The following is a 72,089-nucleotide window of genomic DNA, read 5'->3' as shown; positions in this document are numbered from 1 at the left end:
ATTATTATTTTTATCAAGAATTGCAACATCGTGGAAACACATCTCGAACCACGTCACATCAATGCACCCGTGGTTGTTGGCATATTTTAACTCTGTTGAGATTTGGATTTGGGTCACATAAATGTGCACCCGAATTTAAGAAAAATCAAATTATTAAAGGCACGCCTAAAGTGACTAGCGTATCATTTACTTTGGGTAGGGCCGTGGAATTTTGCTAAATGGTCCATCCCGAAGTCTAAGAAATTTAAAAGCAAATATTTACTGAGGGCCCCGCAATTTTGTATTTTTATTCGGCGAGGCTCGTCTCATTCTTATTTTAAAAGGAATTTGCAACGTCATGGACACGCATCTCGAACCACGTCACAATCAATGTACCCGTGATTAGAGACACATTTCGACTCCGCTGAGATTTGGATTTGGGTCACATAAATGTGAACCCGAGTTTAAGAATGTAAGATTTATTAAAATACGCGCCTAAAGCGATTAGCGTATTATTATTTTTTGGGTAAGGCCGTGGAGTTCGCTAAGCGGCCTGTCCCGAGTTTTAAGTAATTAACACATACATTTTTGTGAGGGCCCCGCAATCTATGCGTTTCATTTGGCGAGGCTCGTCTCATTTTTATTTTAAAGGATAAACCTACAGTGACTACATTTTTCTATTAAGTTCGTCTCTAAAATTAGAGAAAATCTCCCGATTAATTACATGCTAAAAGAACGTAACTTATTAGTTATTAGTTTACGGTTAATGCAAATGGAAATTTTCAATCGGGTTTGTACCAAGAAGGATTGCTTTTATTCCATATTCTATCATTTACTAACACTAGAACATGAGATAGACATACAATAATATCAAAACAAATTAATTACTCTTTGATTAATTTAAACTAGCATTGTTAGATGAAGAAGTTATACATGTGCAACCCCATTACTCATTAATCAGTCAACTACATTTTATACAAAGAAAGGAAAATTCTATTCAAACACAAATCTAAACAAAAGGAATTCAACAGGAACAAAGCCTGATTAATATTTCATTCTTCGCTTCGGGCCGAGAGTGTACAAATGTGTACCTGGAAATAGCAGTACAAGAAGAAAAGAAGGAGGAGTCAGCAGCAGTAATAACACAGCAACGCAACAGCAACCCCACAGCAGCAATCCGAACCAGATTCAAGACCCAGAAAACTTTGAAGAAAATCAAGCAAGCTCGATAGAACAAACCCAAAAGTATATAAACAAACTAAACAGCAACAAACCACGCGTGTATTAAAACCCGAAACTAAACTTGTTTCTCACTTTAATTTTGTTTTCTCTTTTTAAAACTCTATCACACTCTCTTCAGATTTTCAGAATGTCTTTCTCTCTCAAAATGTTCTCCCCAAAAAATCTCTCTAGAAAATAATCCTCCTAATAATCTCCTTCTAAAAATTATCCCTAAAAATTCTTCCAAGTCTCCTCCCCCCAAATTCAATCCCCTCATCCCCCCTTATATAAAAAAGCAAGACCCCCTTTTACTTCTTTCCCCTTTAACTTTTATTATTACCCACATTTTTACTTTAGTAAAAGTAGTCAACGTGGGCCCCCGTGTTCCCTCTTTTTGAAAAGTAGTCAAAGTGGGCCCCCATGTTCCTTCTTTTTGAAAAGTAGTCAAAGTGTGCGCCCTTGTTCCCTCTTTTTGAAAAGAAAACATCATTATCCACCTTTTCCTTTTTGCTTTTATCATTACGTCTTGTCCCCCACCATAATTAAATAATCTGCAATTGGTTAATTCTCGTATTACCCCTAAAACTACTGTTACTGCCCTGATTCAAAATCTGTTATAACTTCAAAAATCTGTCCAAATAACAATTATCGCACATTTAAATAGCAATTAACTATAAAAATCACACAATTTAGACGTTAAATGCTAAAAATGCAACGTACATTATTTTTATGATTTTGTAAAACAAACTTAAATAAATACTAAATGCAATTGCGACATATTTTTGTAATTTTTTATTAATTTAACCAATAAACACGTACAGACAGAAATACAAATAATTATCAAAAATGCCACAAAAATTCTAAAATTGCACACAAAGGAAAATTGTTTTATTTTGGATTTTTTGGGAGAAATTCTCTCATAGGGCAAAAATCACGTGGTTACAGAGGGTATTACGGACCCCGCTGATGGATTCCTGAACGTATACTTATAACCTTTCGCACTAGGCCCGCTTAATAGGGTCGTGCTTGATTTCTGCCTGAAGTATTGGGTTACTTTGGCACAGATATATCCGTCGTTTTGGCGAGTAGTGCTGATGATGAGATTCTTTGCAGAGAAGGTTGGGCTTGAATTCAAGCTCAGTCACATTGTCAGGTTGTACCGGCCCTTTCATCATCGAGGCCTGCTAACCTTGCGGTGCCATTCGTCCACGCCCTTTGTTGTTGATAATGAGGAAGATGGGGATCGAGAGTGGGTCAGTCAATTCGTTTGGGTCCGGACGACTAACATTATCCCCATGGAACTCATGCCATTTCCTGAGGAATGGAATTATACACGTGAGTGGAGTGTCTCGTGCTTTCTAAGATTTGTTTATAGCGAAAACCAGTTTAGTAATTGTGTTTCCTCCTTTTTACAGCAATTTCGTGGGCGCCGGGCGAAGTTCCCGATTTGCCCGGCTGGGTCCAGAGGTTGGCAACCCATTCGACTTGCGACGAGCGTAGGTGGCGAGCTGTGTCCCGGGGCAGATAGGAAGCGAAATACCAAGGTATGTGCGTCCGCTGCTTTTACCTTGGTGATCGTATGTTTGAGATTACCCTTTCCTCTTTCTTTTGTATTGGTCTTGCCGCCGTAGGTATCGGAAGGTCCCCAGGGGAGAGGCTGTGCTCCTTTGGAGAGAGGGAGGAGTTGTCGAATTTCGAGCCAAGGGACGATGGTGATAAACAGGATGTCCGCTCGCAGTGCGATGAAGCTTTTAGCGGGCCCAAACGGGTCCATGTCTTCGAGGAGAAAACATCGCTCGAGCCTGCTGTTCCTGAAGTCTTCGGTTCCGGAACGGTGGTTCCTCCGAGTGATCATGCTTCGACCGAGGTTGGTTCTTCCAGGGCTGAGGGGGATGGACCAACAGTAGAGTGCTCGGCCTTCGAGGAAGTCCGCCGGCTTCACTTTGCGGTGAGTTTCGGTATAGTCCTTCCACATCTCGTGTCTTCCCTTCCTTATCAAGTTTTTCTTCTGCAGGCCTTTCATAGGCTCAGGTCTGAGCTGCTCTATCATGGGGTTAGGCTTTGGAAATCTCTAGATGAGGGTAGGTCCCTCAGGCTCCTCTACGAGGATAAGAAGGTTGAGTTGATGCACTGGCGATGTGAGGAGTATCGGAGCTCGAATTCCGAGAGATATTTGATGAAGCAGGTAACCTCTCGTAGTACGTGTTTCGCTTTTTAACCTTTAAGGTTAATCTTTTTGCCTATCTCAGTTGCAGAGAAAGGCGGAGGCTCTGGAGCACCTTAGGGGTGGAGCCGACTGAGTTAGGAATGACTGTGGCAAACTAAAAGCTCAGGTGCACGATCAAGCTTCAGAGGAGAAGGATGCCTTAGCTAAAGTTCCCACCTTCGAGGCCCAACTCCGCTTGGCTCATGACAATGCTTCAATTCAAGCAAATATAATCGCGAAGCTCGAGTCTGAACTTTCGAAGGTCAAGGCTGAAATTGTTGATGCTCGGGCTGAAGCAGCATTGAGTCGGACTAGGGCTGATTAGGAGACGGCGATTCATTTGAAGGATGCTACTGATGCCCAAGCCGAGTTGAAGAGGGCCCTCGATCGTGAAAAGAGGATCGAGGAATATGTTTGTTATAGATCCCGAAGAGAGGTACGTGAAGAGGTCGACGCCAGGGGTTTTGTTCTCCTAAAAGAGCTAGCTTGAGCGAGGGTAGATGATCGTGATGCTCGGTCACTTCTTGTCGACTCCACGGAGCGTGAAGATGAGGCTGGTAGGTCGTAGCCTTCTGAAGTAGAGCGTAGACTTTGCCATTTTTTATGTGATACTCATAGAGCATGTTTGTAGATGGAGAACACACCTTTTTGCGTATGTAAATAAAAGAAAACCTGAAGCTTTATCTCTTATGTATCCCTTTCTGCTTTGCTTTTGACCAGGAGGGCTGGTTTCGGAGTTGGAGAGAATACTTAGATTAATAATACGGTTCTGAAGCTCATCAGGCAGGCCCGGAGGCTTTTACACACTTGGTTGATGCGGTCTTTAGCGCAAGCTAGCGTTAGAGCTCTTATGCTTTGTTCAACTGATTTGGGTTTAGTCTACGAGTCGGGTTTTAACTCGAGCCTATTCGACCCTCAAGCTTTTGCATCTGCATGGGAGATCGACAATGGCTCTTACACCTTGCCCTTGGGAATTTTTACTTTAACTATTTTGGGTTTAGTCTCCGAGTCGGGTTGCGACTCGAGCTTAATTGGCCCTCAAGTTTTTTTAGGGCAGGTGACAATGGTCTTACGCCTTGGGTCGAAGCGACCTCTTATGTATGTGGCCCTGAGGCTTGTGAAGCTGGCGACGATGGCTCTTACGCTATGCCCTTAGGCATGTATAGTTAACTATTTGGATCCGGTCTCTGAATCAGGTTACGACTCGAGCTCATTTTAATCCTCAAGTTTTCAAATTTTAAGCTGGCGACAATGGCTCTTACGCTTTTGGTCGTTACGACCTTTTAGTGTGTAGGCTTGAGGCTCATTTGGCTAGCGACAATGGCTCTTACGCTTTTGCCCGTGGGCATATGTAGGCTTTGTTTTCCTCTCATTAAGGACCTTTTGAAATGATTTTGCCTGATCCGTCGTCGGTTCAGGGAGAACCTCGACTTCAAGTTATTAGCGGCGATGTTCGAGCACCTCGGAAGGTTTAGCTCGTAGGCTGAGTAGCTCGAAGCCTTGTGATTCGGAGCTGACATGGTCGAAGCTTATTTGCCTATTGAGGGTAGCATGTTTTAACTGGTTCTTTTCAAAGTAGATTCGATGTAATGTCCTATGATTTTGTTTTCGACGGTCGGGCATCCCCGAGTCGTGTTAATTTGGCCGGTGCAGCCGTCTTGACCGTAGTCATATATGTTCGGCCGGAGCCATTTTTTATCCCGAGTGCAGTAGTTTAGGCGTCTACATCGAGGGTATGCTCTTTCGGGAGACTTACAAATGCGACATATAGCCTAAACTTCGGGATTGAGTTTTATGCCTGTAGTAAGGTCTTACGAAATTTTCATGCCTGTTGAGGTCTTACAGTTTTTTCACACATGTGAAGGTCTTACAATTTTTTGTTGTTATGTAAAATAGATCTGGCTAGACCGAGTTTGCCCGCTCGGGGTCTTATGGCCTCGAGTTTTTCAGTGAATGGCGATTGATGACAATATCCGCGTCATCGAGTTTGCTTAAGTTCGAAGCCCGTTACTCGTGAGCACGAAATTGCCTTAGTGGGGCTTATAAGCATGGAGTCTGACCCTGAGGTCGTGTGGGTGCCAAATTGTTGACGCTAAGTCTCCGAGTATTTTGGGACGTACTCGATGGAGGGATCCTTGCCGTGAGCATGCTAAATTTTCTTTTGGAGTACGAGATGCTTTTGGCGAAAGATATTCTTTGATTGTTTGGCGAAAATACATGTTGTTTCATTGCCGTGATCTCGGCCTGCACGGGCACGACTCTTTTGACCATTTTGCCGGGTAGATTATTTCCTATTGGAAGGTCTGTCGTTCCCCGGTCCTTCTGAGCGGACGACGTCTTAAAGGGGGGTGCCTTTCATCGTTCGGGGTTGATTGCAAAAGAAGCCCTACAAGCTTTGTCGGATCCTCCTTAGGCGGCGGGTCACACCATTAAGAACCTTGCCGGCGAGACCCTTTTCGTGACGAAAGCTCGGCCAAGGGGGAAGAGTGCGACGAGTGCTATTAAGGCTTTGGGATCTTCAGGTAGGGTTAACACTTCCGAACGCCCTGGTCAGGTGTCTGCATACGGGTTAGTGTAAAATAACAAAGGAGGGAGGTGGTCTTACCTTATCGCAGGGTGCGCAGGCGATGTCCCGAGGCCCGATATGTTCCTGCTATTTTGGATCGAGGACTCTGTACAACCTTTTGCTATGTTTAATCGGGCTTGGCCGAAGACATAGTTTAATTACCCTTTGACTCTTTTGAGAGTGGAGATATTGGTGTCGGCGCTACGTTATGTGTCGCGAACACTCCCCTTGCCGCGTATCGCTCCCTGCCGACGGTTTTATACCGTCCCTTGCGGGGGATTTCATCCTTTGGCGAAGAGGGGACGACATTGCCTTCACGCAGTCCGTCCGTGGTCGTCTGAATAATCATGCCTTGCGCCTCCTTTGATGATATGGAACTTGGCGTTCCAGTTTACGCCAGCCGTGCTGACTAAGAGAATGGTCTTTCTTCTCGTCGTCTCAATCGCCGCATGGAATCTGCCAAAGATTTGAGAGGCGGGCGTGATTTGGTCCGGCGGTCCAAGCTGCCCTATCATCTTCGGCCTGACAATATTGATCGAGCCACCTGAATTCATAAGCATATGTTTTATTTGAAATGGATCGAATGAGGAAGAAGGTTACCAGTGTGTCAGTGTGAGGTTGAGACAAGGTCTCGGTGTCCTCTTTGCTGAATGTGAGGGCGTCCTCGGAAATATATCCTCAGATCTGCTTTTCTCCGGTGACAGGTATTTTTACCCTCCTCTTTATGAGTTCCTGGAGAGTGTCGTTGCTCCTCTACTATCATGGTAATATGTCGCGGCCCATTTACTTCATTCTTCTTGGCCGCCTTCCTTACTCGGAATTGAACTTGAGCCCGATTTCTCGACAATTCTCGATGGTGATTTTTATTGAGTAGCTTGTCTATTTTACTTCGGAGCTGGTGGCCATCTTTGGCACCGTGGCCATGCGTATTATATAGTTCACACACCAAGTTGTAATACCTATGAGAGGGATTCGACTGAATAGTCTTGGGCCATTTGGCGTCCATGGTTTCGCTAACAGTGAACACGATGTCTGATACAACGATGTTGAAATTGTATCGTGATGGGCGAGGCGCCCTTGTTGGCCTCGTGTCCCCGTCGAATCTGGTTATGTTAATGATTCCTCGAGGATATTTTCCTCGATCCATTCTCCGATCGTTGCGAGGTAGGTTGCGCCTCGGGGCATTCCTCATATCCGCAGCGTATGGGCGGTATCTTTCTTTGTTTGGCATCGATTTCTTTTACAGGAGCCTGCTTGGGTATACTAAGCCCGAGGGGGCTCCTGGCTGGTCATCCATGACCCTAATTTGCGACTGGCGTTGGATGTGGGTGTCCGGCCAGGTCTTGGCTGGATACCCGATCAAGTTCTATTTCAACTGCCTTGAAACCACCGGGCATTGCTCGTTTAGGCTTTGAGTGAAGCCCTGCACCGCCCAGTCATCTAAGACCAGGGATAGTTCCGTTCGTTCCATCTGGGAACGAGATGCGAATTCTTGCAGCATTTCATTCTCCCTTTGCTTAATCTTGGATGCGTCGGGTTTTCTCGTCGTTGCTTCAATGGCACCGGTGTGTGCATTTATGAAGGAATCCGCCAGTATGGTAAGTGAGTTTATGGGGTTGGGAGCTAGGCTATGATACCACATCATGGCCCCCTTCGAGAGCGTTTCTCCGAACCTCTTCAATAAGACGAACTCGATCTCATCGTCTTTTATGTTATTATCTTTCACAGCACACGTATAGGCAGTGATGTGTTCGTTGTGATATGAGGTCCCGTTGTACTTTGGAAGTTCTATCATTATGGACTTCTTTGGAATGGGTTTCGGGGCCGCTTCCTCGGGGAACGGCCTTTGTATGAACTTCTTCGAATCCACGCCTTTGAGGACCGAAGGTGCACCCGGTATCTAGTCAACCCTAGTGTTATAGGTCTCGACCTTCTTGTCGTTTGCTACTATCAATTTCTCGCCCGATTCGATTCTTTTGGTGAGATCCTCAAGCATTTTTACTATGGCAGGATCGGTTATCGATCAGTTATTGCTCAATCTCCCTGGTACCTGTCACACCTCCTTTTTGCGCGCCCCGCCCCGAAGGGTTAAGTGCGCGAGGGGAGTTTTTCCAATTTAAGTGATAATATTCAAAATGAGATTATTTATTTAATTTAGAGTCGCCACTTGGGAAAGGTTTGGCTTTTGGTATCCCAAGTCACCGGTCTATCTCGAATCCCAAATCGAGGAAATTTTCGACTTTTCCAAATGAAGTCTGCGAACCAGAAATTCTAAGTAAGGAATTCTGTTGACCCGAGGGAAGGTGTTAGGCACCCTCGAATCCCGTGGTTCTAGCACGGTCGCTTAAATTGTTACAATGGCTAAATATCTGATTTAAATACATGTTACAACTTACGTGCTTTTATTAAGTTTAAATCGCTTTGTTATTATCGTTTATTTTTATAGAATTGCAACGTTGTGAAAATGCATCTCGAACCACGTCACAATCAATGCACCCGTGGTTATTAATACATTTCGACTCCGTTGAGATTTGAATTTTGGGTCACATAAATGCGCACCCGAAATTAAGAATGTAATTTCAATTGAGTCGTGCCTAAAGAGTCTAACGTGTTATTATCTTTGGGGAAGGCAGTGAAATTCACTAAACAGTCCATCCCGAATTTTAAGTATTTATTATGGTTAATTATTGAGGGCCCCGCAATTTACATTTTTTGTTTGGCGAGGCTCGTCTCATTTTATGAAAGGATAAACCTAATGGCGACTACATTTATTGTTTATCTTTGAGAAAAATGAAAGAAGGAAAAGTACACGCTAATTAAATTACATGCTTGACTAGCTTCGGACTCTTATTTGATTATCTGATTAGTTGTTTATGAGACGTGAATTGTTCCGTGCCTTATTTCATGGATGAACATGCCTTTTAATTTACTAGAGGATATTAATATACAAGATTAATAAAACTGCCAAAACCTACGTTAAAACGTTCTTCAAATCTGAATTTAAACTAACTTATTTAAGCTAAGTCAATAGAGTTGACTATCGGAAACTACTACTAATAGGGTTCGAACGTGGTCATGTAAACTGCCTAACGAGATCTGATAAAGTTAGAACTTAAAAGATTAAAGCTACATTGTATTCTGCAGGGTTTAAAACGTTCTGCCCTATATATACAAAATATAGCTGAAGGAAATCTAATTATCCGTATGCCAACCACTCACACATTCTTTATCATACAACCAACTAGATAACTGAAATCACAATTTTAAACACACTAAACTTCAATTAAGTACAGGCTAACCTATGTATTCTTCAATAAGTTGCAAACTAAACAGGTTACACAAATCTAATAATGTTTATCAAACTGTAAATGCAACAACGAACAATTAAACTCCCGCGTATCTTTTATTTCATGCTTTCATTGTTACATCAATGCGGAGTTCGAATGTGTACCTGGATGTTGAATGTAATAGAAGAAGCAGGGAAGTCAGTAGCAATAGGAGCAATACCAAACAGCAGCAGTAACAGCAGGTAACAAACAAGGACAAATCCCAGTGCGAGATACAACTATAGCCGATGGAAAAATGGCAAAATGACAGCAGCAAACAATGCAGTAGAAACAAAGCTCCAAGACAGACCAAATCCAGGAGAAACAACCAATGCAAACCAACCAATAAACTTAGCTGATACTTGAAAGAAAACAGAATTGATTGAACAGGTGGAACAAACCGAGGACCAAACAAACAGTAGGAAGAAACAGTTTCTGATTTTTTTTGTATGTTTTTCTCTCTTGTATATGTGTCTGTATATGCCTCTCTGTTTTTCCTCAAAGATGTTTTCCACTCCTTTTAAAATCCAGTGTCAATTTTCAGTCTCCAAAATCTCTCTGAGTTGCTCAAAAATCCAGTCCCCTTCCTAATGGAAGTTCTTCTCCCTTTTTATATCCTAAATTCAAGCTATTCACAGCTTGTTAAACAACCAGAAACCCCTCACATGTGGTCTGTCCTCTTTCAGTTTCCACTTACTATTTAAATATAAACAAACTCCCATGATATTCCCCTGGCAGACTTACCTTTTAAGTGAGGTTTATTATTTCTAAACTAAAGCAGGATATGGGCAGCAGAATATAATCTGACAGCATATGCTGTCAAACTATTTTAATCTTAACAAAGGCCTTTATGCACATGTTGTGCACAAGTGCACATGCCCTCCAATTCAGACTGCAGTTACAGACCAGACCCTTAAATTTCTGATTCAAATACAACAACTATTAGTAGTTATACTCAATTCCTAATTTGATTTAAGTAGGACTTCAACAGTGAAATAGATCAAATTGTTATCATTCAAACAGCTGAACTATTTGACGACACATATCGAATCGACTATACTAATTACAACATATACAATCAAAGCCAAGGATTGGAATCAAACAGTATTGCACCAAGGGTTCAGATTGCACTGTCAAAACAGAGATTAACTTGGGGATTGATTACTCAAACAATTTCAATTCAGTCGATTATACAGTTTACATACATACACATTATCGGTGAATGAGGAAACATTTGACCAAATACAGAGGTCCAGGCAAGGTGTGCAAAAACAGTTGGTAAAATTCAAAACACAAATTAAACAAGACATTTGGTCATACGAACAGACCTTTAACAAACACACGAACTGAAATAAAGAAAAGAAAACAAACTTACCTTAAAATCTTTGAAAGAAAAAATCAGAAAAATCAGCTCGTGTTTGAACAGACCCTTCTTAGGGTTGAACGGACTTTAATCGAAGTGTTCTCAGCTGAGAACACTTCGATTAAGGTCCATTAGACCCTAATCACTTTAGCTCAAACGGACACAGACCAGGCTTGGGGTTTCTAGGGTTCATAGATGGTAGATTTGGGATTTGGGTTTCCATGGTTAGATTCGGACCAAACCAAGCATGGTTTGGTCACGAGGGAGGTTCGGGGACTGTCTGGTGTGAAGCTGGGGTACATCGGTGTAAGTCGAGGTTCTGCTCGAATCTTCAAATGAAGATTCGAGACGATGGGGGAAGGTTCGAGATCAATGGTTTGCAGATCTATGTTCAGGATGTCAAGGTGGTCCTAGGGTGTTAAGGTGGGGGTCACCGGCGTCCATGCCGCCGGGTCTTTGGTGAGGGGAAAGGGGGGCGGCTCTAGGGTTCCGCGGTTGGGTCTGTTGGAAAGGATGAGGACGAAGAAGGGGTATTTGGATATGGGGTGGGGTACGGGTGGAAAGCTTATATATGGGGTGGATGGCCTGATCTCAGCCGTTAGATCAATCGAGATCAACAGCCTGGATCTGGAAGTTTAAGTGAAACGATGTCGTTTGCTTTCATACTGGGGTGGATTAGGCTGGGTTTCATTGGGTCGGGTCTGATAACGGGTAAAGGAGATGGAACAAGGGCTGTTAGATCAGCCCGGCTTGAACAGCTGAGATTAGACGGCCTTATACGGCGTTGTTTGGGTAAAGGATTGGTCTGATCTGGGCCGTTCCCCTGAATCAATCAACGACTCAAAAGGATGACGCCTATACGGCGTCGTTTGGGGCATCTCGCAGAAAGCCTGGTTGGACTGGGTCATTTGTATGAGTTTGGGCCTGATTTCATTTGAAATTATGGCCCAAATCCAATGTTTTCCTTCTTACAACTTAAAAAATAAAATTCCTAATAAAATCATACCAATATTAATTAATACTCAAAACAACAATTATCACTCACATTGACATTTAATTAAAATAAAATCACTTAATGACAACAAAAAATAGAATAAAAGACGCATATTCTTTACGATTTTCCTTTTAAAACCAATTACGGTTCAACTACACACGAAACATTTTTTGTATTTTGTTTTTAATAAAAATAAAATGGGCAAAAATCATAAATAATTAACAACATACCACGTAAAAATCCAAAAATTGTACAGCAAGACCGATTGCTATTATTTTTGTTTCTTTTGGAGTGATTCACGTAAAACAAAAATCACGTGCTCACAGTTGCCCCTCTTTGTTCGGAAACACGAAGAGTTTTCGTGCAAAGATAAAGTGAGCGGATATGAGCGATTTTTGCCTATTGGACTACTCCGTGTGAAGCATGTTTTGAAAGATCTGACCGAATCTTTGCTTCAAAGATTTCCTACATATCCTGGGCTAAACAGGAATCAGGTCAATGTAGTTCGGGAAGCTTTGGTAGCTGGGACTACCATGGGACTGCAATTCTTGCCGTTACTGCTGTTGCCGCTGCTGTTGCTGCTTACCGACTCCCTTATTACAAACAAAGGAAAATTGAAACTGTACTAACTACGTATGCATGTCAACCGCTAGTTACAAGATTCCTATCTATAATCCTTTGGCGACTTGATCTTGGGTCTTAGCTGATTCTGCTTGTAGACTCCGATCTGAATCTTGATGCTTGCAAGTTGTAGGCGCCTATTTATTTCTGCGACACTGAGTAAGACGGGGTTGGTAGAATTCGGGACCTTGATCAAACCTTTGAACGATCCGCCCTTCGCCTTTCCGAATATCTCGGCACATCTTCTTTTTGTCTTTTTCTTCTTTTATTCTGAGTTGAGACTCATCTTGTGGGTCGTCTCCATCCATGTGTCTCGAGGTCAGACCTGCGGGGAAAAACAAACGAACGAAATTTTCTTCCCCAGTTCTACTAGGAAAATTTTGTGAGTTAGTTGTCGGGAAGTTTACAAAGTTGATGAAGGGATTGGACCACAAAATGCAACTTCGGGATTGGATCCCTAATATTGCCATAAGGTAAAAATGCTCAGTTCAGGGTTGGAGCCCTAATACTGACTAGCTGGGGAGAAGTTCAGTTTAGAGTTGAAACCCTAATACTGACTAACTGGGGAAAAGTTCAGTTTAGGGTTGGGGCCCTAATACTGACTGAATGGAAAAGTTCAGTTTTGGGTTTAAAACCCTAATACTGACCGACTGGAAAAAGTTCAGTTTAGGGTTTAAAACCCTAATGCTGACTAACTAGAAAAGTTCAGTTCAGGGTTTAAAATCCAAATGTTGGCTAAAGGAAAAGTTCAGTTTAGGGTTTAAAACCCTAATACTGACTGGATGGAAAACGTTCAGTTTAGGGTTTAAAACCCTAATGCTGACTAAATGGAAAAAGTTCAGTTTAGGGTTTAAAACCCTAATGCTGACTAAAGGAAAGAGTTCAGTTTAGGGTTTAAAACCCTAATGCTGACTGAATGGAAAAAGTTCAGTTTAGGGTTTAAAACCCTAATGCTGACTAAAGGAAAGAGTTCAGTTTAGGGTTTAAAACCCTAATGCTGACTGAATGGAAAAGTTCAGTTTAGGGTTTAAAAACCTAATGCTGACTGAAGGAAAAAGTTCAGTTTAGGGTTTAAAACCCTAATGCTGACTAAAGGAAAGAGTTCAGTTTAGGGTTTAAAACCCTAATGCTGACTAAAGGGAAAGTTCAGTTTAGGGTTTAAAACCCTAATACTGACTGGCTGGAAAGAGTTCAGTTTAGGGTTTAAAACCCTAATGCTGACTAAAGGGAAAGTTCAGTTTAGGGTTTAAAACCCTAATACTGACTGGCTGGAAAGAGTTCAGTTTAGGGTTTAAAACCCTAATGCTGACTGAATGGAAAAAGTTCAGTTTAGGGTTTAAAACCCTAATGCTGACTGAATGGAAAAAGTTCAGTTTAGGGTTTAAAACCCTAATACTAACTGAATGGGAAAAAGTTCAGTTTAGGGTTTAAAACCCTAATGCTGACTAAAGGGAAAGTTCAGTTTAAGGTTTAAAACCCTAATGCTGACTAAAGGAAAGAGTTCAGTTTAGGGTTTAAAACCCTAATGCTGACTAAAGGGAAAGTTCAGTTTAGGGTTTAAAACCCTAATGTTGACTGAATGGAAAAAGTTCAGTTTAGGGTTTAAAACCCTAATACTGACTGAATGGGAAAAAGTTCAGTTTAGGGTTTAAAACCCTAATGCTGACTAAAGGGAAAGTTCAGTTTAGGGTTTAAAACCCTAATGCTGATTAAAGGAAAGAGTTCAGTTTAGGGTTTAAAACTCTAATGCTGACTAAAGGGAAAGTTCAGTTTAGGGTTTAAAACCCTAATGCTGACTAAAGGAAAGAGTTCAGTTTAGGGTTTAAAACCCTAATGCTGACTGAATGGAAAAGAGTTCAGTTTAGGGTTTAAAACCCTAATGCTGACTAAATGGAAAAGTTCAGTTTAGGGTTTAAAACCCTAATGCTGACTCTGACTACAGGAAAAAGTTCAGTTTAGGGTTTAAAACCCTAATGCTGACTGAATGGAAAAAAGTTCAGTTTAGGGTTTAAAACCCTAATGCTGACTACAGGAAAGAGTTCAGTTTAGGGTTTAAAACCCTAATGCTGACTGGATGGAAAAGAGTTCAGTTTAGGGTTTAAAACCCTAATGTTGATTCTGACTACAGGAAAAAGTTCAGTTTAGGGTTTAAAACCCTAATGCTGACTAATGGAAAAAGTTCAGTTTAGGGTTTAAAACCCTAATGCTGACTCTGACTACAGGAAAAAGTTCAGTTTAGGGTTTAAAACCCTAATGCTGACTGAATGGAAAAGAGTTCAGTTTAGGGTTTAAAACCCTAATGCTGACTAAATGGAAAAGAGTTCAGTTTAGGGTTTAAAACCCTAATGCTGACTAAATGGAAAAGTTCAGTTTAGGGTTTAAAACCCTAATGCTGACTAAATTAAAGGAAAAAGTTCAGTTTAGGGTTTAAAACCCTAATGCTGACTAAAGGAAAAAGTTCAGTTTAGGGTTTAAAACCCTAATGCTGACTGAATGGAAAAGAGTTTAGTTTAGGGTTTAAAACCCTAATGCTGACTACATGAAAGAGTTCAGTTTAGGGTTTAAAACCCTAATGCTGACTAAATGGAAAAGAGTTCAGTTTAGGGTTTAAAACCCTAATGCTGACTAAATGGAAAAGTTCAGTTTAGGGTTTAAAACCCTAATGCTGACTGAATGGAAAAGTTCAATTTAGGGTTTAAAACCCTAATGCTGACTGAATGGAAAAGAGTTCAGTTTAGGGTTTAAAACCCTAATGCTGACTACAGGAAAAGTTCAGTTTAGGGTTTAAAACCCTAATGCTGATAGGCGATCTCACGTTGGGCATGATGCACCTATACAGTTAAGTGGATTCCTATATGTTTGCGACGAAAGCATGCGTCATTCCGGCATTCTTTTTAGGCTTCTCCCTTTTTATCACTTTCTTCTTTCTTTCTTTTTTTATGTTCTTATTTTGCGGTAAAAATGCGACCGGATCTGATGAGGATTGCCTACGTATCACGATGCCACGTGAATCAGATCATTACGTAGTTCAAAAACACAAATGAGCGTAAAGAAGAAACCTTTTTATTGTTGAAATGGTCTATTACAAACTACATTTTGCAAAAGAAAAAGCAAACTTTGAAAATAAACCTAGACTCAAATAGACTAAAACAAACTGATGGGAAAAAACAGGCAGAAGATGCTTGACTTATGAGTACATTATGGTTTTGAACATTGGTGGCCGCGGGGCATCATTCGGCCTCGCCGCGGTCCTAGGTGTGAGATCCCTTTCAAGTTGCTCCAACTCGTGCATGGTCTGCTTGACATAACCCATCACTGCTGAGAGAACGGTAATGCTGGTCATGTTCTCACACCGTAAACACCGTCTGATGATGGCATGTGCAATGGCCCTGATCCTATCTCTGGTTTGTTTCTTCTCTATGAGTAGGCATCTTATCTGATCACTGCACGTCTTGAATATCTGAGAATCCTGTATATGCTGATTCTTTAGTCGCCGCACTTCTAGTTTCATCTGGCTTAACATGTCGTAACAGTATCTGCTCTTAATTTGGAAATCCTTGGCCTGATTAGCTGCTTTGATTTCAAGTGTAGCCATCTCTCTCTTCATTTTAGCAACAGTTTTCTCGTGGTCGCCTTTCAATTGATTCAAGTATCGGCGATGCTTATCTGCTCTTGTAACCCACTGTGCCCTGAGCTCTGCTATGACGTTTTTAGATTCCTCTAAACCCTCTTGCCATTCCCTGACTTCACTTTTTAGCCTTTTTATCAACTCCTCGTCTGATCGACGCCTTGGCTGTTTATCCGCATCCATCCTTATCTGTTTGATCTGGTCTCTGAGCATTCGTTTTCCTGAATCAACCTGTTCCGCTCTCCCAGATCGGTAGCAACTTGCACATTGTGCTCATATTTCAGGCCTTCCACTTGTTGCTTTAACCTGCTGATTTCGGCGCAATAGCCTCTTTCTTTTGCTAACCAACCCCACTGCCTTCGCGACGATTCGGCGAAATTCAGGATGTGGGGTCTCTTAGCCGGCCTTTCATGCTCAAGTTCCCTTCTATACCATGCAAGGTAACCTGGCGCCGTCTCACCTTTGGCTTGATCCCGCACGCAAGTATCTGATTTCAAATATTGACACTCACTCCAGATTTGGCGAATTTTCGCTTCTGGAAACTGTCCGTCAGGACTTATCTCAATTGTTTGAGCGCTAAGATCTTCCTCATGCGGTATTGTCTGGCATCTTCCGAGCTGTCTCAAAACTCGGCAGGGCGCGTAAGGTTGAATGCTCTTAGGCCCCATTAGTAAGAAATGAGTTCTAGTTGCTGGTATATATATGACTTCGTCAACAGGCAACCATCCCAGTGTCCACCGTATTTGACTGGCAGTAAGAGCTTAAAGGAATGAGGTCCATGCCATAACTCCTTTAGGCAGACTGATCTCTTTGGTTCTCATGTAAAATTCTTCTATGCAAGTTTTCTCCGAGGAACCATGGCTCAAGAGCTCGGAACGATGGCAAAGATGTTCAGTCATCCACATTTGTAGCAGCAAGTTACAACCTTCGAAGAAATTCCCCCCGGCTTTGAAGGCTGTGAGAGCTCGAAAGATATCAGATACTATCATAGGCGCGAGAGCGCTATTGTTTTGAGTGAGCAAAGTACTGACTACCCCAGATATTTTCAGATCAATATTCCCGTCTTTCCTCGGAAATATCAGAAGGCCCAAAAACATCATCATGAAAGCTACCCGTCTGTGCTTGTCCCACTTCTGACGAATACCTTTGCTACACAGTTTGTTGATCGGATTGTTGAATCCTCATTCATGACCGTACCTGTCATATATGAAGCATGGAGTACAAAAACCGGCAGCCAGATCCGGGTTGTGGACCGTCCTGGGTATCTTTAGTGAATCTAAGAACCGATGCACCGTGACGACCCTTGGGGCGACCAGGTATTTTTGCTTTAATGGAAGTTCAGCATTTCAGATGTACCCTGCCATTTCTTCCAGAGTCGGGGTGAGTTCAAAATCGGAGAAGTGGAAAACATTGTGCGCCGGGTCCCAGTAGGTGACCAAAGCTCTTATGATATCCCCTCGAGGCAGGATTTCCAGTAAACCCGTGAGACCTTTCAGATATTTCTTGACCTCGTCTTGCCCCTCAGCACCTAAATCATTCCACCATAGCCGTAACTTGACAGGGATTTTGGTCATTATTGAAAAATGTTCATTTTGCATCGTGCTCATCCTGCACATTTATTAAGGTGATTTTAACAGAATAACTTGACTCAAAATTTTTTACAAGGAGGATCAAGTTTTCGAACACGGCCTTTCAGCACTTCGGGGGTGAAGATTTTAAGGCTGTGTGGGTCAATTGGACAAAATCCTAAACATGACCTAAAAGGTGGCTGTTTATGCAAAGTCAGCCTTCCGGCGTCCCTTTGGGAACATTCGGCTATTTATGATAAAACAGCACCACCCGACTTATTTTGACACATCATTTTTTTTTGGTTTTGGCTATCTTAGCAAAAGCGGGGTTGAACCCGATGGGGGTTGCTTACGTATCTCACATCCGGTGAGAATCAAACCGGCGTAGTTCGGTACATCGTGAATAGAGAAAATCAATTAAACCCAGAAAGCAAGAATATGATTTTTTTTATTTTATTTTCTTTTGAAAAGAGATAAAGACTAAAGAATATATATATATATATATATATATATATATATATATATATATATATATATATATATATATATATATATATATATATATTTTTTTTTTTAAGGAAATATTTGGACTATTAGTCTGAATTTATAAAAGAGGTACTACGAAAGAAACAACATTTTTTTTGAATTATGAATTTTCCATTTTTTTTTCTTCTTACTTTTAAATAAATACCCTTTTCTGATTTTGAAAGTGATTAAAAAGAAAAATTTTATGTGTTTTTTTTAATAAATCAAACTAGAAGACAAATTTCGTTTTTATTCTTTTTTTTTTAGAAAAATTCCGGCGAGGTTTTGACACCACTTGGACATTGGTTTTATTTTTTCAAAAATAAGTAATTATCTCCCTACGCTGCTATTTTTTCCTTTTTAGAAACCGGTCAGCATGCGGAACTGAAGCAAATAAATGCGCAAAACAAATAGGATGCAGCAGGATGGTCTTTTCATTTCAGGTTGTCTGTCCTAGACGGACCCAACCCCTGTGTTGAGCCCCCTAAGTCAAATGCAACATGATGCAAATAAGCGTTCCTACTAGGGATCCGGCATGAAGTTTCGTTATACTAGGTTTATAATCTGGGTATTTGTTCTAGACTATGTACCCGAGCGGACAACTCGAGTCGAAGAGGGGGCTACGTACCGGGGACCCGCGAGATCGTCCGGCTTTGTAACTTGTCCGACCTCTTTCTTATTTCAGGTATCGACACTAACAGAATAGGGAGTCTCGACCAGCGAGCTTCTCCCCGGAGGTAAGAAGAGAAGGGTTTCGGCACAGTTTATATACAGTTCAGATAATATCAAAGCGGTAAAAGACAACATTTAGCACGTTATGCAAAAACATGTAATAAAGATCAGATAATAAAGCCAAATATAACAATTATTCTAAGCTCGAATTCTTGAACCCTGAACCAATGGTTCTGGGTATCTCCCCAACAGAGTCGCCAGAGCTGTCACACCTCCTTTTTGCGCGCCCCGCCCCGAAGGGTTAAATGCGCGAGGGGAGTTTTTCCAATTTAAGTGACAATATTCGAAATGGGATTATTTATTTAATTCAGAGTCGCCACTTGGGAAAGGTTTGGCTTTTGTTGTCCCAAGTCATCGGTCTATCTCGAATCCCAAATCGAGGAAATTTTCGACTTTTCCAAATGAAGTCTACGAACCAGAAATTCTAAGTAAGGAATTATGTTGACCCGAGGGAAGGTGTTAGGCACCCTCGAATCCCGTGGTTCTAGCACGGTCGCTTAAATTGTTACAATGGCTAAATATCTGATTTAAATACATGTTACAACTTACGTGCTTTTATTAAGTTTAAATCGCTTTGTTATTATCGTTTATTTTTATAGAATTGCAACGTTGTGAAAATGCATCTCGAACCACGTCACAATCAATGCACCCGTGGTTATTAATACATTTCGACTCCGTTGAGATTTGAATTTTGGGTCACATAAATGCGCACCCGAAATTAAGAATGTAATTTCAATTGAGTCGTGCCTAAAGAGTCTAACGTGTTATTATCTTTGGGGAAGGCAGTGAAATTCACTAAACAGTCCATCCCGAATTTTAAGTATTTATTATGGTTAATTATTGAGGGCCCCGCAATTTACATTTTTTGTTTGGCGAGGCTCGTCTCATTTTATGAAAGGATAAACCTAATGGCGACTACATTTATTGTTTATCTTTGAGAAAAATGAAAGAAGGAAAAGTACACGCTAATTAAATTACATGCTTGACTAGCTTCGGACTCTTATTTGATTATCTGATTAGTTGTTTATGAGACGTGAATTGTTCCGTGCCTTATTTCATGGATGAACATGCCTTTTAATTTACTAGAGGATATTAATATACAAGATTAATAAAACTGCCAAAACCTACGTTAAAACGTTCTTCAAATCTGAATTTAAACTAACTTATTTAAGCTAAGTCAATAGAGTTGACTATCGGAAACTACTACTAATAGGGTTCGAACGTGGTCATGTAAACTGCCTAACGAGATCTGATAAAGTTAGAACTTAAAAGATTAAAGCTACATTGTATTCTGCAGGGTTTAAAACGTTCTGCCCTATATATACAAAATATAGCTGAAGGAAATCTAATTATCCGTATGCCAACCACTCACACATTCTTTATCATACAACCAACTAGATAACTGAAATCACAATTTTAAACACACTAAACTTCAATTAAGTACAGGCTAACCTATGTATTCTTCAATAAGTTGCAAACTAAACAGGTTACACAAATCTAATAATGTTTATCAAACTGTAAATGCAACAACGAACAATTAAACTCCCGCGTATCTTTTATTTCATGCTTTCATTGTTACATCAATGCGGAGTTCGAATGTGTACCTGGATGTTGAATGTAATAGAAGAAGCAGGGAAGTCAGTAGCAATAGGAGCAATACCAAACAGCAGCAGTAACAGCAGGTAACAAACAAGGACAAATCCCAGTGCGAGATACAACTATAGCCGATGGAAAAATGGCAAAATGACAGCAGCAAACAATGCAGTAGAAACAAAGCTCCAAGACAGACCAAATCCAGGAGAAACAACCAATGCAAACCAACCAATAAACTTAGCTGATACTTGAAAGAAAACAGAATTGATTGAACAGGTGGAACAAACCGAGGACCAAACAAACAGTAGGAAGAAACAGTTTCTGATTTTTTTTGTATGTTTTTCTCTCTTGTATATGTGTCTGTATATGCCTCTCTGTTTTTCCTCAAAGATGTTTTCCTCTCCTTTTAAAATCCAGTGTCAATTTTCAGTCTCCAAAATCTCTCTGAGTTGCTCAAAAATCCAGTCCCCTTCCTAATAGAAGTTCTTCTCCCTTTTTATATCCTAAATTCAAGCTATTCACAGCTTGTTAAACAACCAGAAACCCCTCACATGTGGTCTGTCCTCTTTCAGTTTCCACTTACTATTTAAATATAAACAAACTCCCATGATATTCCCCTGGCAGACTTACCTTTTAAGTGAGGTTTATTATTTCTAAACTAAAGCAGGATATGGGCAGCAGAATATAATCTGATAGCATATGCTGTCAAACTATTTTAATCTTAACAAAGGCCTTTATGCACATGTTGTGCACAAGTGCACATGCCCTCCAATTCAGACTGCAGTTACAGACCAGACCCTTAAATTTCTGATTCAAATACAACAACTATTAGCAGTTATACTCAATTCCTAATTTGATTTAAGTAGGACTTCAGTAGTGAAACAGATCAAATTGTTATCATTCAAACAGCTGAACTATTTGACGACACGTATCGAATCGACTATACTAATTACAACATATACAATCAAAGCCAAGGATTGGAATCAAACAGTATTGCACCAAGGGTTCACATTGCACTGTCAAAACAGAGATTAACTTGGGGATTGATTACTCAAACAATTTCAATTCAGTCGATTATGCAGTTTACATACACGCACATTATCGGTGAATGAGGAAACATTTGACCAAATACAGAGGTCCAGGCAAGGTGTGTAAAAACAGTTGGTAAAATTCAAAACACAAATTAAACAAGACGTTTGGCCATACGAACAGACCTTTAACAAACACACGAACTGAAATAAAGAAAAGAAAACAAACTTACCTTAAAATCTTTGAAAGAAAAAATCAGAAAAATCAGCTCGTGTTTGAACAGACCCTTCTTAGGGTTGAACGGACTTTAATCGAAGTGTTCTCAGCTGAGAACACTTCGATTAAGGTCCATTAGACCCTAATCACTTTAGCTCAAACGGACACAGACCAGGCTTGGGGTTTCTAGGGTTCATAGATGGTAGATTTGGGATTTGGGTTTCCATGGTTAGATTCGGACCAAACCAAGCATGGTTTGGTCACGAGGGAGGTTCGGGGACTGTCTGGTGTGAAGCTGGGGTACATCGGTGTAAGTCGAGGTTCTGCTCGAATCTTCAAATGAAGATTCGAGACGATGGGGGAAGGTTCGAGATCAATGGTTTGCAGATCTATGTTCAGGGTGTCAAGGTAGTCCTAGGGTGTTAAGGTGGGGGTCACCGGCATCCATGCCGCCGGGTTTTTGGTGAGGGGAAAGGGGGCGGCTCTAGGGTTCCGGGGTTGGGTATGTTGGAAGGGATGAGGACGAAGGAGGGGTATTTGGATAGGGGGTGGGGTACGGGTGGAAAGCTTATATATGGGGTGGATGGCCTGATCTCAGCCGTTAGATCAATCGAGATCAACGGCCTGGATCTGGAAGTTTAAGTGAAACGATGTCGTTTGCTTTCATACTGGGGTGGATTAGGCTGGGTTTCATTGGGTCGGGTCTGATAACGGGTAAAGGAGATGGAACGAGGGCTGTTAGATCAGCCCGGCTTGAATGACTGAGATTAGACGGCCTTATACGACGTCGTTTGGGTAAAGGATTGGTCTAATCTGGGCCGTTCCCCTGAATCAATCAACGGCTCAAAAGGATGACGCCTATACGGCGTCGTTTGGGGCATCTCGCAGAAAGCCTGGTTGGAGTGGGTCATTTGTATGAGTTTGGGCCTGATTTCATTTGAAATTATGGCCCAAATCCAATATTTTCCTTCTTACAACTTAAAAAATAAAATTCCTAATAAAATCATACCAATATTAATTAATACTCAAAACAACAATTATCACTCACATTGACATTTAATTAAAATAAAATCACTTAATGACAACAAAAAATAGAATAAAAGATGCATATTCTTTACGATTTTCCTTTTAAAACCAATTACGGTTCAACTACACACGACACATTTTTTGTATTTTGTTTTTAATAAAAATAAAATGGGTAAAAATCATAAATAATTAACAACATACCACGTAAAAATCCAAAAATTGTACAGCAAGACCGATTGCTATTATTTTTGTTTCTTTTGGAGTGATTGTCGCGTAAAACAAAAATCACGTGCTCACAGTACCTATTCGGCTGGGGGGACTGTTTCCGGTGCTACTATGCTGGGAGTCTTCGGTTGGTTTTGCAACTGAGTGATAGCCAACTATTGTGCCTGCAACATTTCAAAAATAATATGAAGACTAACTTCATGTTCTTCTCGGACTGGGATTTTTTGGGCTTCCTAATGGTCGTCATGCCGCATGCTCTTGTCGGTGTGTGAGGTTTCGTCGACCTGTTGTGTGTCCTGCGAATTCGCGTCCGCTGAAATCGGTCCGGGCACGTTATCGGGATTCTGCAGTGGCGCACCGACAACTGGAACAACCACACCGTTTTCCCCGTGGTTTTCGAGGTTGTCGTTCTCGACTCTGTTTGCTGAGCCGAACATTTTGTCCTGAAATCAAAAAAACTTGGGCAAGAAAAGCGTGAAAGATAACTTGCGTTGTGTAATGAAACCAGCAAGAAAATAATCACTATTATTTTTAGCCCTACTGTGGGCGCCAAACCGTTTACCGTAAAAATGGTAATAACAATTAAATTTGTAAATGGGACTCTAAAAATACGTGATCTATTTTATGCCAGTTGTTAGAGCAGTGGATGCCAGATATATGAAGTTTAATCGATGAAATACAAGCTAAAACGGGGCAGTAATCAAACTGAGGGGCTTGCTACCCGGGCCTCGGACTGATCGATGAAAGGCCTCGAGGTCGATGCCTGGGCTTGAGCTCGATGCCTGGGCTTGAGCTCGAGCTATCGGGGATAATCCGTAAGGGAATAACAATTTGGATATAATTAGCAAGGTTCTTTATGTCCAATATCAAGCAATAAAAGAAGAACAAGTATGGAAGCAATAAATAGAAAGAGTCGCCTCGAGCGAGTAACTTAGAGAGAAAAGAGAGAGAGAATTGTTATTGCTCTTGTGTAGAATGGTTGGAGCAACAGCAACCCTTTACAAAGTAGTGAGGATTACCTTTATATAGGAGGGGAATCCGTACATTAGTTGTAAAAGCATGGAGATGGGACGGCTAGACGCGTCGCCTCGATACAGGCTCTGGGTAGGCCTGCTCTGTGAGACTTAGCCGTGTGCCTTGGGAATTCCCCAATTTGCTCTAGCCTCGATCTTCGTCTTCTTTGAGTCGGGCCTCGACGAGCCCCGAGAGAGGGAACTCGGCCGCAACTCCGCGTCCTTGGGGTCTCGAGACATTCTTCTGAAGTGACTTGATAGCAAGAAATTAGATCCCCTGATTTCGCCGCATACAATAAGTCAAAGAAGTGCTTTTAAACATTCTTTCTTTCTTTCTTTCTTTTTCCAATAAGGGACAAAGCAACCCCTTATCAAATACTTCTATCAAAACACTAACTAATATAACACTTTGCAACTAATGAGGACAGAGCTTTGGGAGTCTTTGTGCAAAAGCATAGTCAAAAAGGTCTTAAACATCACACTTGCCAAAGTTTGAGTCTAATTAGACGAATATTCTTATAATTAACATTTTTAAATGTCTTTCTAAAGATGTTACAAAATAAAAACTGATAATATCACTTAAATGAGCATTATGTTTCTTTGAAAAGTTATACTATCGTTTGTTCTGCTGCTTAATGGTTGATTATGGATAAGACACCATTTAGGTATTAAAGTAGCTTTATTTGTTGTCTCATTCTGTAAAGATCTATGATGGGGTCCTTAATTCCTTCTTTTGTATAATCAAAGATTCTGTATTTCATATTAGTATAATATTTACTTTAACAAGAAGCTGTTGACACAAAACTTACTTTAAATTTAGTTTTATAACCACAAACTTCACTAGTGATAAGCGATCTTGACCTGAAAACAAGGAGAGGACTTCTACGACCATTTGACATTCATTTAATTACGGGCAAATATCACTTTTAGTCCATAATATATATTCGATTGTTATTTTGAGAGCAGCTATGGTATTATTTTTTCTTTAATTATGATATTATGTGGTATTGATGAAATTGAAAAAAAATAATACACAACTAACCCAAAAAACAAGAATTTTATGGGGGTTTGGGGGGGGGGGGGGGGAGACTTTGAAAAGTTTTAAGAGCTCCACATGAAGAAAATGACGAGGAAAACCTCAAGGTACTTGCTTTTTGCCAAATTATTCCATCATTATCTGTCTTCTTTTTCTCCTTTTCTTGCTTTGTAAATCTTTTACATATTCAAAGGACTGCGGCTAGCAGGCCATGTTTAAAATGCATATTAAGAAAATATGATGATACAGCAAAAGAAAGAAAAAAAAAAGAAAAATATTAGTATATTCAAAGGTTCTGAATTACTCTTTGATAATGTATCAAACTATGCTAACGTAAATCCATTTTCTCCCATTTATTTCTATTCGATGAAAAATAAAAACGCAACAATATATTAATTAACATGTTGAATAGAAATAAGGAATGTCAGTAGTTAATTTTTTCAGCAACCAATAGTTTTCAAATGGGGCTACTCAAAGATATAAAATTTACCCAAAATATTCCAAACAAAAAATTGAAATTAAGAGTCAAACAAAGACATAAACTAAAATAAACCTAAAATATATGTTAAACATTAAAATACTAAGAACTCTACTAAACATTGGCTGAAACAAACTTGAACCATTGATTTTGAGGATTATCAATACTCTTCTCATCTAAGCCAATACATTTCCTAACCAAAACTTTAGATGAAGAATAATAAGTATCAAAATCCAAACACAACTCGCTGCCATTTTCATCATGATTTGAAAGTTGATAATTTGAAGCAAATTTCCATGTACTTTGTTCACTGCAATCTGTTGAAAGAGCTACAGGCAAACCTTCTCTTGATGTTGTTAGACAGAGAGAAGTTCCGGTCAATCGGATCGGCGTGTCGTCGCCGTCGTAGCTCCACCGGCTTGCTCCGATGCAATCACTTGCATATACTACATTGTTGTCTGCAGCATGCAAGCATTTGCCACTTTGTGGATGGAATAATAAGTGGTACATTGGTTGTTTTGATTTTGGATCTATAGCATTCAAAAATACTATAAGTTAACATAATGAAAATAACAATGCACTCGAGTAAATATATAAACTTCTATAAATGTAAAAGAATTTTTATGCTATCAGATCACATGCATAAGAATAGTAACAAATAATAAACTTTAAAATTGAATCTATCTTTAACGTGTCGTAGCATGCAGCTTTTCTTATTTTTTATGTTACTAATCTCATTTTTAATGGATGGTTACTTGTATGTATCTTTTTGACTAATACTATTAAAATTCTTTTTAACTAACAATATATAAAAGTTAAATACTAAAAAGTAAGGCAGATTACCTACTATAACAAATTAAATAAACAAATAGTATAATTTTCTTCAGATTATGAGTGTATGTAGTATACAAATTCTATAAACTATCAATTGTATAGAAGATAAGTTAGTATAAACAAGTTAAACTCCGTAAAATAAGACATATTAGCTGTTATATCAAGTTAAAAAAACTGTGACAATACAAAATTTATTACACTATTGTCAAATCCATTTGCAGCCTTGTTAGATTTCAATTTCAAGCAATTATCTCACACCAATATAAACATGTTAAATCAATAAAAACAAGTTAAATCCCATGTAATAAGACAAGATTAAATGTTTCAACAAGTTAAAATACACTGACAGTATAAATCGCCAAATCTATTAGCAAACACCTTGATAGAATTCAATTCCAAACAATTATCTCATACCAAAAAGAGGGGAAAAAAGAACAACAACAACAACCCAGTAAAATCTCACAAGTGGGGTCTAGGGAGAGCAGAGTGAACGCATACCTTACCCCTACCCCAAGGGATAGAGTGGTTGTTTCTTATATACCCTCAGCTCAAGCAGACGAAAAAGACATTATATCAATGCAAAGAAATAATAACAGAATCAAAAGTACCAGAAGATAGATGAAAAACATAACAATAGCACGTAAGAAAAGCTCGGCACTATGAAAAGTGAAAGAGAAGTGTGAACACAACAATAACCACCGGGATGGAAAAAAGAAAAAGATAGAATAATTTTACCTTGGAGTGTTTGTTGAATAAGTTGTAACTTTGCATGATATTCAGGATTTCTAAGAGTTTTCCATGTAGAATTGAACATTCCATACATTTCCTCCATTCCTTGTTGACCTTCTCTTGTATAATAATTACCTTGTAAAGCCCAAACGGCCCAATCCAAATCCAATTCTGCTAAAAATGAAAGAAAACAGCCCAAAAACAAATTGTCGGCCTGGTTCGTTCCCCTTTGGTCAATACCAAATTCACTAACAAATAAAGGAGCTGCATTTTTTCCCTTAATTAAAAACCCTGATTTATTCATAATTTCTTCTTTAATAGTATCACAAACTTTGTTTAATGGTTGAGTTAAATACCAATTTGATTGTCCCTCAGTAAATGAATACCTATGAGTCTCAAACACAATCTTATTTCTCATGTTTAAGTTCAAGGGCTTTTCCTTTAAGAAGGTAAAATCAAGATCATAATCTAATCCTGAGATAATTAATAGAAGATTAGGGTTAGCCCTATGAATTGTTTTTGCACCCTTTTGAACATACTCGTACCATACACTTTGGTTTTGTAGAGGACCACGTAGCTCGTTACGTAGACTGATGCCAATAACCTATATGAAAATATTAAATAAAAATCAATAACAGTTTTAAGGAATAATGCAAATAATAGTTTCTATAAAGGAGCACAGCAAACAAATTGAACAATAGTTTATTTCTAGGATATGCCTTCAATTCTTTGTATTTTTTATTTCTTGCGTAATTTATTTTAAAGTTTTTAAAATAATAAGAAAAATTAACCCAAATAGCTGCCTACCCAATTGCTTAAACCAAAAATAGCCAGTGGAGGTATAAGATATGCATAATTTATGTATTATATGTGTATAGTTGTGTATAATCAATGTATAATCAATGTAGCTAGAAAAAGTAAATAATGAATATGGACGGCTATATATATGCGCCTAATTATGTATTATATGTGTATACTTGTGTATAATCAATGTATAATTTATGTATATGGCTAGAAAAAGTAAACAATGAATATGACCAGCTATTTGTGTAAAGATCCCGAATAATAATGAATATGAAAAAAAAAATATGAGTTATACATACCAATGGAATATCCTTGTATGTCCTAGCAACAATATCCAAGCCTTTTAACCATTCTTTAGGCTCAAAATACTTATCTCCCCAAAAACCATTTCCATCATCACTCCCACAACACCACATGGGCTCACCAACTTGATTATCAAGCACAGACATAACACCATGTCGGCCCAATTCTTCAATCACAGCCTTTTGGGCCTCAACAACAGTGAGACCCAAAAGTTGTGGATTATTCTGACCCAATCCAGACATAGCATCATTAAGCCCATTATTAATAAAAGATTGGGCCACAGTAAGATTTGAATGACGAGTAAACATATAAGTAGCCCATGTTAAACGGACACAATTAAAGCCCATTAACGATATATGCCTAGCAATGTGGCTAACGGGCTGCTGATCAAGGCCTTCAGGTAACATAGTTTGTAAATGGGCAGCCCAATTTCCACATACTAATTTCACTCTTTGGCCAGTTTCGTCATCTATTATCCATCTAGAGCTTGTTGATAGAGGAAAAGAATGACACAAAGTTGCAAAAGAGAAAAGCAAAATAAAGAATGTGGCTATTTTTGTCATGGTTTTTTCTGAGTAGTATAAAGGCGAATTAATTAAGAGAACGAAGAAGGATCTCATATATTTATAGGAGTGATTAATGTTGATGTGTGATCGGATAAAACTAAATCTAATTCAAAAAGACTTCATATTATCTATTCGAATTCTATTTAACTTCTAAACACTTGTGAAAGAATTCTTATCCTATCAGGCCACTGAAAAAATAATTTTTCGTTTAACTAGAAAATAAATTGGCAATCTACTATGATATTTTTTAAAGCATCTGTTATAACATATTAAGTTACACTGATAATATTAAAAAATTATATTGTCAATGTATATATGCGTGTACTACTATATGTGTTGTAGAAAGGATTTTCATCCCGTAAAGGATATTTGGTATTTTATTTTAATTTGTAGTAGTATGTAATGGTTCAAATATACACTATTTCTTCTCTAATTGGATAATAACTAACTACCTTGGTTTCTGTAATAGATAAGATTAGAACATACAATTTTATATCATGTAGATCAATGAATCTTGTAAATTATATCCAAGAATTCGCATGTATTTAGGGTATGCATAAATTTTAAAATATCAATCACTTTTCTTGTATTTTGGATAACAACGATGAATATTACCATTAATAACAAATAAAACAAAATCTAAGAAGCACCTAATTCCACTGTCACCTTCCAGGCAGAATGCGATGGGAGTTAAATATCAAGAGAACAAACTAATTACACATTAATGATTGCAAAAGACCTCAATATTTGTTAGTTTTTACCTTTCTCCAAGATTGATGTTAGAATTAGGGGTCCTAAAATCTTAACGTTTTGATTTGACCCCATAAGCGGGACCAAATATATTGCCGCCAGAAACAAAACCTCTTATAGAATTTTCTAATTGTGCTATAGAACTACTAGAAAGAGATTCTTTGGGGCACCGCTTGGGATGGGAATGGCTCATCAGATTGGTTGGTAAAGCTTGTGTTCCAGATCCATAAAGACTACACGAGAATAGAGCCATTTCTCTTCATTCACTTGGTATCAGATCTGTTTTAAATGAATCATTTACCCTTCGACGGGAACTATATGGGAGTCATCAGCCTGTTATCCACGGCGTACCTTTGATCCGTTGAGCGAGAGTTCTTCCACACAAGCTTTTGGGTAATGAACACAAAGTTAAATGAGTTTTGGGTAACAAAAAAAAGAAAAGTGACTTTTGGGTAATGAACACAAAGTTGAATGACCGCCTATGAAATTTATGTTGAAGAGTGATTCAAACACAAAGTTGAATGACTTTTACATAACAAAAGAAAGAAAAATGACTTTTAGGTAATGAACACAAAATTGAATGACCGCCTATGAAATTTATATTGAAGAGTGATTCAAAACTTTACTGTGTAGTAAATTGGGAATGGATAGTTTGGTTGAACTAGTCTTTTGGTTTCTGTTAAGTAGTTTCCTTTATTTACTCAAATCAAGTTAGCTTTGCTAATAAAGTACAGTAGTAGGTTACATGTCCCAGATATTAGGTCTGTTTTGTTTCTTTCAGCCTATATATATGTGGGCATATGTTGTTATCTATTCAAGTCAAACAATATTAAAAACAAAGTTGACAACTTTAAGTTCCTTTCTTCTCTGTTTCTGCTAATTTTCTACTCTTTGCCCAACAAATTTGGTATCAGAGTCATTGTGGTATTGTGGGCATTTGAGCGAACAGCTTGGGTTCATTGGGTATTGAGTGATATTTTTTTTTCTTTTTTGGGTCTTTCAGGGAAACACTAGAGAAACAGAGGTACAAAGTTACTTTGGCTTTTAAAAGAAAAAAAAACTATATAACAATGGCAGCACTAGCTAGATTTTCTTCTACTCAACCACTTATACCCATTTTTAATGGTGAGAAATATGTGTGGTGGAGTGATGATAGGCTATAACTGCGTATTTTAGTCGCTTATTACACTCTAATTTACTGTACTTTAATTGAGTTTGAGCTTTAATCGCTAGTGTTTTGCATTAAATATGTGTTTTATGCTTTGTAGGAGTGCTTCTGATCTATGTAGGCATTATGAAATGAATTCAAGTGATTTGGAGCTTTGAAGTATGAGTAAAAGCCCAATACATTAAGCCGGGATCGTGTTCGGAGGTCGTGTACCAAGTCCGGATGTTAAAAGAGGACGAAATAAGTTCACTCTGAGAAAATTACACTGCCGCGCCACATGGGACGCCGCAGGGTGCGACGTAGCAGTGTAAAATGCTGCCTGATGCGAAAAGTTGAGGCTGCTGATAATTTCCATTAGCGTGCCGCATGGTGCGACGCGGTTGTACAAAATTTATAGAGCCAGAGTCCTATTTCGTGCAGGAGAAGGTGTTTTCGTTTGGGCCCGACCCTACTTGGTATATATACATGGAAAAACGTTACTTTGAAGATATCTAACAGACTTTTGACAGATCTTAGACCTAGGGACACACTTTAGACGTGGAGGAAGACAAACCACGCTTGGAGGAGGCTTCCCAATTTTTCTTCTCTTCTCTTCCTTTAATTTCATAGTTTATTAGTTCTAGAGTTTTGGGTGTTACATGAACGTTGTAGTTTGAAGCTTAGATTGTTCCTATTATTTTATCATATTGGTTTATTTATTCAATCTTGCGCTTAATTATTTAATTTCTTGATCACCAATTGAATACTATCTACGAATCTAGGATTGAACTCGGGAGAGGGAATTCTAGATTGCATATAAGATTGGGTAGAGCAAGATCTTAACTCTTAGGGAGGGCGGATTTGCAGTTAGGATAGGAATATACCTAATCGCCTTGCTTGGTTACTATACAGGAATTATTAATGCGTTCTTGTTAATTCTAATTCCATAGGAATATAGGCGTTAGGTTAGCTTGAATAAGCGAGTTGTACTTCGAGAGAAGTCTACGAGCAATATTAACCCTGTCAACCAATAAACCAGATAAATTAAGTAGATGATTTAAGTGGAAAACTCAATGGGATTGTTAGCTAACCCATAACTCTAGAATATTCACCCACATTGAATTCGTCGTTAAGCTTGTCGTTGTTTTCTTTGATCTCTTAATTTGTTACTTTCGATTAATTTTAGTAAAATATTCATACTTTAGGATTTGCTTGAATAGATTAATTGTTGGGTTTAATTTAGTTGATAGTTAATCACAAGTCCTTGTGGGTACGATATCTGGATTTACAATCCTATATTACTTGTCGACCACGTATACTTGCGTGTGCATTTGGGAGCAACATGGAGCATCAAGGTGAAGACATTGCTCAAATCGTAGGAGCTATGGGACTTGGTGGAGTATGGGTTCATAGAAATATTTGAACCCAACGAAAAAGAGGAGGAGAATCTGAAAGAAATCAAGAAGAAAGATGCCAAGGTGTTGTTTATTCTTCAACAAGCAGTCCATGAGACTATTTTCTCATGGATTGCAGCAGCAACCACATCGAAAGAGGCATGGTCAATCTTACAAAAAAAAAATTCAAGGTGATTCAAAGGTCATGGCAGTGAAGTTGCAATCACTAAGGCGTAACTTTGAAACCTTGATGATGAAGAATGGTGAATCAGTTGCTGATTTTTTGTCCTGAATTAGCAATAGTCGGTCAAATGCGTTCCTATGGTGAGCAGATTTCAAACGAAACAATCGTTGCTAAAATTTTGAGAAGTTTGACATCAAAATTTGATCATGTTGTTGCTGCCATAGAGGAAGCAAAAGATCTATTAGTTCTTTCTGTTGATGAATTGATGAGATCTCTTCAAGCTCATGAGGTGAGAATCCATCGATCGATAGAGAAGAATGAAGATAAGGCATTCCAAGTAAAAGACACAACCACCAAATATGGAGAAAATGATTGTCCAACAAGAAGAGGTCGAGGAAGAGGAGGATTTCGCGGTGGTCGAGGTCGTGGTCACGGTTATGGAAGAGGCAGAGGAAGGAATGATGGATACAGGCAGTCCAATAAACAAGGTAACACAAAGAATGGCATTCAATGTCATCATTGCAAGCGATACGGGCATATAAAGGCTGATTGTTGGTATAAAGACCAGAAAATGAATTTTGCAGTAACAGAAAATGAGGAAGACAATTATCTTTTTATGGCTTGTATTGATACCGACCATAGGCCAAACGACTTATGGTTTGTGGACAGCGGTTGTTCGAATCACATGACTAGTACCAAATCCTTGTTCAATGAGCTTGACGAGACAAAAAAGATAAAGGTGCAGCTTGGCAACAAAGGGGAGATGCAAGTTGAGGGAAAAGGCACAATAGAAGTTGACGCTAGCCATGGCAAAGTAAAAAAGTTGGATAATGTTAAATTTGTACCTGATTTAGGATACAATTTGTTGAGCGTTGGACAACTAATGACTAGTGAATATTCTCTTTTATTTGATGATGGTGCTTGTGTTATTACAAATAAAATGTCAGGCAAAAAGGTTTATATCAACATGACTCCGAACAAGATGTTTCCGTTGGATATTTCTAACATGGAAAAATTTTGCTCTCGCAGCAAGTGTGGAGAACGACTCAAAGCTATGGCATTTGAGGTATGGGCATCTCAATATCAAAGGTCTGAAACTGCTAAGTGATAAAAGTATGGTTCTTGGACTACCAAAAATTGGCTTTCTTGATTTATGTGAAGGATGTATTTATGGAAAACAAACCAGGAAATCTTTTCCCATCGGAAAATCATGGAGAGCTTCTAAATGCTTAGAATTAATACGTGCTGACTTATGTGGCCCTATGCAAATTAAGTCTTTAGGTGCGAGTCGTTATTTCTTGTTCTTTACTGACGATTATAGTCGCATGAGTTGGGTGTACTTTCTGAAAAACAAGTTAGAAACATTTGAGAAGTTTCAAAAATTTAAGGCTTTGGTGGAGAATCAAAGTAGCTACAGTATTAAAGTTCTTCGCACATATAGAGGAGGAGAGTTCATGTCCAATGAATTTAATTTATTTTGTGAAGAAAATGGCATCTATAGGGAGTTAACAACTCCTTATACTCCAGAGCAGAATGATGTCGCTGAGCGAAAGAACCGTACCATTGTAGAAATGACAAGAAGTATGCTACAAGCAAAAGGACTCACAAATGAGTTCTGCAGAAGCTGTGGCAACATCTGTTTACTTGCTGAATCTGTCACCAACAAGGGCTGTTATGAACAGAACTCCTTATGAAGCTTGGCATGAAAGGAGATCAAATGAATCTTGTAAATTATATCCAAGAATTCGCCTGTATTTAGGGTATGCATAAATTTTAAAATATCAATCACTTTTCTTTTATTTTGGGTAACAACGATGAATATTACTATTAATAACAAATAAAACAAAATCTAAGAAGCACCTAATTCCACTGTCACCTTCCAGGCAGAATTCGATGGGAGTTGAACATCAAGAGAACAAACTAATTACACATTTGATGATTGCAAAAGACCTCTACATTTTTTTTAGTTTTTACTTTTTTCCTAGATTGAAGTTAGAATTAGGAGTCCTAAAATCTTAACGTTTTGATTTGACCCCATAAGCAGGACCAAACATGTTGCCGCCAGAAACAAAACCCTCTATAGAATCTTCTAATTGTGCTAGAACTACTAGAAAGAGATTCTTTGGGGCATCACTTGGGATGGGAATGGCTCATCATATTGGGTTGGCTTGGCTTGGCTGGTAAAGCTTGTGTTCGAGATCAATAAAGACTACACAAGAATAGAGTCATGTCTCTTCATTCACTTGGTATCAGATATGTTCTAAATGAATTATTTACCCTTCGACGGGAACCATATGAGAGTCATCAGCCTGTTATCCCCGACGTACCTTTGATCCGTTGAGCGAGAGCCCTTCCACACAAGCCTTTGGGCAATGAACATAAAATTGAATGATTTTTGTGTAACAAAACAACAAAAAGTAACTTTTGGGTAATAAATACAAAGTTGAATGACTTTTACATAACAAAAGAAAGAAAATTAACTTTTGGTTAATAAATGCAAAGTTAAATGACCACCCATAAAATTTAGTCTTCTTATCTATAAGATTGTATGTGTTATGATGAATATCACATTATGGTTGATGTCTACTCTTCTTCCATGATCTTCATCTAAAATGCTTAATGACATATTCAATGACATAATTTGTATGTTCAATGACATATTCCATGACATATTTTCTTCACTTTTTATGCATATATAAAGGCCTTGTAATAGATAGGAAAAAGACACAATTGAAGAAGAAAATCTCTTCATTCTCTCTATCTCTATTTCTTGTTCAAGTTTTACTAAATTGCTTTTATTTTATAACACGTTATCAGCACGAAGCTCTAATTTTATTCTTAACTCCAGCTAAGTTGAGCCATATTTTATTGAGGTATGTATCATTATAATCATTTTATTTATGGCAGTACATATATCATATGCTTAATTCTTACAACCTAAATTTTTCTTTGCAATTTTTGATAATTTACATCATTCATGTTGTTGTTCCCTTTTTCATATTTTTGTTTATCATGTTGTTTTTCACACCTGACACAATACCATTAAAAAAATGTATGCATATGTATGTAGTGTATACATTATCTAGTCACTGCAACTAATAAAACGTTAAATTCTATTAACATATATATATATATATATATCAATAATATAAAGTGAAATGAAACAATATATAGTTTCTATTTTATGGCATGAATAAAATAAAATAGTAGATTGCTAACATGATATAGCTTTATTTTCATTTCTTTTACCTTAATCGATTCGTTTCATTAATTGTTTATTATTATAATTATTTCTCTAACTTATTCATCTTTTATGATAGTTTTCACTATGTCAAATTTATCAAAACTTGAATTTGTGGCACTTGACATCACCGGGAAGAACTATTTATCATGGGTCCTTGATGCTGGAATTCACCTCGACGCTAAAGGTCTTGGAAATACGATTATACAAGGAAATGAAGCATCAAATCAGGATAAAGCGAAAGCCATGATTTTCCTTCGCCATCATTTACATGAAGGGTTAAAAACTGAATATTTAACAGTAAAAGATCCACTTGAATTATGGATTAATTTGAAGGATCGATATGACCACCTAAAACTTACGGTATTACCAAAAGCTCGGTATGAGTGGATACATTTAAGGTTGCAAGACTTTAAAACTGTAAGTGAGTATAATTCTGCTATCTTTAAAGTAAGTTCTCTACTAAAATTATGTGGAGACACTATCACAGATGAGGACTTATTGGAAAAAATATTTTCTACTTTTCACGCTTCAAATGTGGTGCTACAACAACAATACCGTGAAAAAGGTTTTAAGAAATATTCTGAGTTAATCACATGCCTACTTGTGGCTGAGCAGAATAATACTCTATTAATGAAAAATCATGAAGCCCGTCCTACTGGGTCAGCTCCATTTCCGGAAGTGAATGTTGTATCAACATATGATAAGTTTGAAAGAAAACAAAATAATTACCGTGGTCGTGGACATGGTCATAAACGTGGACGTGGCAGGGGGTGAAACAATTATCGTCATTATGGTGGAAATAAATTGGAGAACAATAAGGGTTCTCAAATTAATCATTCAAAAGGTAAAGCTAGTATGTGTCACCGATGTGGTATGAGAGGTCATTGGGCGCGCATTTGTCGTACGCCAGAACATTTTGTCAAACTTTATCAAGCCTCCTTCAAGAAAAAAGAAAATAATGTGGAGGCACACTTGACCTTTCAAAATAATAATGATGAAGCAGGTCCCTCAAATAAATATGATTCTAAGGCACATCATGCATATAAAGATGATGATTTTGAAGGCCTAACAAATATTACTCATTTAGAAGTTGGAGACTTCTTTGAGGATATTGACTAAAGAATGAATCATCTTACTGAGGAATGAAGTTATAAAAGTTGTTATGTTTATGTTTGCAACTAGTTTATTTTTTTCTTGAGTGTATTTTACTAATGCATCATGTATTGCTAGTTTCTATATTTCTAATGTATTTCTTAATGTTTTTTTTGCTTGTCTTTCATATTTCTTATGATGTATTATTTATCTTTTTTATGAAGAATATGGAAATTCCACAGTCTTCAGTTGGACTCAAGATTAATAAAGATGATATATGTCTTTTGGATAGTGCTACAACACACACTATTTTAAAAGATAAGAGATATTTCTCTTATTTGGTAATGAAAGAAGCGAATGTTAATACAATATCCGGTAGTACAAGATTAATTGAAGGTTCTGGAAGAGCCAATTTATTACTACCAGGAGAAACAAATTTGGCTATTGATGAAGCACTATATTGTAGTAAATCTCAAAGAAACTTATTAAGTTTCAAAGATATTCGCCAAAATGGCTATCATATTGAGACTACAAATGATAAAAAGATTGAATATCTTTATATTACTACAATAACGTCCGGTAAGAAATATGTGCTTGAAATGTTACCCGCTTTTTCCTCCGGCTTATACTACACAAGTATTAGCAGGATTGAAACATATGCCGTAGTAAACAAGAAGTTTACTAAACAAGATAATTTTATTATTTGGAATGACCGGTTGGGCCATCCTGGTTCTAATATGATGCGTAAAATAATTGAGAATTCACATGGACATGCAATGAAGAATCAGAAAATTCTTCAATTTAAGGAATTCTCTTGTGCTGCATGTTCTCAAGAAAAATTAATTATTAGACCATCAACTATTAAAGTTAGGATGGAATCCCCTGCATTTCTGGAACGTATACAAGGTGATATATGTGGGCCCATTCACCCTCCATGTGGACCATTCAAATATTATATGGTTTTGATAGATGCATCTACAAGATGGTCACATGTGTGCTTACTATCAACTCGCAATATGGCATTTGCGAGATTGTTGGCTCAAATAATAAAGCTAAGAGCACAATTTCCAGATTATGCAATTAAGACAATCCGTCTTGATAATGCTGGTGAGTTTACATCCCAAGCCTTTAATGATTATTGTATTTCAACTGGGATAACAATTGAGCATCCGGTTGCTCATGTTCATACACAAAATGGTCTAGCAGAATCATTGATCAAACGCCTCCAATTAATTGCTAGACCAATGCTTATGAGAACAAAACTTCCCATTTCAGTATGGGGTCATGCTATTTTGCACGCAACATCACTTGTGCGGATAAGGCCCACAAGTTATCATAAAGTCTCCCCATTACAATTGGCTTTTGGTTAGGAGCCAAATATTTCTCATCTTAGGATCTTTGGTTGTGCGATATATGTTCCAATTGCTCCACCACAACGCACAAAGATGGGTCCTCAAAGAAGGTTGGGGATATATGTTGGATATGAATCTGCTTCAATTATAAAATATCTAGAACCGATGACTGGAGATTTATTTACGGCAAGATTTTCTGATTGCCATTTTGATGAATCAGTATATCCAACATTAGGGGGAGAAAATAAGCAGCTGAAAAAAAATATAGATTGGAATGCATTATCACTGTCTCATTTAGATCCTCGAACAAATCAATGTGAACAAGAGGTTCAAAAGATTATTCATATGCAAAATATTGCAAATCAATTGCCAGATGCATTCACTGACCTACCAAGGGTGACCAAGTCACATATTCCAGCTGCTAATGCACCAATTCGAGTTGATATCCCGGCAGGACAATTAATTAAAGCAAATGAGTCTAAGCCATGCTTGAAACGTGGTAGACCAATCGGTTCTAAAGATAAAAATCCTCGAAGAAGAAAAGGAGCAAATGATCAAAGTGAACATAACACGGAGGTAGTGGCTCAAGAAGAGCCCCAAGACGTAACAAATGATAAGACCTTAGGGGAGGTCCAGGTACCTGAAAATAATGAAAATGAAGATATATCAATAAGTTACGTCTCAACCGGGAAAAGATGGAACCGAAATAATGTTGTTATCGATAACATTTTTGCTTATAATGTTGTTGTTGAAATAATGCAACAAGATGAGGATCTTGAACCAAAATCTGTCAATGAATGTAGACAGAGAAATGATTGGCCAAAATGGAAAGACACTATCCAGGCAGAGTTAACTTCACTTGGAAAACGTGAAGTCTTCGGACCCATAGTTCGAACACCTGAAGGCATAAAGCCAGTAGGGTATAAATGAGTTTTTGTGCGGAAACGAAATGATAAAAATGAAGTCGTTAGATATAAAGCACGACTTGTGGCACAAGGGTTTTCCCAAAGGCCTGGAATTGATTATATGGAGACATATTCTCCTGTAGTGGATGCTATCACCTTCAAGTATCTCATAAATATGGCAGTGCAAGAAAAACTTGATATGCATCTAATGGATGTTGTTACAGCCTATTTGTATGGATCATTAGACAACGAAATTTTTATGAAAGTACCTGAGGGATTTAAAGTGCCAGAAGCATATAAAAGTTTTCGAGAAACTTGTTCAATAAAGCTTCAGAAATCTTTATACGGATTGAAACAATCAGGTCGTATGTGGTACAATCGCCTGAGTGAATACCTGTTGAAAGAAGGGTACAAGAATGATCCAATTTGTCCTTGTGTCTTTATAAAAAGGTCTGGATCTGAATTTGTTATAATCGCTGTGTATGTTGATGATTTAAATATCATTGGAACTCCTGGGGAGCTTCCAAAAACAGTAGACTGTTTGAAGAAAGAATTTGAAATGAAAGATCTTGGAAAGACAAAATTTTGTCTTGGTCTACAAATTGAGTATATGAAAGATGGAATATTTGTCCATCAATCAACATACACCGAAAAGATTTTAAAGCGATTCTATATGGATAAAGCACATCCATTGAGTACCCCGATGGTTGTGAGATCACTTGATATAAAGAAAGATCCATTCCGACCTCATGAAAATGATGAAGAGCTTCTTGGTGCCGAAGTACCATATCTTAGTGCAATTGGGGCATTAATGTATCTTGCCAATAATTCCCGACCAGATATAGCTTTCTCAGTAAGTTTATTGGCAAGATTTAGTACTTCGCCAACACAAAGACACTGGAATGGTATTAAACATATATTCAGATACCTCCAAGGGACCATTGATATGGGTTTATTTTATTCAAACGAATCCAAGCCATCATTGATTGGTTATGCAGATGCAGGATATTTGTCTAATCCACACAAAGGTCGATCTCAGACAGGCTATTTATTTACAAGTGGAGGTACAGCCATATCATGGCGTTCGACAAAACAAACTATGGTTGCTACTTCTTCAAATCATGCAGAGATAATAGCCATTCACGAAGCAAGTCGAGAATGCGTTTGGTTAAGATCAATAACTCAACACATTCAGCAAACATGTGGTTTTTCTTCGAAAGAGAATATTCCAACAATATTGTATGAAGACAATGCTGCATGCATAGCTCAATTGAAAGGAGGATATATCAAAGGAGATAGAACAAAACACATTTCACCAAAATTCTTTTTCACTCATGATCTTCAGAAGAATGGTGAAATAGATGTACAACAAGTTCGTTCAAGTGATAATTTGGCTGATCTGTTCACTAAGGCATTACCAACCTCAATATTTGAAAAGCTGATATATAAGATTGGAATGCGTCGTCTTCGAGACATTAAGTGATTTTTCATCAGGGGGAGTAACTATACGCTGCACTCTTTTCCTTAACCAAAGTTTTGTCCCACTGGGTTTTCCTGGTAAGGTTTTTAATGAGGCAGCAAGCAATACATATCATAAATAACTATGTACATCCCAATATTTTTTTAGAGAGTTTTTAACAAGGCACATTATCTATGGACATCCAAGGGGGAGTGTTATGATGAATATCACATTATGGTGGATGTCTACTCTTCTTCCATGATCTTCATCTAAAATGCTTAATGACATATTCAATGACATAATTTGTATGTTCAATGACATATTCCATGACATATTTTCTTCACTTTTTATGCCTATATAAAGGCCTTGTAATAGATAGGAAAAAGACACAATTGAAGAAGAAAATCTCTTCATTCTCTCTATCTCTATTTCTTGTTCAAGTTTTACTAAATTGCTTTTATTTTATAACAGTATGGAATAAATAAATAGTTGCACTCGCTCCATAACTGACTTCCTCTAGAAACTTGTAGTCGTTTGGATTCATCGAGTAGCCTTTTGTGACGTCCAGTCAATTCTCTTTTCTGATTATTACTCTTGTTTATGTTTATGAATGCAGCTAGAGATAGAGCAAAATTCTTTTGGAAAAAAAGGAGGCAAAATTGTGAGATTGTAATTTTTCTACATTAATAATCATAAATAAGTTAAATAAATTGTTAGAAAACAAATTAAAATATACGAGAAGCAAGTGTAATATGATAAATAATAAGGAAAATTAACGATACGAAATGCAACCTGGAAGGAGGGTTATTAAATTATTCCAAAGGAAAAATAATAGAAAATGGAGAGGCGTCTGGGTCCTTACTATCCCTATGTAGGTCAGGCTAATAAATAACACCCGATGGACCCTCTATGTTTTGCATTAACACCTACTAAGCTAATACAATTAGATGGAAATATATAGTATTAACCTCTGTTTTAAAAGGCAGAATTGAGACTCGTCCGGGGCGGAGCACTCGTAAAACGCTCTTGGGGTTATGTGTGTGGCTTAGTTCCGTGAGACTTGCGCCTCGGTCGGGGCTTACGCCCCGAACACGCCCAATGCCCACCTAATAGAACTTTATGCAATTGTATGTAACTAACCGTGTAAATCCTCAAATTTTCTTAATAAATCGTTGACTATTCAAAGTTACTTTTTTCTTAATCATAAATCATTAAGTTGAGAGTCTTTTATGTCATAATTAAAATAAAAATTATTGTACATTATCCATTAAGACTGGTATGGTAGTTAATTTTAAATAAATCTTTCATTTAAAAAGTATTTATTTACTAACTTTTGTTATGTCTTTACTATATAATAGTCCATAATTTTTTTATAATTTTGTGTCTAAATATTATCTTTTTTACGTTTACGAGATACAATACTTATTAATTCAATAGCCCGGTATTAGCTAGTAACTGTTTACAAATAATTAGTTATCATGGTATTGTATGGTGAATTATGTTACTTTATTAACTTGTTGAAATTTAAAAACAAATGATGCTAGAGAATCATATTGAAATTGTGAATTATGTTTTTATATTAATTCTCTTTCAAATAGAAAATATATTAAATAAAAGGAGTATTTTAAGAAAACTATCAAATTATAATATCAAAATTCTTTCAAGATTCATTACTCCTTAAGAGATACATATAAGATTTCGTATCGAATACATTACTTTTGATATTTGAGTTGTAATGACGTTACAACTAATTTGCATATTATGATATATGTCATACTTTTTGTATATATTATTCATAGTTGAATTATACTTTATAAATATTTTAAATAGCTTATTTGTTATAATTTTGTGATTTTAATATAATTTTTATAAATATTTTTTATTTTATATTATTTTAAAATTCTTAAAATTGATAAAATTTAAAGATTTGTGGGACTAACGCCTCATGTATCAGGACTTACGCCTCGCCTCGTCAAAGGTAAAATGTCTCGCCTCACGCCCTCGTCTTTAAAACATTGACATTAATTAAATCACTAGATAAAGTAAGGACCTTTATACAATTGCTCAAAATTGTATAGTAGAAACTTATTTGCAATGAAATTAGTTTTTTGCTTTATTTATAACTAACACTATGTCCTTGTTAATATAGGTTTGGATAACTAACACGTGTCCTTGTTAATTTTTAAAGGATGAGAATTTAATATACACATAGTATTTAGTGGGTATCATTTTGCACAAATTTTAGCTTTCCTCTATTTAAGAAACTAATCTTACCATCTATATATATATATTAAAGCAAAGAAGTGTGCCTTCTCATTTAGTCAAGTGGTAAGTTATTAGAAATTCAAGTGGCAACCTATTAAAATTACATATGACAACTTAATTTATTAAAACTTAATTTTATTAAAATATAAGTTGTAACAGCCAGATTTTTTGGCCTATCAAATAACTGGGGAATCCCAAATGTATAGGCCTCTATTCTGTAAAATTACTATATTTAGCTGATTGGAGTACTATATACTCGTAGTATGTAGTGATAATACCTCTATATTTATCTTTATAATGAGTTAAGATAGGGGTGTTACTTTTATCTTTCAATTCAATTTTTTTATGGTCTGAACCTTATTAATTAAAATAGGGTAGTTGGTTATATCATTATAAGACTATTATTCTTTCTTTCCATTCAGATTCAAAATAATCTTATTTACTATCTTTTCATTTAAATTAAAAAAATTATGTTTTAATTTTAAATTAAATTAAATATTATTATAAATATTATCCTAAGTTGTCAAATTTATAGTAGCATGCCACTGCCCACTTAACTTAGCCACAATGCAAATTATTCCTTTAATATGTATAATATATATAAATATAAATATAGATTGATTTTCAACATTCAGTTTACTGATTGGTGAAGAAAATGCTCTATCACCTAAGCAAAATTTTCCTTTATTAATCACCATATAAGTTGATGCTTCAATTTATATTTTATGTCTTCTGTTATCACTACTAATATAATATAAATCTTAATTTCATATTTGTTATACTTAAATTTATTGAATTAACGTCTTAGACACACGGAGAAGTGAACATTGTTGATCACCTAAGGTAGTTACGAAAGTTAAGTTTTGATCCAACAATTCGGTAATTATGAATATGGGTTCGAACCTAGATTTTTTTAGTCTTATTTCTAGTAACAAACATGTTTTTGTTTTTTCTGTTGTTTCTGTTGGGAACTAAAATTTCAAAAAACTCTTTCTCATTATTTAGAACAATTCGCCTCACTCGTTGAGCCTCTCGTTTGACTTGGAACATTTATGTGTTGATTAGCTTTCCTAATTAATTAATCAATCAATTCAATTTTAACTTTCTTTCCATTCAGATTCAAAAGAATCTTATTTGCTATCTTTCTATTTAAATTAAAGAAATATTATCTTTCAATTTAAATTAAATACTATAATAAATATTTTCCTAAATTGCCAAGTGGCTTTATATTAGCTTGAATTGGAACATTTATGTGTTGATTAGCTTTCCTAATTAATTAATCAATCAATTCAAATTTAACTTTCTTTCCATTCAGATTCAAAAGAATCTTATTTACTATCTTTCTATTTAAATTAAAGAAATATTATCTTTCAATTTAAATTAAATACTATAATAAATATTGTCCTAAATTGCCAAGTGGTTTTATATTAGTTTGTCACTTGGCTTAACCACAATGCAAACTACGAAGTTTGCCTTCTCATTTAGCTAAGTGGCAAGTTATTAGAAATCCAAGTTGCAACCTATTAAAATTACACATGGCAACTTAATTTTATTAAAATGCAAGTTGTAACAGCCAAATTTTTCGGCCTATCAAATAACTGGAGAATTCCAAATGTATAGGCCTCTATTGTGTAAAATTACTATATTTAATAATAAAATATTACTAAATAAACGTATGAGTAAATTTCGGGATACCAATTTATAACAAAACTGGGTCACACCCTCCAAAGACAAATAATGCATATCCCATTTTCTTCGCTTCCTCATTAAAGCTGATCTCATTGATTTTCTCTAAATGAATAACGCGTAATATTGGGAATTTCAAAAATCTTAAACATAAGCCTTTTGATCTGTTCCGCAATTTTGTTGGATTGGGATACAGAAGGAGAAGAGGAGACATTCAAATGTGAAATTAATTTGACATTCTTAGAAATTCTGATGATTTTTTCGGTTGTTTTTTCTCATCTTTTTCTCCCGAGAATGACGTTGACGCCATTAAATGCAAGAATACCTTTTAAGTTCCAGCGAAGACAATTTTCAATTGTTGTATCTTTTGCCATGACAATTAATAAAAGTCAAGGCCAGTCATTGTCTCATGTGGGATTATTTTTGAAGAAGCCAGTATTTACTCATGGATAACTATATGTTGCTCTTTCACGCGTGACGAGTAAAAAAGGGTTGAAGATTTTAGTTTATGATGATGATGGCCAAATAACGAATGAAGCTAGAAATGTGGTGTATAAAGAAGTTCTCCGTAATTTGGTTTGAGATGAATCTAGACATGATGGAATTATCAGGTATTTACTATTTTCTTTTCTAATATATATATATATATATATATATGTCACTGTTGTTTTGGCAGGGGAAGATGAAACTAGGTTCAGCAACACAACAGAGGATATCAAGATATCTTCATAACTGCAATTTTTGAGTTATTACATTCTGTTAGGGGTTTGAGAAGTACTAGCTCTATGTATAGAAAGTTAATTCAATAGTTTCTCTGGGGAGAACTACCGTGCAACTCCAATGTGTGTTAACTTCTGTTAGCGCTAAGTATAACCAAAATACTTAATCATGTAAATATCTTAAAGCTATGTTGCACTCTCAATTATTTTTGTTGTTCATGTTATTTTACATTGCTAAAAAGACTTCTTTTACTTTTCCCATTATATAAATATGCCCCAAATATTTTCTTTATTATCTGCTTAGTGAAATATTATGTCGGGATTATCTGTTGTTTGTTGTTACTATTATAAGTTTTGATTGAAAAATGGTTGTATTGATATACTTTTTTAATCTTTTACTGGATATGATTGATAATTTAGTTGTTGTGTATAGGTTATGGTTGAAGGTTTTTCTATTTTTGTTGTTAAGATATAGGTTTTGAGTGAAATGCTATTCTGTTTGTAACAGACCACTATGAGGGGTTGGAGGACGTGTGATGTGGAGTTTCAGCCATACTTTGTGCTTGGTGACTTATGGGAGTCTTTTAGAGAATGGAGTGCATATGGAGCTGGAGTTCCATTGGTGTTGAATGAAGGTGATAGCGTAGTAAAAAAAATTATATTTTTATATATAGCGCCATAATACCTGGCGCTATACAGTAACAGTAACGGCATCGTTAATGTATAGCGTCAGGTATTGTGGCGCTATACTGTAAAATCTGACACGCCCAGGTATAGCGCCACAATACTCGGCGCTATACATACATCATTAATGTATAGCGTCAGGTATAGTGGCGCTATACATACATATTTTATATCCCCTCCGTCTTCCATGTCGATTCATCCTCCATTATTTTAACGAGTCCGGAACCAAAATGTGGTTCTTTTGAACTCAAACTACACAAATAGGTGGTAAAAAAATTATATTTTTATATATAGCGCCATAATACCTGGCGCTATACAGTAACAGTAACGGCACCGTTAATGTATAGCGCCAGGTATTGTGGCGCTATATTGTAAAATCTGACACGCCCAGGTATAGCGTCACAATACCTAGCGCTATACATACATCATTAATGTATAGCGCAAGGTATAGTAGCACTATACTTCTTTTTCCTGGCCCCATCAATAATTTCTTACTTCAATAATTCAAAAGCGTATAGTGCCAACTTTTGGGGCATTGTACCTATATAAAAAAAAATCCCGGCTAGCCATTTCCTATATAAAGAGGTTAGGATTGTATAGAAATTCATTCAAAAAAAATTTTAACTCTTGTTGAAACGTTTATTGTTCTTAAATTCTCCAGCATTTTTTCATTATGTCTGAAGAGTGTAGAATAAGAGTTCATTATATTGTGGGGGAAGGGGGTAAGGTTGTGATAGAGAATAACTCCATGGGCTACAGTTTACCTGCTCGGTGTCATGTCAATTTGCCACTTACAATAGAGTATGATAAATTGATATCGTTGTTATGCAAAAAACTGAGTGTGAGGAAACGTTCAGTGATACTTAAAGTAACCGGAAGATATCCGTATTCCGTCACTCCGCAAGGAGTTGCTTTTTACTCGGAGTTTAACATCGACGATGATGAAACTTTGAGTGATTTTCTGAGGACTCCGGACGAATGCCGGGAATTTATTGTAATCACAATGTTGGAGATGTACGTGAAGGTCGAAGACGTTCCAAAAAACGAGGTTGTGCGTAGTAGAGATAACCCCCAGTCATCGAGTGGTTATTCTGGAGCAGTTTTTGTCGGACAGGTTCCGAATGAAAGAGTTTTCCTTGATTTAAACTTATCACTGCCGGCGAATGAGCATCGAGAAAATAATTTATACCTTGCTTTCCATAATTCACAAGACGAGTGGTAAACTTCAATTTTCATTTGTGTTAATTATGTATATTTTTGGCGTATTGAATTTGTATTAACGCTCATATATTTAATAGGGGGTACCGGCCGGATATGAATTTTACAAGTGGCCCATCCGGTAGTCATCACTTAATTGAAAACGTCCATCATGAAATTTCATCATATTACAACTTGTAAGTGAAGTGATATAGCCATATGGAAATCATTTATTAATTCAGTAGCTTATATTTTTGTTGGTTGTGCAGTGAAAACGAACAAGTTGAACCACCCGTACTCACTCAATTGACCGAAAACAACGTATTACATCAGGATCTGGCAGATGCACAGAGTGAGGAACAGAACAGTGATTATGATAACAATGCCGATGAAACCAAAGACGAGACACCCTTTTTTCGTGAGGATGGTGATGAGCAGGATGAGGAGGAAGGACCTGATTTGAAGAGAGACCCCCCTAGACGAAGAGTGTATGAGTCCGAAGTGCCGTTTTATTCAAGGGAGATTCCTTACATTGATAACTTGCCAACCGTGCTGGATGTGGAAGCTCTCACAAGGGATTTTGATGAAATTCGGACAGCAATGTGGGATGAGTCTAGACCAATGGTGCTTGCAAAGGGGATGCTTTTTCCTGATAAAACGCGCTTAAGCAGGGCTTGTAAAATGCACAACGTAAAAGAGTGTCGTGAGATGCAGGTATGGGAGTCAAGTCCGATGGTATACAAGGTTGTTTGCCGTAGGTGGTTTTGGCCATGTAATTGGATGTTGCGTGCGACCAAGAAGAAGACAGGTATGTGGAAAGTAGGTAAATACATTCTCACTCACACATGCGAAATGGACACATTCAACGGGAATTACTTCAACTTGGATATTGACTTGATTTCTCTTGTACTTATTCCACACATCGAAGCGTCCATAAGGTATACAATCAAAGAGTTCATTACATCAGTCTATCAGGAATATGGCCATACCATTATGAAAAGAAAGGCATTTCTCGGGCGTAAACGAGCGTTTGAAATTGTCTACGGTAATTGGGATAAGTCATTTGCATCTCTGCCAAAGTACATGGCCGCACTGCAACACTTTAACCCCGGGACAGTTATTGAATGGAAGATTGAGCAGAGTCTGGGAACACCAGAATACATATTCAATTACGTGTTCTGGGCGTTTAAGCCAGTAATTGATGGTTTTCGCATTGCCGGCCAGTAATATCCATAGACGGAACTCATGTCTATGGAAAGTACGATATCAAACTATTGATAGTTGTGGTAGTGGATGCTAATGGACAGATATTTCCTCTAGATTTTGTTGTTTATGCCAATGAAAGCAGAGATGTGGACACTGTTTTTGAACCACCTGAAAGAGCACGTTGTCAAACAACGTTTAGGTATTCGTCTAATATCTGATCGGCACGGTAGTATATTTAGTTCTGTGGAGAACTTGCCTGCATGGAAAGAACCTTATGCATACCACTGTTACTGTGTGAGGCACTTTAAGGCCAATTTCCAGAAGGCGCATCCCAACAAGGATCTACATGATTTGATGTGGATGGCAGCAACAGACCACCAACAGCATAAATTCCGGAGGCATATGGATTCTATCAGGCAAGAAGACGAGGCAGCCTATCGTTGGTTAATGCGACATGACCCTGAAAAGTGGACGTTGCATGCGGATTGTGGGAGACGATGGGGAATTCTTACTACAAACGTATCATAGTCCTTCAACGGGTTATTAAAGTTGGCAAGAGGATTGCCTGTCATAGCCATGGTGCGGATGTCGTTCAAGTAGATGGCGGAGAGGTTTGTTGAATGGTTTGCAGCTGTAACGGAATTGATGGAGAGGGGTGTTTAATTTATGCTAGTGCCTATGAAGAGATTTGAGAAATACAGACGGCGAGCACATTGGCATTCATTTTTGCAGTATGATAACGAAAGAGGTGTTTTTGAAGTTCGCACCGCTATCCATAATAATCGGGGTAATAATGTACATACTGTAAATGAATCTGTAAGGTTATGCTCCTGTGGGAAATGGTCCATCTACCACATGCCTTGCTCACATGCCATCAAGTGTTTTCAACGTGTTGGTTATGCGGAGACCAACTATGTTGATCAACAATATAGTGTTTCCAAGTACCTAAACACATATAGTGGTCAGTTGCAGCCAGTGGGTGCTGAGCATTATTGGCCTCCGGAACCATTTAAAATGGTGTGTAACAAGTCCTATTTGCGTAAAAGACAGGTGCAGAAGAGAACACGTATACGGAACCAAATGGATGTTAGTGACACCGTTTATGCGCGCAAATGTAGTATATGCTCGCAAACAGGACACGACCGTCGTAAATGTCCTTCAGCTGGTTTGGGTGGCAAAACTAATCAAGCTCGTGGTGGGTGTTCTTCTAGTGTACCTAACTACCCATGAGTTGATGTTGTAATAATTAGTTGTTATGTCTATGTTGCAAGATTTATGAAATAAAATTATGCTTGTTAACTATGATTTGTACTTTTCCATTTTACCTATTTAAATAATAATTTAATAAAATTATCTGTATATTTATTATGTGTGTGTTGTCTTGTCGAACTGAAAAAACTGACCAGCTGACATAAAGTTGTCTTGTCAACATCATGATATTTAACACGCAAAGTATAGCGCCATTAGATAGTATGTTATGTGTGCGTTGTCCTGTCGAACTGAAAAAGCTGACCAGCTGACATTAAGTTGTCTTGTCAATATCATGATATTTAACACGCAAAGTATAGCGCCATTAGATAGTACGTTATGTGTGTGTTGTCTCGCCTATAAATAACAGGCTCATTGTAGTTATGTTGTGTGCTCAAAATTTACTAAAAGCAAATATTTTATTAAAAGTAAGGTTTTTTTTACTTAAATCAAATATTACACAAATGGCTCAAGCTCTTCGTCCACCAAAGTGCAACTGTGGAAAAGCATGCTTGATGCAAAATTGTTGGGACGGTGGCGAAGTTGGACGCCGCTACTGGCACTGTATGAACCAGTTTTACAAGGTTCCCGGCGAACCTATTTGTAATTTTCAGGAATGGGTTGATGAACCATGTTATCAGGAATGTTATAGAGAACAACTGCAGTTTCTTCATAATATGTGTTTAAGACAACAGGAACATGAAAAAGAAAGTAATACAATTATTGCAGACTTGAGGGCGAACCTGAAGGAGGTGGGAGAAGAAAAATGAAAAACACAATGGAATTGTGAAGCACAAAGGATCGGAAAAAAAATATAAACTGGAACTTGCGGAGGTGAAGGCGAAACTGAAAGAGGTAGAAGAAGAAAAAGAACAACTGGAAGAACGATTTAAGTGGTTGGAGCGAAGAATAAATGGCAACCGGGGCTAAATAATGGCATGTATGTGTTTAGTGTATTTTTCATATTTCATGTATTTTTATTATGTTGGCCTGTTATGTTTGTGTTTGTGATTGTGTTTGTGTTGTAGTAATGTTTTTCTTGTTTGTTGTACTAAATTTTATTTTAATTGAAGTAGAAGTTAAGTTTAAGTGCTTGTGTTGTACTACATTTTATTTTAATTGAAGTGGAAGTTAAGTTTAAGTGCTTGTGTTTTATTAAATTTTATTTTATGAAACTATCAAACGAATGGAGAACTAAAAAAAGTAATGTGCATATTCGATTAAATATTGTTGTTAATGTATACAAAAATATTATTTACACCATGTCAATGTGTCCCGCATCCGGTGTGTCTCAATGCAGCCGTTGGCCTGAGGCGCATCCCCTCCCGCCCGGGTACTCTATCAGGATCATCATCATCAAGTCGTCTCCTTATAGCCGGATGTGGCGCAGGATGACATGTATCGGTGGTGCTGTCAGCTCCAGTAGAAGGCTACATAATAATATGAAACTTAGTATAGAAAACTACATAACAATTCACAACAATTTATATTGTCTTACCATCATCGTCTCTAGATCCTGAATGTAGTCATTTGTCGCTGCATCGCATGAAGCCTTAAAAGGAAATTAATAAAGTTAAAGAAAATAAATAAGTTACAATTAAAACAAATTCAAATTCAAATTCAATACTAATAAACTCATACCTGCGCATGTGATGTGGAGCCATAACTCAGTCGGCGCACACTATAAAAATCACGGGTCGGTCGATCCTCAACAGTGGTAGACGAGCCTGGGAAGTATCTACCCCAATCCACTCCTTGAATATCCGAGCCCGTGATCAATAATTGACCCGATGGGGTCACCTGCGATGGCACTGGAATGCGATAAATTCCAAGGCTGTAAGACGGCATGTCCGTCTCATGCATGCCACCTGCCATATCAGCAGCAACATCATTAGCAGGAGCCTCAACGCCCCCTCGATGGGGACCACCTCCTTTCCGCCCACGACCACGTCATCCGGCACCACCAGCTTGTCGGCCACCACCAGCTCGTGGGATACCACGACCTCGATGGTACTGCGCTGGGTCCATATAATCAGCCTCGTGTGCCAAACGCTGATCCGATCGGGCTCGCTGCAGTGTCTGGGCAGCCACATCCATGAATCGACGACTATACTCCTGCATGGCCACATGATCGTGGACATAACTCTGCATCTGCTGCCCCATATGATAGACGGTATGTAATCCAATCGCCTGCACAAAGTAAAAAATATAAACTACATATTTGGCACTAAATTACAGCTATATAACTAATAATAACAGAAAACATACCAGGGCCTCGTGTCTCCCAGCATATGGGACGTACCGACCGTATGCCTGATGAACTGGGTTCCCGATAAAAAGTCGGGAAACAGTACGGTACCATGTCATATAACGTTGAATAGGAAAGTGCTGCGGAGGTGGGGTTAAGTCCCCTCGCCTGTCCCAAGTACCCAACTGCTCGTTAAGTTATGCCATAAATGTGTCGTCTGTCCTAGACCGATCATCTCTCTCATAATGTAAAGCATGCCATGCAGGCGGAGTCAGTATAGGTTGCGGCAGGCCAAACTGACGAAATACCCGCTCGGAGGCATGGTGCTCGACAATATCGAGGCATATGAGCGGGACAGAAGCCCTCCAAATATGTCGGTCGAACGTGCAATACGCTGGCAGGGTACCTATCACCTCATCGTTGTACGGCGTCCAGATGAACTATCAAATAAGAACACAAACCGTTAGTATGCACAACACTAAGTTAACCTATAACAAGTAAGTTTAGTTAGATATTCACCTGTGCGTCCTCCAGCAGATCCAACACATCCCTGCAGAGGGGGAGATTATGATGGACATCATACTCTCGTGCAAGAGTACGACGCATAACCCACTTACATGCTAGAGGGAGTTGCGGAATTTCTACATTAGCCGGTAGTTGTGGTAGAGGTAGCTGAAACAGCAGAAATCGCTCCCAGACCCAAACCTAACATACAAAGTTGACATAAAGTATAAGATTAACTATAACTAGGTAGAATTGTAACTAATGGACATATTATTTGAATATGTTATCACCTGTAGAAGCGACAAAAAGCCACCAACGTCTCTCTGTGTGCCTATGTAAGCCCAGCACATTTGCCTGTACAGATATGAGATGACAGCACCACCCCAGCTGTAGATGGTTGTATCCTCAAACCGGGCAATATGATGTAGAAAACGGAGGCTCACTAGGTTCCCCGAAGTGTTCGGGAACAAGACCCCCCTAAATAGAAGGAGCAACAACAGCCTCGTATATCGATGTACATCCACCTCCGCTGACTCATCGGTGATAGTATGGTGGATCTGCACCAGGTGGTCTCTAATGGGGACCAACTCTATACGATTGGACCCAGACGCTACCGCCTCGTCCTCCGGCATGAAACCCGTGAGCATGTGCAGCATATCCTAATATGCCTGCCGCGAATAATATCTCATGGTCGCAGCCAGTAAAACTGGCAAGCCATCAGCGGATAAACCATATAAAATCTCAGCGTCCTGGAGTGTGATGGTGGCCTCGCCGATGGGCAAATGGAAAGTGTGCGTCTCTGGTCGCCACCGCTCAATCAAGGTCGTGATCAAAGTATAGTCGAGCTGTATCCCGACAATCCTAATAATCCTATATAATCTCATCTCCTCCAGGTAATAGACCACGCGGGGATGTAGAACGCGAGGAGGACTCAAAAACTCCCACAATAGATCCACTATCCTAGCCCGGAAAGTTTGCGTAAGCAACTGTCCGTCCCATATATACTCGGATCTATGCTAGGGCTATAGGGCTAATAGATCCAACGTCCGAGGGGCCGAATGTATAGTCGTGTCCATGTCGTCAAATATAAATTCATATTTTTTAATAACTTAATTGTACAAATATTATATATATATATATATATATATATATATATATATATATATATATGGGTTCAGGGCTCGATATTTTGAGGACCAGTGACACCAAACTATCATTAATAATTATGTGTTTTTATTATAATTTAAATTCATATTTTTTAATAACTTAATTGTACAAATTATATATATATATATATATATATATATATATATATATATGATACCAAACTATCATTAATAATTATGTATTTTTATTATAATTTAAATTCATATTTTTTAATAACTTAATTGTACAAATTATATATATATATATATATATATATATATATATATATATATATATATATATATATATACAATTATTAACTTAATTGTACAAAGTTTGCATTATTAATGATAGTTTGGTGTCATTGGGCCTCAAAATATCGAGCCCTGAATATATATATATATATAATTTGTACAATTAAGTTATTAAAAAATATGAATTTAAATTATAATAAAAATACATAATTATTAATGATAGTTTGGTGTCACTGGTCCTCAAAATATCGATATATATATATATATACAATTATTAACTTAATTGTACAAAGTTTGCATTTTCAATAACCAGTATAAGATATTTAACAAAAGGAATTCTAAGCTAAAATACTACACATTACTATGCTACAAGGCTCTAAATTTTACTACGCTATAAGGGTCTACGTTTTACTACGCTAAAAAGATCTAGATTTTACTACGCCAAAAAATCTAGATTTTACTACACTAAAAAATAATCTAAACTAATCATAAACAACAAATAAATTTAATTGCATATAAAATACAAAACGGCATGAAAACACACATATATAAATCAGGATATTAACAGACAAATTTATTTTACTAATTAATATTTTTTTAGAAAATACTAATATTAAATCCGGATAAATTTAACATGCTAGTTTTGAAAAAAAACACAAACCGAAATAGAACACATACAAATCAAATAATATGCATTATTATAAATGTTTCAACTTAAAATAAATCGAAATACCTCGATTTAGAATTTTCGAAAAGCAAAAAGATTGAAATTTTGACTCCGAAAGTGTGAATCAACAATAACACGAAGCTCTACTCGAATGTGGGATCTACGTTCTTCAAGTTTTATGTGTCGGGGGACCCAAAAAAAAATTTTATGTTTAAAATGAGGGCAGAAGCGGGTATGGGGTGGGGGACCAAGAAGAGAGGGGAGTTAAAATAATGGAGGATGAATCGACATGGAAGACGGAGGGGATATAAAATATGTATGTATAGCGCCACTATACCTTGCTCTATACATTAACGGTGTCGTTATTGTTACTGTATAGCGCCAGGTATTATGGCGCTATATATAAAAATGTAATTTTTTTTTACCACCTATTTGTGTAGTTTGAGTCCAAAAGAACCACATTTTGGTTTCAGACTCTTATTTTAACTCCCCTCTCTTCTTGGTCCCTCACCCCATACCCGTTTCTGCCATTTTTTTTTAAAAAAAAAATTGGGTCCCCCGACACATAAAACTCGAAGAACGTAGATCCCACATTCGAGTAGAGCTTCGTGTTATTGTTGATTCACACTTCCGGAGTCAAAATTTCAATTTTTTGCTTTCCGAAAATTCCAAATTAAGGTATTTCGATTTATTTTAAGTTGAAACATTTATAATAATGCATATTATTTGATTTGTATGTGTTCTATTTCGGTTTGTGTTTTTTTTTCGAAACTAGCATGTTAAATTTATCCGGATTTAATATTAGTATTTTCTAAAAAAATATAAATTAGTAAAATAAATTTGTCTGTTAATATCCTGATTTATATATATGTGTTTTCATGCCATTTTGTATTTTATTTGCAATTAAATTTATTTGTGTCGAGTTTTATGTGTCGGGGGGACCCAAAAAAAAATTATAAAAAAATGGCAGAAACGGGTCTGGGGTGGGGGACCTAGAAGAGAGGGGACTTAAAATAATGGAGGATGAATCGACATGGAAGATGAAGGGGATATAAAATATGTATGTATAGCGCCACTATACCTGGCGCTATACATTAATGATGTATGTATAGCGCCAGGTATTGTGGCGCTATACCTGGGCGTGTCAGATTTTACAGTATAGCGCCACAATACCTGGCGCTATACATTAACGGTGTCGTTATTGTTACTGTATAGCACCAGATACTATGGCGTTATATATAAAAATGTAATTTTTTTTTACCATCTATTTATGTAGTTTGAGTTCAAAAGAACCACATTTTGATTCCGGACTCAAGGTGATAGTGTAGTTCAGTATTTATGTACCCTATTTGTCAGGTATTCAGTGGTATGGTGACTCAACAAAGGCTTCAATGAAAACAAGGTATATATATGCATGGTTTATCCTTCCACATTTAGCCTGAACTTAGCTTTTGGTACTCATGGCCCAATCAAATTGCTGGCCGCATCAATTCATGGTCTCAATACCCTACTGAAGATGCTTATTTTGTATTTCTTTGGTTTTCTGTGTACTCCTTAATGCTTATATCAGTTCCACAATTATTATTGTGTTATAAAATAAAGACTATAAAGTAAAGACAAGTATAGAGAGAAACTGATATATTATTCGAATTCAAACTGATGTACATAATGAACTGAAATCTCTTCTATTTATAGAAGAAAGGAAGCTGCTGTGTAAGCTACTACTATACCAGATATGGATAATCTTCTACTGAGAGCAATGTTTATCAATAACGGAGTACTGAAAGGATAAACTTATTATACCCGGTATGGATAATCTTCTACCGGGGTAATGTTTATCCATAACCGGGTATCGAAGTGATAAGCTTCTTCAGGAAGCTTATTTCCAATAGAGTACTTAAATAGATAAACATATTTACGGTGGAGTCCCATATGGATAAGCTTCTTCAGGAAGCTTATTTACAACGGAGTACTAAATGAACATCCATAATATAATATATTTATAACACTCCCCCTTGGATGTTCATTAAAAGATAATGTGCCTCATTAAAACCTTACTAGGAAAAACCACGTGGGAAAAAATCCTAGTGAAGGAAAAAGAGTACACATATTTAGTAATACGCATTGCTGGATTGTCACACATTTTACTCCCCCTGAAGAAAACCTTATTTCAAATATTTGAGTCTCCGCATTCCAATATTGTATACCATATTCTCAAAAATTGATGTTGGTAAAGACAATCTGTTGGATTGTCACTTGAACTAATTTGATGCACATCAATGTCACAATTTTCCTGAAGATCATGTATGTAGAATAATTCTGGTGAAATGTTCTTCGTTCTATCTCCTTTTATAAATCCTCCCTTTAATAGTGCTATGCATGAAACATTGTCTCCATATAATATTGTGGGTTTTTTATCACATTCCAACCCACATGTTTCTCGAATGAATCACTGATCTCAATCATATGCACTCCCTGCTTGCCGGTTTGAAATCGAGCTTTATGGGTATCGGATAAATAACCTGCATCTGCATTACCAATATGATCTGCACCACTTTTGTTAGCATTAGCAAGATAAATAAGTGCACCATCTACACCGAGATAGAGTATTTCAAGACCAAGGAGCTTCTCATCCTCTTCTAGAGGTTGGAACGGATCCTTATTCACTTCAAGTGATTGAATATTCATTGGTGTACTTAATGGGTACACTTTGTCCATGTAAAAGTATTTTTAAGACCCTCTTGGAGCTCTTCCGGAGTTCCAATAAGATTTATGTCACCAACGTAAACAGCAAGTATAACAAATTTTGATGACATTTTCTTTATAAAAATACATAGACAAATAACATAATTTATGTAACTTTCTTTCAGCAAATATTTCCTGAGGCGATTATACCACACGCGCACAGATTGCTTTAAACCGTACAAAGATCTTTATAATTTGATCGAGTACATTTCTCAAGACTTTGAATTATATGCTTCGGGCATTTTCAATCCTTCAAGGATTTTCATATAGATTTAGCCAAATAAGTCATATAGGTTAAGACTTGTATCTAAATGGTATGATATCTTCAAGTGTCTGGACTGCTAGTCCGATCCTCACAATCTTTTATAATATTGTGCACTATATTGTATTAAATATATCGTCGACGGACATTTTGTGTCAGTTCCGAAGCGACATGACTTGTGGAGATCTCATCACTTTCTTTATTTTCAGGTACCTGAACTTTTTTGGGAGTTTCATGAAATGTTATGTCGTGGGCTCTTCTAGAGCTTATTTCCTCCTCATTATGATCATTTTGATCATTAGCTCCTACTATTTTTCAAGGATTGTTACATTTGGAACCGATTGGTCTACCACGCTTCATGCGTACAGTAAACTCTATCCTTCAGGGATTTTAATTTTAATAGGAGTATTTGCGGCTGAAATATGATATTTAATTTTGGATCAGCAAATGTTTCTGGCATTCGACTTGAATTATCTTCTAAGTGAGGATCATGATAATTCGATTCATATAGCATATTTTTCAACTGTTTATTCCATCCCCCAAATGTTAGAAAAACTAACATATATCCCCAATCATCTTTGGGAAACATATCTTTGTGTATTATGGTAGAGAAATTAATCATATACCACGCAATAAAAGATAGTAAAAATATTTGGTTTCTGATCCTAAACCAATTGTGAAGGGAGGACTTATCATATATTGTTGATCTGATGCATACAAGTGTTTCTATATGCAATTTAGAAAATCTTAGACCAACACATGAATCTTTGTTCTCATAAGCAATGGTTTAGCCATTAATAGGAGGTATTCAATGTTAAACCAGCTTGGATATAAATCAGCATTATCAAGATGAATTGTCTTGATTTCATAATCTGAAAATTATGCTCTTAATCGAGAAAAGCAATTCCAAATGTCAAACTGCAGGTTGACAATAATTACACATGTAACTATCTCATATATGCACCTATAAGTGGTTCACATGATAGGTGAACGGGCCCATATTCACCTTTTATATATTTTAAAATCAGGGGTCTTAGTCCCAACTTTAGCTGGTATAATCAATTAATTATGAGAACAAGCAACACATGAGAATTCCTGAAGAATCTTCTAGTTCTTTAGTATATGCTTATCTGAATTCTCAAATAGCTCATTTAAAAATGGCAAATGAAAACTTCAAGTTTATCATGTCATGTGCAATCTCTTAGTAAACTTCTGGTTTACTATGGCATAAACTTTTGCTTTAGTAAACTTCTGGTTTACTGTAATACATGATATAGTACAAATTAAAGAATAAGGCGGGTAACTTCTCATATACATATTATTTTACCCCCTATGATTGTGGAAACATGAAGATTATCAATCTTCCAATCATTTGTAGTCTCGATATGATAGTCATTTGTATTAATAAACTTCAGATTTACTACAACATATGTTTTGACCATAATCATATAATATGAATGACATATTTGTATATAAGCTCTTCGAGAGCCTTCATTTATTATCCACAATCTAATATTTATCTGGCACTACTGGTGTCATGTATTCTTTAGGCAAACATTTAGCTCTTCAGGAGTTGTTGATACATTTTGTACTATCAAATATTGCTCAGACACTGCTGGTGTCATGAGAGAAAATCACAATCAAATAAACAATATAAAATAATTGTTTAAGCACACGAAAACTCCTCTTCATAATATTTTTCCACTTCAGGAGGCAATTTCAATTGTGTTACTTCTTCAGAAGCAAATTTAAAATATGAAATATTGAGTATATATTCTCTCAATTATATTAACTCTTCTGGAGGTGAATTGTAATGTATTCACATCAAGAGCGCGTTCATATTTACCCGACTTATTAGTATTGTCATATTCACTTCAGGGAATGGATTAATATTATCAAAAGTTCTCATCCTTCAGGAAATCGAACATAATTATCTGAATGCGCATTAATCACATCAAATTGTGATGCCTCAACTTCTTTTAAAATATTTACTACTTCAGGAGCAAATCGAGGCGTGCATTTAATATAGAGAATATTTATGTAGCTTATCTTCAATTGTAACCATAGAAAGCCTAAATTATCACTTCTGGTGATCATAGGCATATACCACTTCTGGTAGTTAACAAAATATAATTACAATGAGATATATGAAATATAACCACTTCTTGTGGTTGTATATTTCTTGCAAACTCTGCTAGAGTTTAAGTTGATCTAATAATGTTATCCATATTCTTTAAAATGACATAAACAAGATATATTATAGTAAACATCATTATCAAATCATAATTTTTCTTTATGTACAACAATTACATAATCATATTATCTATTACAAATAACAAAAATTAAAATATTTACATTTCTACAGATTCACCACCGATTACATGACTTGTTTCTCCTTCTGGGAGTGCAAGGTAATCAGTTACATCCAAATGCATGAAGTCTAAATTATCTTCAGAAATAAAATTTGCTTCAACATTTTTCTCTGTCTTCTTTAGGGAGGCTTGATAAAAAAGCTCAACCAAGTGCTTTGGCGTACGACAGGTACATGACCAGTGCCCTTTTTCTCCACATCTATAGCATGCGTTTTCTGCATTTGGTGCTTGCACCGCTTCATGCTTTTGTTCCTTCCTTTTCCACTGCTGGTGGTGAGGAGTGTTCTTTGGTGCATTATTATTACCATGATTAGAGTTTCTTTCCCGACCACGACCATGACCACGACTGGGGCCACGACCTTTTCCACGTTTAGCCTGGTGGAAGTTCGTCTCATTCACTTCAGGGAATGGACAAGAACCAGTAGGTCGGCTTTCATGATTTTTCATTAATAGCCCATTATGTTGCTCGGCTATAAGAAGATGTGAGATAAGTTCAGAATACTTTTTAAATCCCATCTCTCGATATTGCTGCTGCAGGAGCATATTCGAGGCATGAAAAATGGTGAAAGTTTTCTCCAACATATCATGATCAGTAATATTATCACCACATAACTTCAATTGGGAAATAATTCTGAACATAGCAGAATTATACTCACTGATAGATTTAAAATCTTGTAGCCTTAGATGAGTCCAATCATATCGTGCCTGTGGAAGAACGACCATCTTCAGGTGGTTATATCTATCTTTCAAATTATTCCACAATATGACTGGATCTTTAACAGTAAGATATTCCATTTTCAGGCCCTCATCAAGGTGATGGCGTAGGAATATCATTGCTTTGGCACGGTCTTGGTTTGATGCCTGATTTTTGTCTTTGATGGTGTCTGCCAGACCCATCGCATCAAGATGAATTTCAGCATCAAGCACCCAAGACATGTAGCTTTTGCCCGATATATCCAGGGCTACAAATTCAAGTTTAGAAATATTTGACATTATTTAGGAAAAGAAAGTTCTTACCTCAGATACTCTCAAAATATTTGCTCGAGATGGTAGAGTCTCGTGTTGATAACGTGTTATAAAATAAAGACTATAAAGTAAAGACAAGTATAGAGAGAAACTAATATATTATTCGAATTCAAACTGATGTACATAATGAACTGAAATCTCTTCTATTTATAGAAGAAAGGAAGCTGTTGTGTAAGCTGCTACTATACCAGATATGGATAATCTTCTACTGAGAGCAATGTTTATCCATAACGAAGTACTAAAAGGATAAGCTTATTATACCCGGTATGGATAATCTTCTACCGGGGGTAATGTTTATCCATAACCGGGTATCGAAGTGATAAGCTTCTTCAGGAAGCTTATTTCCAATAGAGTACTTAAATAGATAAACATATTTACGGTGGAGTCTCATATGGATAAGTTTTTTCAGGAAACTTATTTACAACGGAGTACTAAATGAACATCCATAATATAATATGTTTATAACATATTGGGCATATTTAGACTTTGTAAGTAATGATTATTTGTTTTTACATGAAGTGCCGGCACACAGTAGTTGTGGCGTTAATGCAAAATTGTGTCTAATACTCTTGGTTAGATTATCAGGATTCAGTTAGGGAAAATTGGTTGTAGACTTGTAGTGATATACTTTTCCCATTATATAAAGATGCCCCAAATACTTCCCTGCTTAGTAAAACATTATGCTGGGATTCACAATGTGCTATTGTACAAGCCCCTCATTTTGATACTGGCTTGGAAAAGTTCTTTCTTGATGGTGTTCTGCTATTTGATTTGTTCTCAAACCTTCTTACTGACATTTTGCTGCTGACATGAGTATTTTATATATAGTATAACTTATTTCGGTGTTTAATTGCAAGGTTTATTTCCATGAAATACCCGATGAGGTCATTGATAGCTTGATAATTATGTCAGTGTCTTTAAATGAGGAAGGATTGTTCTTTACCTGGAACACTAACGATTAATACAATTGTGAAGATTTAAAAGGGGATTACACTTAAGTTGCTGGTGGGTAATGCTTCAAAAGTACCATCCGCGCATCGCGCGAGTTTTAATACTAGTTAATAAGTATAGAGAAATAATTTTAAAAACAAATCTCATCCTTTCAAAATTAACAAGAATACATGTTACTTACCCAAATCTATATCGAACATTTACCGGAGAAAATTCTGATGGGAGGAGCCGCTACCCATCTAAATACTCTTTATCAACTTCAACCCATAATGTCCAAACTATTATTCCCTCTGTTCCAGTTTATGTGAACTTATTTACTCTTTAGTCCGTTTCAAAAAGAATAACCCATTTTTAAATTTGGTAACAATTTAGCTTGAACTTACAATTTTATCCTTAATGAGAAGTTTTTATAACCACACAAATACTCTAGGCCCTTTTTTAAATTGTTTAGGACCACAGATTTCAAAAGTCTTTCATTTTTTCTTAAACTCCGTACTCAGTCAAATATATTCACATAAATTGGAACGAAGGGAGTAGCTTGTTTGGCCGAGCTTTTTTCTTGGCCAAAAATGATTTTTTTTTTTTTTTTGTTAAAATTGTTTTTTTCTTCAAAGTCAAGGTGTTTGGTCAAGTTTTTTGAAGGAAAAAAAATAGTTTTAAGTAGAAGTTTTTGAAAAGTTTCTCCCAAAAATACTTTTTGACAAAAAATACACTTAAAAATATATTTTAATAGGTTGGTCAATCAATAATTGTTGCTCAATCACTTAATTGATTTGACTTCACTTTATTTAAATATAGGGACCAGGCGAGCGGTGAAGGCTCATTTAGTAGATAGCGAGAGAGGTGCAAGCACCTTACTCCTATCAAAATGAGAAGGAGCAAGCGGAAACTTTGAATAACAACCAACCAGGTCACTTTTTTTTGTTTCTGCGGTCAAACATTGACACCTTCAACTTATTGGATAACACAGTATTTAACCACTAGCTAATTGTTTTGTGGCGAAGAAGACAGAAGTAAGCCATGAATTACTTAGCCATTGTGGGTGTATTACTACTTGCTTGGACTTTGTTTCAATGCATTTCTTGCCTTTTAGTAACCAACAGAAGTAACAAAAAACTTCCACCAGGTCCAATTCCCCTACCATTGATCGGAAATCTTCACAACATTCTTGGTGGTCAACCCCATCAGTCCCTGGCGAAGCTAGCTGACAAATTTGGCCCAATAATCAGCCTCAGATTGGGCCAAATAACGACGGTGGTAATATCTTCATCAGCCGTGGCAAAAGAAGTTATTCAAAAGCAAGACTTGGCCTTTAGCAGTAGAACAATCCCAGATGCAATCCATGCACTTAATCACTATCAGTTCTCTGTGATATGGCTACCAGTCAATACTCGGTGGAGAAGCCTCCGGAAAATCATGAATACTTATATCTTCTCCGGCAACAAGCTTGACGCAAATCAGCATCTCAGGTATATATCAAATCAAAAAACAATCTCATAGACTAGCCCCCAAGCTTCCAAAATTTCTTATTTTGAAAAGTGGTTTATTTGTGTATTTGGGTTTAGATTACATTTTTATATGTGGAGTTACCGTATTTTGATCCGTTTTGACCCAATGATTTAGTAGATCTAAGTAGCAGAAATGAGGTTGTTGAGGTGCATGTACGGGCACACTAGGATGGATAAGATTAGGACCGATGATATTCAGGAGAAGATGCACGTGGCTTCCATTGATGACAAGGCGTGGGAAGCGAGGCTCAGATGGTTCGGGCATGTTCAGAGGAGAAGCCCAAATGCTTTGGTAAGGAGGTCTGAGTGGCTGGTTGTGGAGGACACGAGAAGATATAGAGGGCGGCTTAAAAAGTATTGGGTAGAGGTGATTAGGCAGGATATGACGAGACTTCAGATTTCCGAGGACATAGCACTTGATAGGGAGATGTGGAGGTCGAGTATTAGGGTTGTAGGTTAGGAAGTAGTCGAGTCTTACCTTACTTCGTACCTTTGTGAGACTAGTCTGGTAGGATTTTTGTCTAAGATAGCTTCTGACAATTTTATGTCTTACTATTTCATTTTTAGTGCAGGACTACTAGCTATCTGTTTTGTTTTGCATTTTTCTTCTTGATTTTATGTTCCTATTTTTTCCTATGATTTCCGTGGTGATACTAATATTGTCTCTTTTTATCTTTTTGTTTTTTTTTTGAGTCGAGGGTCTTTCGAAAACAACCTCTTCACTCTTTTGGAGTTAGGGGTAAGGACTGCGTACACACTACCCTCCCCAGACCCTAGTAGTAGAATTTTACTGGGTTATTGTTGTTGTTGTTGATTTAGTAGATCGTTTCGGGTTTAACTAAATCAAATTATTAGCAAAGTCATATCATAATCCAATATGCTTAAACCTGAATGACTTGGCAGGTTACTGAAAAAATGTTGATTTTGCAACTTGTAATCTCAGGTCTCAAAAGATCCAAGATTTAATAGCTTATTGCCATCGGTGTAGCCAAACAAGGGACGCAGTGAGTATAGGCCAAGTTGCTTTTGAGACCTCTATGAATATACTTTCAAGTATAATTTTTTCCAAGGATGTAGTGGATCATTATGCAAATTTAGGTAAAGAATTCAAGGATTTGGTGTGCAAAATATCGGAAGAATCTGGTAAACCCAACTTGGCTGATTATTATCCCGTGCTGAAAAGGATAGATCCGCAAGGAATAAGGCGACGCTTAAGCAAGCATTTGAATATATTGTTGGAGCAGATTGAGGGATTGATTGATGAACGGTTGGAGCAAAGGAGGAAATCGTCAACTAGTAATAGCACAGATGTTCTTGATGTTTTGTTAAATATTAGCCAAGAAGATCCACAGGCTATTGACAGAAATCACATAGAACGGTTATGTTTGGTACGTTTTCAACTTCTTCATTAAGTTCCTTATTCCCCATATATGCTTTCATTAGGTTCCTTTTTTTTTCTTCCTTCTTTATACAAGTCAACTAATCAAGTATATTTTTAAAGATAGGGATTCTTTTTCATTTCTCCTGTCAAAGCCGACGTATTAACTTGACTTCATGAGCTAAAACGAAATGGACGTATGGATCGATTACGTATCAATCAGACCAACAAGAAGAGAAAGAAAGCTAACCTAGAGAGCTTAGCAGAGTTGAGCTTTAGGGGGGATTTTTTTCGTGAAAAAGTCAAGTATTCTATGCACACTTGATTTACTGGAATATTTGCTTGAAAAAATTTCTTCAGCTTCAAGCTTGGAATTTAAGTAGAATTAGTGTTATTTGACAATTAGCTGGAAGTCGGGTAATATTTGTGATTGACTTTTATTAGCCTATATTACTGACATAATTTACGTAAAAATAGCACGGGCTAGTCAGTTTTCGGATTGATCATTCAAAAATAGTCAGCGTTTGCAACGTCATTGAAAAATAGCCACTATTTTGTTGCAACAGAGACCGGTCCAGTATAATATACTGGAGATTGGTGCACTTGTGTATGAACTTCCAACATATTATGCTGGAACTCCAACACGCGGAAAGTTCCAACATAATATACTGGAGATTGGGACACTTGTGTATGAACTTCCAGCATATTATACTGGATCGGTATATTATACTGGAACTCCAGTATATTATGCTGGAGTATTTTCCGGATTTTGAACGGTGTTTTCGTTCAGATTTATCTTTACATGAAAAGTGACTAAATTTCGATTACTTTTGAAACTGTGGCTATTTTTGAATGATCACTTGTAAATCTGGTTATTTTTTAATTTCTCCCCCTTCCTCTTTGGACAAATTGCAGCAATTTATTCGTCATAGAAAGTTTATATGGATAATAGGGGACGAACTAATAGTCATATGCCAAATTATTCTATTTATGTTGAAAAAATGATACACATTATTTACTGCCTCAGAATTATGGGAGTATCTATTATATATTTACTACCTTATAAAAGCTAAATTATAAAGAAAAGAATCAATAGCACAATCAATTTAGACTAGTATATCACCATGATTTATTAATTTGTGCATCCCTTATATATTGCAGGACCTTTTCATTGCTGGAACTGATACAACTTCCAATACATTAGAATGGGCAATGGTAGAGATCATGAGAAAACCATACATAATGGACAAAGCTAAAGCCGAGCTTGCTGAAGTTATTGGCAAAGGCAAGGTAATAGAAGAAGCCGATGTTATTCATCTCCCTTATTTGCAGTGCATAGTTAAAGAAACCTTGCGAATACATCCAACAGTTCCCCTTTTGATTCGCAAGGTAGATCAAAACGTTGAGGCATGTGGCTATTTTATTCCAAAAGACTCTCAAGTCATAGTGCACCTATGGTCAATTGGTCGCGACCCAACTATATGGGAAGAGCCTTTAGTATTTAAGCCTGAGAGGTTTTGGGGTTCGAAAATAGACGTTCGTGGCCAGGATTTTGAACTCATTCCTTTTGGTGTTGGTCGGAGAATTTGCCCGGGGTTACCTTTGGCAGCCAGGACATTGTCTGTAATGTTGGGTTCATTGTTGAATTCATTTGATTGGAAAGCTGAAGGGGATATTGCACCAGAACATTTTGATGTGGAAGAAAAGTTTGGCCTTACACTGGCAAGATCAATTCCTTTACGAGTTATCCCTATTCCACTATAGTTGGCCATTTAATAACAACAACAACAACATACTTAATATAGTCCCACAAAGTAAGGTTTTGGGAGGTCAATATGTGTGCAGAACTTACCCCCTATCTTGAAAGGTAGAAAGGCTATTTTCGAAAGACCTCGACTCGAGAAATTAGCCATTTAATAACATTATTATATATTGACAAGCCAACAACCACAACTATAAAATCGGAAGTCTTGATGTTATGTCTTAGTCATGAATAATGAAGTTGCAAATGTTACTATATTAGTTTTAGATTTGTGTGTGCAAACTTCCTTAGCACATACCTTATTTTTTGTACTTGTATACTCTTGTATAAGTATAATGAAAGAGGTTCGTATTATCATGGTATCATACGGAACATGGGGCAAGGACCTTTGGAATGTTAAAAAGAAATATAGAAACGGGAAGGCAAAATACATAAATAGACTCTTTAAGTTGTCACTAACAATCAAATGAAAACCTTAATTGAGTCCTTTTTTATTTTGACACTTCAAGTGACTATTAAATAGATTAAGTAAACATCTGACCCAGTCAACTCACCTCGCGTGTAATACACTTTCGGAGACGCCCGTTGTCTACCCATCCCAAATAGTTATAAACAGTAATTGTATGTGTAATTCCGAATATATCCTTAATGAAGTCTCTAATTTAAGCCCAAAATCCAAACCCTAATTTTCACTTCCTCATTTATTTCTTCCTTTTCTTTCTGTTAGTTGCATCTTTTCCACTCCATTGTTGGTGATCTTTTCTTTCAATTGGAAATAATTTGTCAGCTTTAGGTCACTAAGCAAAGAACCGTTCCAAAACAAGAGCACAATCATCAGGTCCATCTAGGGGTGGGCATAATGTGGGCAAATCCGAATTTTTTGAATTTTAAGTTTGCATTTTGGATTTAATTTTTAAAATATTTGGATATTGGATTTGATATTTTGAATTTTTGGATATCTAAAAATTCGAAATTTTTGCACTTTGTATTTAGTCCATTATCCATATGAGAATAGTAATAAGTTCAATATTTTACTCATTAGATATTATCTCATATATTCAATATTAATTACTAAGTTATTATCAAAATACTTTTTATTTAGATATGATTTTACTATCGCCCCTATTAATGTCAATGTTGTAGTTTTTTAATAATAATTTCATTACTTGAATACTTTATTTGGATGATTGCGGCAAAAATGAGAAATTTTTTAAGCAATTTAACATGAGTACTTCATTTGGATATTCATTTTGTAAAAAGTAGAAACATCTCAACTTATACGCTCAAAACCGAAAATTCATAATATCCAAACTGATTAATTCGAAACCAAACTTAAAAAATCCGATCAAATCCAAATTTATCTAGATTTGATTTGGATTGTCATTTATTCAATCCGATAACCGAAAATCCAAACCGAAATTTTCTTATCCAATCCGAATTGCCCGAACGCCCACTCCTACGGATCACTATGACCTACTTTCATCTCTGTTTGACCAGTCGGTATTACAGTCGGGCAAACTTATACCATTACGCTCACAAGCAGAATCTTAGCTCGAGCCTACCTACACTCCGTTTAGACATCTCAAGTATACTAATTCTTTATACAATTTCCTATTTTATCTGCGAAAAACACCGCCTGATTATGTACGGTTATTCCCTTAAACAACTTCTAATTCCTAATTTTCCATGTATAATATACCACAACACCCCAACTTCTATTCTCTTGACGGTTATAGGGTAAATACTTACTCACATCAGGTGTTTACAACAAACTATATTAACTCACTATGGTTAATTAATTTAATTAGATGAGAATACACGTAATTTACCATGGTTAAATGATTGAAGTTCATATGCAAGACACATGTCATATATCTATTGGTTTAGTGTAAACACCCAGAGCGAGTAAGTTTTTACCCGGTTATAGTGTGTAGATTTCCATATACTTTTGTACAATATGGACTAGAATAATTAAGAAACAAAGCCCACTGAAGTTGGATTCAGGCCACCAAGTGACTTCTCTGCATATATTAGGTTTAGCTGCCTGTAATGGTAAATAAATGGCTCTATATTCTTCTTCTTGTTTTATTTATTTCCAAAATCATTACGGTTCAATTGGTTTTTTGGCTTTTTACAAAGTTGTTTTTAGTTTTATGACTCTACCTCTTCTTTTTTTTTTACACATGAGAGATTTACTTTTACGCGTAAGAGATTTGTCTTTTACACATAAAAGATCTAAAAAGATCATTTTCTTAAATTCAAAATTATAAAAGGCCATAATATACAAATAGCACAAATTTAAATGGTTACCCTTGTGGGCTACTCTTACTATTACCAAGTCAATTATGTTAAATGTTATTATGTCTACTCTTCAGAAGAATTTTGTCGACTATTTATTTTCTAAGCGCGCAATACATCTAGAGAGAAATTATCTATTTAAAGGGTACTACTATAAGTCTATAACTACTACCTTTTGTACCAAAAATACAAATGTTATTAAAATATATAAGAAGAAAACAATGAGTGCATTTGTGGTGTATATTACATCTCGCTTGAGGGTAACAAGTATATAAAAGTTTAGGGATGTACAAAGAAAACCGACAAATCATATCAACCCGATAATCCGAGTCAAATCGGGGAAAAAAATCCAACTATGATTTGGTGTTAGAAAAAAAACCCGACCATAATTGGTTTGGTTTGGTTTGGTTTTAACTAAAGAAAGTCAAACCGAAATCAAACCAACCCGACATTACATATATAGAAATTTTAGATATATTTAATATACAAATATACTTATTGTGATGTAATTTATAAATATTTCTTAAACTTTTTTATAATTTTATCTCTTAAGACATTATTATTTTAAGGTTGGACTTAGAACTTTTGAATATTCCAATAAGTTTTATAGCGATTAATATTAGTAACTTAAATAATGCTAGCAAAAGCCCAAACCAAAATTAAAACAATGTATTGAATATCTATTTTTGTTTTGCAATGATTTAGATAAAAATGCATAACTTATTTTTATTTTTTCTTTAGCGTTTAGTCATGTAATTAATACTTCCTTATTAGTCTACTATTTTAGCATGACTTAGTACTTTTAGATTATGTTTATTTTTATTATGACTTTTTAATTAACAATATTTACATTACATAATTTTATTGTCTTTATATTGTTGAATATTTTAGGATAATGCATGACACATATTTTGTATTATTTTCTTGAAAATACCTTATATAGTTGTATCTGACTAGAATTAAAGAAATATTTTAATCACAAATTTTATGTTTTTGTGCTACGAAGATTTTACTGGGAAAAATCCGAAAAAACCCAAATAACCCGAAAACCTGAGAAAAATCAAAATTGAAAAACCGAGTTTTATTGGTTTGATTTGATCTTTAGATTTAATAACCTGACACAATTAGTTTGATTTGGTAATTGCAAAACCCGAACGAACCCGACCTACTTACACCCCTATATAAAACTATATTTGAAGTGTATATAACAATTTTTAATAATTTCACTCTTTAGTTTCGTATTTTTGTAGAATTTAAAAAATAAACAGCATATTTGTTAGACAGGTTTTCTTTGAGCCCTGAATTTTGTATTTTTATTATGAATAGCTGAAATATAGAACCTTATGTCTAAAAATAGACCTGAAATTATTACTCCTTTCAGTTCACAATAAGTGACCAATTTGCTTTTAGCACGTCCATTAAGAAAATATTAAATTCTATACAAAAATACCTAGTATGACTAAACTACCCCTAATTAAACATTTAATGTGAGGAGTAAGAAACTTTTTTAGGGATATATACATAGGGGTTATTTTGTAAAAACAAATTGAATTCTTTCTTGATTACATAACTGGACACTTATTTTGAACCAAAATGAAAAAGCAAATTGGACACTTATTGTGAATTGGAGGGAATAGTATTATTTTTTCTCTTAAAATGGCATGTCATAACTCATAGCCAATGAGATTCTTATGAGAATGTGAGGCTCTAAATTTCGAAATATTAGTGGTGGGACAATGAAGTACCTACCACCAAAGAATGTGGTGCAGTGGATGAGATTGATCTTTCCTTAATCAGAGGTTTTGGATATTTTTCTTAATTAGAGGTTTTGGGTTCGAACCCTGAGTATGAAAAAATTCTTGGTAGAGAGCGTTTTTTCCAAATGGAACCTTATGTGGTGCGAATCCGAATATAGTTAAACTTCAATACGGATACCGAACACCGGGTGGAAAAGGAACAATGAAGTACCTTAAGCAATCTCTCTTTCTCTTTCTTAATTACGAAGCTTTGATTCTCCCACTTTTATCATCTTCCTATGGTCGGTTTGGACGGAAATAAATGGTAGTACTACATTTCCAATTTATTTATTGAACCTACAATATGCTAAAGTAAAGAAAGAAAAGAAAATTCCAGATATGCAAATCTGAATAGATAATTGTGAGTTCGAAATTGTCCTTAAAAAAAATACTACTATATATTATCATGTTGGAAGTAAATTCAACCGCTTAATATCACAAATTTTCAAATATTTTAAAGTACGCCTAAGAAAATTATTACGATTTGTATTACTTCCTATGAAATTAATATTTATCAATTAAGGAATTGATGGGTAATCTCACCATAAATATTTATTGAACCGTAAATGTATATCTCTTTTTAGTTTCTCCCCTCGAATCAAACAAGGAAAAGGATTTATTTTTTTTTATTTTTTTAAAATGGGCGTATTTCTCTCTCTTTTTCAGGTTTCCGAGAAGCATTAAGTATTTGCGCATATGTAGATGTAACTAAAATATAGAGCATGTTTGTCCAAGCTTCTCCGAGGTCAAAAATATTTTTTTTTTCAAAAAAGTACTTTTTAAAAAATTTAAACTGTTTGGCTAATACAGAGAAGTACTTTTGATCAGCAGCAGAAGTAATTTTTCTACTTTTGGGAAGAAACAAAAAATTTTAGCTTCTTCCAAGAAGCAGAAGCAAAAATGTAGAAAATTAATTTATTCAAGACATAACTATCCTCACCGTACCCTTACTAATTTAAGTTTTTTTTCTTTTCATTTTTGTTTTTAGCTTTTACCATTCTTTTAAAATTATTATACATGAATCATATTGTAACTTTCCAAATTCTTTATTGACTTTTCTTATTTTTGATTTTTTCTTGGTGTAATGTCTTGTAACTTTACAAATTATCTTCTTCTTTTTTCATACTAAAGCAAATTATTTGCACCCTTCTTTTGATATCAATTCTTTTTCTACAAATAACTATTTATAATTTCTTCTATTATATATTATTAGTTCCTGAATCTTCAAAACAGTCATCAAATCTAATTTCTGAAAATTATGTATAAACCGGTAATAAATTTGCAATTGCATCGCATAATCCATCTAAATATTAGGGATAATGCATAAAATCCTCCCCGGCCTATGACCATATTACCAACTACACACCTTTTCTTTTCGGGGTCCTATTACCCCCCTGAACTATTTTAAAGTATAATAAACACCACCTTAAGTGCTGACATGGCATAGAGAGTGTGCACACTCTCTTAAAGGCAAGTGAAAGTTACAAAAATAATTTTAAAATTGATTAACAAGTACAAGTGTCATCTTTTGATGGGACATTACAGAATTAATTACATCAAATTAATTAGTTTCCTTCGCTTCTAAACCTTTTCTCGCACGAACAAGGGGGACATCGTTTCAACGGTGAAATGTCGGAGCAAAAATCTAATACAACGCAAAATTAAACCAGAAATCAAAAGCAGATATGTTTAATAATAGAAACAGAGCTACAACTAGAGGGAGCAACGAGCATGATTCAGTAAGAACCTACGAACAGTCAAAACGATTTCGTTCACTGGAGTTTCGTTGGAGCAAGGGTCTTCGTCGGAGTTTCGTTCTCCGGCCAGATCTGACAATATCAAACAAGTATTATATAAAACTCATTAAATGAGGTTTTTGCCTTTTGGCAGGATATGGTAATGAAGGCCTGCAAATAGAAAATAAGGAAGAAGAAGAAGAAGAAGAAAACGGTGAAAAAAAGTTTTTAAGTAAGAAATACACATTTTAGGCGCGTGTATTTCACCACCTTGCACGCATCTGGTTGTTGCTTTTTAAGGGGTAAATAATATTACTTAAAAA

The 72,089-nt window shown here is 36.5% G+C and overlaps 2 protein-coding genes across 2 annotated transcripts; one reads left to right on the top strand and one right to left on the bottom strand.

Moving 5' to 3' along the window:
* Nucleotides 1-25,409: 25,409 nt before the first annotated feature.
* Nucleotides 25,410-28,594, bottom strand: LOC107822668 (glycosyl hydrolase 5 family protein-like). The gene is made up of 3 exons (XM_016649224.2): nucleotides 28,012-28,594; nucleotides 26,915-27,512; nucleotides 25,410-25,875 (listed from the first exon to the last, which is right to left on the bottom strand). The coding sequence occupies exons 1-3, from the start codon at nucleotides 28,576-28,578 to the stop codon at nucleotides 25,460-25,462; spliced, it is 1,581 nt and encodes a 526-aa protein (XP_016504710.2). The 5' UTR covers nucleotides 28,579-28,594; the 3' UTR covers nucleotides 25,410-25,459.
* Nucleotides 28,595-62,110: 33,516 nt separating this feature from the next.
* On the top strand, nucleotides 62,111-66,298 carry LOC107830162 (geraniol 8-hydroxylase). Its single transcript, XM_016657640.2, has 3 exons — nucleotides 62,111-62,757; nucleotides 63,740-64,184; nucleotides 65,336-66,298. Exons 1-3 carry the CDS (start codon nucleotides 62,309-62,311, stop codon nucleotides 65,936-65,938), a joined length of 1,497 nt encoding a protein of 498 aa, XP_016513126.2. The 5' UTR covers nucleotides 62,111-62,308; the 3' UTR covers nucleotides 65,939-66,298.
* The last annotated feature ends 5,791 nt before the right edge of the window (nucleotides 66,299-72,089 follow it).

The sequence above is a fragment of the Nicotiana tabacum genome, chromosome 1, assembly GCF_000715075.1.
Source record: "Nicotiana tabacum cultivar K326 chromosome 1, ASM71507v2, whole genome shotgun sequence".
NCBI lineage: Eukaryota > Viridiplantae > Streptophyta > Magnoliopsida > Solanales > Solanaceae > Nicotiana > Nicotiana tabacum.
The sequence above is the reverse complement of the archived record's forward strand: the minus strand, read 5'-3'. Positions and strand labels throughout refer to the sequence as shown.

Coding starts and splice junctions, on each gene's coding strand:
- LOC107822668 (XM_016649224.2), bottom strand. CDS start 28,578: ATGACAAAAATAGCCACATTCTTTATTTTGCTTTTCTCTTTTGCAACT. Junction 27,513..28,011: donor CATACAAGGATATTCCATTG/GTATGTATAACT, acceptor ATTTTCATATAG/GTTATTGGCATCAGTCTACG. Junction 25,876..26,914: donor TATTCAACAAACACTCCAAG/GTAAAATTATTC, acceptor TGAATGCTATAG/ATCCAAAATCAAAACAACCA.
- LOC107830162 (XM_016657640.2), top strand. CDS start 62,309: ATGAATTACTTAGCCATTGTGGGTGTATTACTACTTGCTTGGACTTTG. Junction 62,758..63,739: donor GACGCAAATCAGCATCTCAG/GTATATATCAAA, acceptor TTGTAATCTCAG/GTCTCAAAAGATCCAAGATT. Junction 64,185..65,335: donor ACATAGAACGGTTATGTTTG/GTACGTTTTCAA, acceptor TATATATTGCAG/GACCTTTTCATTGCTGGAAC.